Below are 64,236 nucleotides of genomic sequence, written 5' to 3'. Positions count from 1 at the left end.
CCTTTCTCACTAAAAATAAGATGTGAAAATCTATTCAAGACAATAGAGAGATCTGACTGTTCTTTTTAAAATTGTGTATTTGTATGTCGTACAGATAATACATACATACAGGAAAAGTTCAAATGGGGGATCTCCCTCCATCCCTAAGTTTTCCTCCCCAGAAACAACCACTGTGACCAGTTCCCTGATATCGTTTATATTTCAAGCACTCCGTGTATTATTTCTCTCAATAAGTAACCTACAGAGCATCGGTTGATTGCTACATACTAAGGTTACAAAGCCCTTTCCTGCAAGGGTGCTACAAGTGGAGGATTGGAGGGAAGATGTGGAGAGAGAGATGAGGTTGATCCATTCCAATAAAACTAACTCAACACATTGTCATATGTGATGTATTAGCAGAATTTTTTTAACTGATAAGGAGATGTGGAAGAGAAATAAAGAAATTTGGCATAGTTGATTGAAAGCAGATCTTAAAGGATGGATATCAAGTCATGGAGAATGGTTAGTGCACTGGGTGAGAAATGTTGCAACTTGGGGGTATAGTGTGAGCAAAAACACAGAGGCAAGGGGGAAATACATGTTCTGGGAACACTGAGTAATGAGTTATGGCTAGAGATTAAAGCTCTTTGTGTGTGTTACTGTCACAGGAATACACAAATAGATCAAAGAAACAATAGCTCAGAAGCAGACTCAAGCATGTATGGACTTTTAGTATGGGTTAGGGGGTAGTATTTCAAATCAATGGGGAAAGGAGGCAATTGGGAAAATTGGCTAAAGGATTAAGTTCTTAGATCCCCATTTCACATCATTCACAACAATAAATTCCAGGCGGACTGACTCAAACTTTAAAAAGAACTTTAAGATATTAGATGAAAGTGTAGGAATAGTATTCCTAACAGATTTTGCTTTATATTTTTCAAAGTTATGGTATCAGTTGTATAACCCAATGGTTAAGAGTACTGGTTTTTGATACTTACTAGCCAACCTGTGACCTACCTAATTTCTCTGTGCCTCAAGTTTCCTAAACTGTTGAGTGGGGGCAATAATGAGATTGCACTGAGGATTGGATGATATAATGCCTGTATGCAAAACACCTATCATAATGCCTGACATGTTATAAGTGCTCAATAAATATTGGCTACTATCATTATACTTTTTCATGACATAACCTTATATCAGTATAAAATCTCCCCCTCTTCCCTTTTTAAAATTGGCCTTTAATTTTAGTCTAACATTGCCATAACATCTTCTTGCTCTTGCTGTTAGTATTTGTCTGATATGTCTCTTGTTTTCAACCTCTTTGTCATTTTCTCTTAATTGATGTTTTTTAATAAATAGTACATAGCTGAAGAAACAAAAGAAAAAGAAAAAAGAAATAGTACGTAGCTGGATTTTGTTTTTTAACAAAGTCTGAAAGTAACTCTCTTCTAACAGGCGAACTTAATCCACTTATATTTAATGTGATTATTCATATGTTTAATGTACTTTTGCCACCTTATTTTACATTTATCTTATGTTTTCTATTTATCATGTGTGTCTGTTGTATGTTGATTGAGCCAGTTCTCTTTTTTTCATAATTTTATTTATTTTTTTATACAGCAGGTCCTTATTAGTCATCAATTTTATACACATCAGTGTATACATGTCAATCCGAATCGCCCAATTCATCACACCACCACCCCCACCACCCCCGCCGCTTTCCCCACTTGGTGTCGATACGTTTCTTCTCTACATCTGTGTCTCAATTTCTGCCCTGCAAACCAGTTCATCTGTACCATTTTTCTAGGTTGCACATATATGCGTTAATATACGATATTTGTTTTTCTCTTTCTGACTTACTTCACTCTGTGTGACACTCTCTAGATCCATCCACATCTCTACAAATGACCCAATTTCGTTCCTTTTTATGGCAGAGTGATAGTCCATTGTATATATGTACCACAACTTCTTTATCCATTCGTCTGTCGATGGGCATTTAGGTTGCTTCCATGACCTGGCTATTGTAAATAGTGCTGCAATGAATATTGGGGTGCATGTGTCTTTTTGAATTATGGTTTTCTCTGGGTATATGCCCAGTAGTGGGATTGCTGGATCATATAGTAATTCTATTTTTAGTTTTTTAAGGAACATCCATACTGTTCTCCATAGTGGCTGTATCAATTTACATTCCCACCAACAGTGCAAGAGGGTTCCCTTTTCTCCACACCCTCTCCAGCATTTGTTGTTTCTAGATTTTCTGATGATCCCCATTCTAACTGGTGTGAGGTGATACCTCATTGTAGTTTTGATTTTCATTTCTCTAATAATTAGTGATGTTGTGCAGCTTTTCATGTGCTTCTTGCCCATCTGTATGTCTTCTTTGGAGAAATGTCTATTTAGGTCTTCTGCCCAATTTTGGACTGGGTTGTTTGTTTTTTTAATATTGAGCTGCATAAACTGTTTATATATTTTGGAGATTAATCCTTTGTCCGTTGATTCGTTTGCAAATATTTTCTCCCATTCTGAGGATTGTCTTTTCATCTTGTTTATGGTTTCCTTTGCTGTGCAAAAGCTTTGAAGTTTCATTAGGTCCCATTTGTTTATTTTTGTTTTTATTTCCATTATTCTAGGAGGTGGATCAAAAAAGATCTTGCTGTGATTTATGTCAAAGAGTGTTCTTCCTATGTTTCCCTCTAAGAGTTTTATAGTGTCCGTCCGGTCTTACATTTAGCTCTCGAATCCATTTTGAGTTTATTTTTCTGTATGGTGTTAGGGAGTGTTCTGATTTCATTCTTTTACATGTAGCTGTCCAGTTTTCCCAGCACCACTTACTGAAAAGACTGTCTTTTCTCCATTGTATATCCTTGCCTCCTTTGTCATAGATTAGTTGACCATAGGTTTGTGGGTTTATCTCTGGGCTTTCTATCTTGTTCCATTGATCTCTCTTTCTGTTTTTGTGCCAGTACCATATTGTCTTGATGACTGTAGCTTTGTAGTATAGTCTGAAGTCAGGGAGTCTGATTCCTCCAGCTCCGTTTTTTTCCCTCAAGACTGCTTTGGCTATTCGGGGTCTTTTTTGTCTCCATACAAATTTTAAGATCTTTTATTCTAGTTCCGTAAAAAATACCATTGGTAATTTGATAGGGATTGCATTGAATCTGTAGATTGCTTTGGGTAGTATACTCATTTTCACAATATTGATTCTTCCATCCAAGAACACGGTATATCTCTCCATCTGTTGGTATCATCTTTAATTTCTTTCATCAGTGTCTTATAGTTTTCTACATACAGGTCTTTTGTCTCCCTAGGTAGGTTTATTCCCAGGTATTTTATTCTTTTTGTTGCAATGGTAAATGGGAGTGTTTCCTTAATTTCTCTTTCAGATTTTTCATCATTAGTGTATAGGAATGCAAGAGATTTCTGTGCATCAATTTTGTATCCTGCATCTTTACCAAATTCATTGATCAGCTCTAGTAGTTTTCTGGTAGCATCTTTAGGATTCTCTATGTATAGTATCATGTCATCTGCAAAGAGAGACAGTTTTACTTCTTCTTTTCCAATTTGGATTCCTTTTATTTCTTTTTCTTCTCTGATTGCCATGGCTAGGACCTCCAAAACTATGTTGAATAATAGTGGTGAGAATGGACATCCTTGTCTTGTTCCTGATCTTAGAGGAAATGCTTTCAGTTTTTCACCATTGAGAATGATGTTTCCTGTGGGTGTGTCGTGTATGGCCTTTGTTATGTAGAGGTTGGTTCCCTCTATGCCCACTTTCTGGAGAGTTTTTATCATAAATGGGTGTTGAATTTTGTTAAAAGCTGTTTCTGCATCTATTGAGATGATCATATGGTTTTTATTCTTCAATTTGTTAATATGGTGTATCACGTTGATTGATTTGCGTATATTGAAGAATCCTTGCATCCCTGGGATAAATCCCACTTGATCATGGTGTATGATCCTTTTAATGTGTTGTTGGATTCTGTTTGTGAGTATTTCGTTGAGGATTTTTGCATCTATATTCATTAGTGTTATTGGTCTGTAATTTTCTTTTTTTGTAGTATGTTTGTCTGGTTTTGGTATCAGGATGATGGTGGCCTCATGGAATGAGTTTGGGAATGTTCCTTCCTCCACAATTTTTTGGAAGAATTTGAGAAAGATGGGTGTTAGCTCTTCTCTAAATGTTTGATAGAATTCACCTGTGAAGCCATCTGGTCCTGGACTTTTGTTTGCTGGAAGATTTTTAATCACAGTTTCAATTTCATTACTTGTGATTGGTCTGTTCATATTTTCTATTTCTTCCTGGTTCAGTCTTGGAAGGTTATACCTTTCTAAGAATTTGTCCATTTCTTCCAAGTTGTCCATTTTATTGGCATAAAGTTGCTTGTAGTAATCTCTTAGGATGCTTTGTATTTCTGCAGTGTCTCTTGTAACTTCTCCTGTTTCATTTCTAATTTTATTGATTTGAGTCCTCTCCCTCTTTTTCTTGATGAGTCTGGCTAATGGTTTATCAATTTTGTTTATCTTCTCAAAGAACCAACTTTTAGTTTTATTGATTTTTGCTATCGTTTCCTTCATTTCTTTTTCATTCATTTCTGATCTGATGTTTATGATTTCTTTCCTTCTGCTAACTTTGGGTTTTGTTTGTTCTTCTTTCTCTAGTTCCTTTAGGTGTAAGGTTAGATTGTTTATTTGAGATTTTTCTTGTTCCTTGAGGTAGGCTTGTATAGCTATAAACTGCCCTCTTAGAACTGCTTTTGCTGCATCCGATAGGTTTTGGGCCGTCGTGTTTTCATTGTCATTTGTCTCTAGGTATTTTTTGATTTCCTCTTTGATTTCTTCAGTGGTCTCCTGGTTATTTAGTAACATATTGTTTAGCCTCCATGTGTTTGTGTTTTTTCATTTTTTCCCCTGTTATTCATTTCTAATCTCATAGCATTGTGGTCAGAAAAGATGCTTGATATGATTTCAATTTTCTTAAATTTACTGAGGCTTGATTTGTGATCCAAGTTGTGATCTATCTTGGAGAATGTTCCATGTGCACTTGAGAAGAAAGTGTAATGAGCTGTATTTGGATGAAATGTCCTATAAATATCAATTAAATCTATCTGGTCTGTTGTGTCATTTAAAGCTTCTGTTTCCTTATTTATTTTCATTTTGGATGATCTGTCCATTGGTGTAAGTGAGGTGTTAAAATCCCCCACTATTATTGTGTTACTGTCGATTTCCTCTTTTATAGCTGTTAGCAGTTGCCTTATGTATTGAGGTGCTCCTATGCTGGGTGCATATATATTTATAATTGTTATATCTTCTTCTTGGATTGATGCCTTGATCATTATGTAGTGTCCTTCCTTGTCTCATGTAACATTCTTTATTTTAAATTCTATTTTATCTGATATGAATATTGCTAGTCCAGCTTTCTTTTGATTTCCATTTGCATAGAATATGTTTTTCCATCCCCTCACTTTCAGTGTGTATGTGTCCCTAGGTCTGAAGTGGGTCTCTTGTAGACAGCATATAGGTGCGTCTTGTTTTTGTATCCATACAGCAAGCCTGTGTCTTTTTGTTGGAGCATTTAGTCCTTTCATGTTTAAGGTAATTACCAATATGTATGTTCCTATGACCATTTTCTTAATTGTTCTGGGTTTCTCTTTGTAGGTCCTTTTCTTCTCCTGTGTTTCCCTCTTAGAGAAGTTCCTTTAGCATTTGTTGTAGGGCTGGTTTGGTGGTGCTGAATTCTCTTAGCTTTTGCTTGTCTATAAAGATTTTGATTTCTCCATCAAATCTGAATGAGATCCTTGCCATGTAGAGTAATCTTCGTTGTAGGTTCTTCCCTTTCATCTCTTAAAATATTTTCTCGGGTCCTTTCTCTCTGTCTTCTCCTCTGGGACCCCTATAATGCGAATGCTGTTGTGTTCAATGTTGTCCCAGATGTCTCTTAGGCTATCTTCATTGCTTTTCATTCTTTTTTCTTTATTCTGTTCTGCAGCAGTGAATTCCACCATTCTGTCTTCCAGGTCACTTATCTGTTCTTCTGCCTCAGTTATTCTGCTATTGATTCCTTCTAGTGTAATTTTCATTTCAGTTATTGTATGTTCATCTCTGTTTGTTTGTTCTTTAATTCTTCTAGGTCTTTGTTAAACATTTCTTGCATTTTCTCGATCTTTGCCTCCATTCTTTTTCCGAGGCCCTGGATCATTTTCATTATCATTATTCTGAATTCTTTTTCTGGAAGGTTGCCTATCTCCATTTCACTTAGTTGTTTTTCCAGGGTTTTACCTTGTTCCTTCCTCTGGTACATAGCCCTCTGCCTTTTCATCTTGTCTATCTTTCTGTGAGTGTGGTTTTTGTCCCACAGGCTGTAGGATTGTAGTTCATCTTGCTTCTGCTGTCTGCCCTGTGGTGGATGAGGCTATCTAAGAGGCTTGTGCAAGTTTCCTGATGGGAGGGACTGGTGGTGGGTGAGCCAGTTCTCTTCATTCTTCTCAATTTGCTCCAACTTTTCTTCAGTATGTTAATTTGTAAAAGTACAAGTTATGGTCAAAATTAAGAGTATTATTTGGTGTTGTTTCCTGGTTATCAATTATTTTGTCCTTTTCTGCCTTGTTTTGTATTTATATTATTAAAATCATCCATGTTATTCAATACTTATTTTTTTAATATATCACAAAGAAAAACACTGATGGATTTAATAGACTTAAATTATAACATTCTCTATATTAAACAAGAGAAAAGAGTAAATGATAAGTGATAAACTTGGAGATATACTCCTAACATAAAGAGAAGATTATATCCTCAGTAGAGTCCTTGCCACACCAACAATACAATCACGAATAACACCGAACAGGAACTGACAAAAAAAAATGCCCCAAACACATATATACGGAATTTAAAAAAAAAATGTCATGAAGAACCTAGGGGCAAAACGGGAATGAAGACGCAGACCTACTTGAGAATGGACTTGAGGATATGGGGAGGGGGAAGGGTGGGCTGTGACAAGGCGAAAGAGAGGCATGGACGTGTATACACTACCAAACGTCAGGTAGATAGATAGTGGGAAGCAGCCGCAGAGCACAGGGAGATCAGCTCGGTGCTTTGTGACCGCCTGGAGGGGTGGGATGGGGAGGGTGGGAGGGAGGGAGATGCATGAGGGAAGGGATGTGGGAACAGATGTATATGTATGACTGATTCACTTTGTTATAAAGCAGAAACTAATTAAAAAAATAAATAAATAAACTTAAAAAAAAAAAAAAAAAAATGCCCCATAGAACAGAAACGGTTATGACAACTTAAAGTCATCCATGTTACTTATTTTAAAATGTTATATATTATGGGAAATATAAAGAAATAGAAAAAATAATTTCTTTATATACTACATGTTCCAAAATTTCACTGTTTACTCAGTAGGCTTCTTTGATCTGGAAATTCATGTCTTTCAGCTCTGGGAAAGTATTTTATATTATTTTCTTAGATAACATGTTCCTTTTGGATATTTTTTCCTTTTTGTTTCTTTCTTTCTAAAACTCCTCAGACTCTTTATCTTTTTGGTCTCCTTTCTTGCAGAGTGTCACCACTTTATATCTAATCCTTTTATTGAATTTTCTTGTTGGCTTCCATAATTTTAATTTCTTAAAGCTCTGTCTTATTCTTTTCTTACTTGCAAGTATTCTTGTTTTATCTTTTTGAAGATACAAATTAAAAGTGTTCTTAAGAGTTTACTTGTTCCCAGAGATGATTTTAGGACAGTACGGAGTCTCCTTAACACAAACACTATCACAATTGGGAATCCACTGAGGCTGTGAGTTTATCTGTAGCTGTAATTCTGCTACCTGCAAGATAAAACTTCAAGGTTAGCTTTAGACTATTTCAGCCTGAGGCTGTAGGAAATAAGATATTCTTTTAGTAAAGTAAGATAAAGTCCCTGATTCCCTGACAAGTGACTTGAGCAAATATTTTAGGACTTTGAGCTTGTCATTCTTTTTTTTAAAACTCCCCATCACATATAGAAGCAACCAACTGGCCTTGCAGTCCTCGAATTCCTCACTTGCTCCTTGGACTTCAATGCCAGTGACCAAAAGCATATGTCATTGTCCAGGGCACCTTCTGGCTGGGGACCGCTTGCTCAAACCTCAGCTCTGTCCTCAACAGCAGCAGGGAAGCCTGACTGGGCAAAAAGAAGGAGACAAGACATACGAACATTGTGTACCCTAGAACTCAGCATGGTCTGTCCACTCACACACCTAAGTGTGTTACTCCATCTATCCTCTTGTTCCTCACTGTGTTTTAAGTTGATTTAGTAAACCATGTGATTTAAGTATTTCAGTTTGGCCTGTGAACTTTTCTATGCTGTGACCTCCAGCATGGCTTGCCTGGTGATATAGTTGGAGCCTGTCATTGCATTAAGGTAATTTCCCACGTGGCAGGCACAGACACCAAAACCCAGACACTGATGTGACCAACCCTGGGTGCTGGATGCTAACTCTTGATCCTCTGGCACTGGTAACCCCAGAAAACCTTGTATAGCTGCTGCTACTGTTACCAGAAGAGGAGGTCCAGCTGCTTGCTGTTCAAAAGCCAATAAAGAGGCAAGGTTGGTGGAAAGGAAGCTTTGCTTTATCCTGGACAACAGCAACCAGTGGGAGGGCAGACTCCTGTCCAAAGGCTGACTCCCTCTCCCACTGACAATCAGTGGGCAAGAGCTTTTATAGATGGAGGGAGGGGGCTACATGCAGAAACAGCACAGTCAGCTCTGACAGTCATCTTGAAATTGGTCATCAGTGGTCTGAGCAGCATCATTTTGATTGTTTTAAGTACAGTTAATCTTCACTTCCAGGGTTGGTTTCTTCCCATTTCCTTGAGGCCAATTCTTGGAATTGTGCCTGAGAGGTGAGCTTTTACATTATTCATTGTTTTATTCCTTATACTTGACCTTATTGTTTGGGAGGTGTGGTGTAAGGCCTAAAATTAAGGTCCACTATTATGTGCTGCCTTGACATCTGGGGAAAACTGGGATGGTCTTGAATGGCCTACTGTAAGTTCACCTCCTCACTCTGCTCCCACAGAAATGATCCCCTAGCAAACAATCCTCCTTATCATGGGGACCAGGCGCAGTTCCTGCTGATCCCCGAATAGCTGGCTTCAGTGCCTTGCCAGCCTGCAGAATTATTCAAACAAGCCAGTCACATCTACCCATGGGAACGACAGGGCACTTCATCCTCTTATCACTACACAGCCTGCCTCTGACAATGCCTGGTTATTCACTCTGTTGTTGAGTATAGCCCCCTGGAATCCTATGTGACACATGGCATCCTCCCACCCCCCAGGGCTATGAATATACGTGATATAAATAAATATAATAAAGTGCTGTCTATCCAGTATCAGATGTCATGTGTTCCACTATCCCCATAACAGTTGGGCAGGAATCCCTCCCTCATCCAAGAGGTGAAGAGGAGACAATCAAAGCAGGAGGGAATATAAATCATAAGTCTTTTTAAAGCACCATTTAGAGAGAATAAGTCAGGATCTCAAATGTCTTTACCTTTTGACTCAGTTCCAACAAGTTACTCTGTAGAAATATTTGTGCAAGATCTCAGTGATAAAACACATAAGGATGTTCATTGCAGTATTATTTGTTATAGGGTGAAAATGGAAGCAGCCTAAGTGTCTTGTCTATCAGTAGGGAATTGAATAAATAATTCCACACAATGCAATGTGGTGAAGTCATTAAAATTGAAGTGATATATAATTTACAATAGCTACACAAAATATGTCAGTGTTATGTGTTAACTACATAGCAACACCTTTATTTTAATCCCCTAGCATTTCTCTATTCCCAAACTCGCTCTGTACCAACTCTCTGATTTTATTACCTAGAACTATTTGCATGAAAATGCATTTTTTAACAAATAAAAGAAAGAAAATGAAATTTTGTTAGTGCCATGAATGTATTTCTTTCCCCTAAAGAGTAAATGGATTGGCATGATTAACCCCACTTGAAATATGAGAAAATTGAGATTGAGTAAAATTAATAACCCTGACATAAAATCACTGAGCACAGAGAAGGTGTATCTTAAACATTTGTTGGATGAATGAGTAGATGATGGGTGAATGGATGGTGGATGATGAATGGATGAATGGGTGGGTGGATGGGTGGATGATGGGTGGGTAGGTGGAGGGATGAATAAAGTTCCTAACTCCTATTTTTATGCACTTGTTGCAAAATTTAGCTTATTAACTTAATGAGTATCTTTGGACCTGAATTTTCAAATGCAATAAGAACATATTAATAGATTTAAGGTGATATAAAAAGGCACTAGTTAATATTTCTGTAGGATTTGCTTCAGTTCCTCATATCCCAAAGATTTCGACCTGTTTCATAAACCCAGCACTTGAAGCTGCTTTGAATTTCTTTTTTTTTTTTTTTTTAATTTATTTATTTATTTTTGGCTGTGTTGGGTCTTCGTTTCCGCGCGAGGGCTCTCTCTAGTTGCGGCAAGCGGGGGCCACTCCTCCTCGCGATGCGCGGGCCTCCCACTGCCGCGGCCTCCCTTGCTGCGGAGCACAGGCTCCGGACGCACAGGCTCTGGACGCGCAGGCTCAGCAGTTGCGGCTCACGGGCCCAGCCGCTCCGTGGCATGTGGGATCCTCCCAGACCAGGGCCCGAACCCGTGTCCCCTGCATCGGCAGGCAGACTCTCAACCACTGCGCCACCAGGGAAGCCCCTGCTTTGAATTTCTTATTCCGTAGGTTCCCCGGAAGGTGGCAGTATGGTGTAAGGACTAAGTACTCTAAGTTCAAATAGGATTCAACCATCATCCTCATCATTATCAATAAAATAATATTAATAACAAGGGATCTTATTTGCACCCTGCCATGATCCAAGTACAGTGTTCATTGTTTTCCAAGCATAAATGTATATTTAAATGTTTACAGTAAATAAACATAAGAGAAGTTTTCCCCTATTTCCAAATAAGGTAATGTTGAACTTACTTTATAATGAATTTTACACTTGACCTTATTTTTTTGGTAAATACAGTTGTGAAAATTTAGTTACAGACTCTTTCTTTTAAAAAAATTCTCCCCTTGGGCTTCCCTGGTGGCGCAGTTGTTGAGAGTCCGCCTGCCGTTGCGGGTTCGTGCCCCGGTCCGGGAAGATCCCACATGCCGCGGAGCGGCTGGGCCCGTGAGCCATGGCCGCTGAGCCTGCGTGTCCAGAGCCTGTGCTCCGCAACGGGAGAGGCCACAACAGTGAGAGGCCCACGTACCGCAAAAAAAAAAAAAAAAAAAAAATCTTGAAAAAGAAAAAAAGAAAAATCCCTTTGTTCTTGGGGGGGGGGAATACACTCATGACATTAACAAAATTTTATTTTTTTCTTTTATTTGTTTTTTTTAATATATTTTCATGGAACTAGTTCTAAGGAGTAGGCCAGGAAATGGGGCCAGGGGAGGTACTAACATCATCCTCTACACCAACACTTAACATAAATTAAGCCTGAGTGACATCATAATCCTTGAGACTGTAAAGAATTAAGAATTACGTGTAAGCTGCTCACCCCTGGCTTTATCATGTGATGATGCAACATGGTTTATGGGAAATCATTATTTTGAACACTTTAAAATGAAGAGGAAGTGACATTCATATTCTGTATAGCAACTTTTGAGGCAGTGGGTAAACATAACCAGACAAAGTTTTGAGCACTGTAGTGAACAGTCCTGGTGCTCTGTCCAGATCCCATTCATCACTTTGCCTGTCAAGTTATGTACACACCCCACCCCCAGAGGCAGCCCATAACCAATGACTGACTAAAACAGGGAGCTGAAAGGCTTTGCCTCAAGATGGATCATCTCCATGGTACCCACTCCAGAGCTCCCCCATGGAATTAGCTGGGACAACCCATATCCTCCCTAAAATAATCATGTGCATTCCAACCCCTTCTCCCCCTGCCCCCAATAAACCATGTACATCCCAACAATTACCCCCCAACAAATTATTTGCATGCTAACTGTTCCCCCAAATATATCACTTGCAGTGTAACTGTTACCCTCCAAAAAAATCATTTGCACGCCAACACTTACTCCTCCAACAAATTATGTCATCCCAACCCTTACTAACCCAACAAATCATGTGATCACAACCCTGCCTCTCAGACACATCAAGTACATCCAAACCCTTACAAAAGCATGTGCATTCCCCAAAAAAACATGTGCATCTTAATTCCTACCTCAAGATCTTCTAAAAGGAGACTGGCCTAAGATAACCACATCATAAAGGAAATTCTATCAATTAGTAGAAGTTACTTTTGGAGCTATTGTGAAGGTTTCCTGGGAGGAAATATCTCTTCTGGGTCTGGGAGTTGGAAGGGGAGCTAGAGTTAGAGAGAGAAAGGAAATTTCAGGTAGAGGGAACAGTGTGTGCAAAAACAAGACTCCATGAGAATGGGGATTTTTGTCTGTTCACTATTTTATCTCTTGGACCAAGAATGGAGCAGTGCCCTCTGGGGTGAGGCTGGAAATTGAGCCTGGACTCAGGTATGTAGATGCCCAAAGATTCCCATTGCTGAGAGCTGCTGGTCCCCACCACCAGGAGATCTTTCAGGAGCTAGTCAGTGACTTGAAGCAGCTGATAACTACTCTAAGGTTTACAACAATGAATAAACAAAAATCATTGCCCTATGGACCTGGCATTCCAGTAGTGGAGAAAGGCAATAAACAAAATAAATAAAGTAAATAAGCAAACTGTTTTGTATATTAGAAGGTGGTGGGTACAATGAATAGAAATAATTGGGCAATGGGGATGGGGCATGTGTGTGTGTGTGTTTGATTTTAGACAGGGCAGTCAGGGAAGGCCTCACTGACAAGGAAACACTTAACCAGTAACTTGAAATGAGGAAGTGAGCCATATGACTACCTGAAGGTATCTGAGGAAAAGCATTTAGATACAGGGAACAGCAAAGGCAAAGGCCCAGAGGCAGGAGAGTGCCTGGCATCTTCAAGGAAAGACAAAGAGCCAGTGTGGTCAAAGCAGAAAAAGTGAGGGGGAGTCTGGGAGGAGATGAGGGCAAGGATGTCACAGGGGCAGATCATGCAGGGCCCTACAGGCCACAGTGAGGAATTTGGCTTTTACTCTGAGTGAGGTGGGAGTCACAGGGGTTCTCAGCAGAGGAGGATCAGGATCTGACATGGATTTAACAGGATGACATTACCTCTGACCTCAGTAAAGCCTTGTTAAACATCACAACCTGGCTGAGATGAGCCAGGAGGAAGCAGAAAGAGTTTCTGAGTCTAGGGCATGAATATCAGGGCTAGGAAGCAGCACAAGACAGTGACCTCATGGAGGTCAAAAGTAGCAAAGACAGCTACCTGGCAGTAAGGTGAAAGGTCTGGCATGGATGGATGGATGGATGGATTGGAGATGGACAGAAAGATAGGTGGGTGAGTGGATGGATGGAAAGGTAGGTGGGTAGGTGGGTGGGTGGATGGATGGATGGATGAATGGATGGATGGATGGATAGAAAGGGCATCTGTAAGGTGGACCTGCAGGAAACTCTGAAAAAAACACTGAGACACTTTTAGAGGGTCTGGTTTTCAGCAAGGAAGTCCCTGGAGTTTTATGCTGTAATAACTTGGTTATAAAAAGCTATTATAGGGGCTTCCCTGGTGGCGCAGTGGTTAAGAATCCGCCTTCCAACGCAGGGGACATGGGTTCGAGCCCTGGTCCAGGAAGATCCCACATGCCATGGAGCAACTAAGCCCGTGTGCCACAACTACTGAGCCTGCACTCTAGAGCCCGCGAGCCACAACTACTGAGCCCGCGCACCACAACTACTGAAGCCCATGCATCTAGAGCCCATGCTCCACAACAAGAGAAGCCACCACATTAGGAAGCCGGGCACCACAACGAAGAGTAGCCTCCGCTCATCTCAACTACAGAAAGCCCACGTGTGGCAACGAAGACCCAATGCAGCCAAAAATAAATTAATTTTTAAAAATGCTATTATAATCTCATCTCATCACAGGTAAAAAGCTAGGAATATTTGGTTTATCCTTGTGTGCTCTACTGAGGAGTGTAAGGGTGGTAGAGAGCCAGCAATGGCTTCTGGTTCTCTTTTGGGTTCTTTTAATAAATACTTCATCATCATACTGTTGGTAGACCAGAGAACAATACCGTGCAGATCTGGGTTCTCAGACTTGAGCATGCATCAGAATCACCTGGAGAACCTGTTAAACACAACTTGCTGGGCCCCACCCCAGACCTTCTGGTTCATCAGATCTGGGGCAGAGCCTGAGAATCTGAATTTCTAAGTTCCCAGATGATGCTGATGTTGCTGGTCCAGAGACCATACCTTGAGAACTAGTGATGTAGAGAAACATGGACATTGAAACATAGACTTTGATAGCTCTGTGTTGAAAGTAATTTTGAACATTCTGAATGTAAAGAAGTTTCCAAAATATCTTAACTAACTTATTTTCCACTTCTGTTTTCCTTTTCATATATAAGAAAGAGTGATATGTTGTAAAAAGTTTTTTCCAAATAAATCTACAACAGCTTGTTCAATAAGGATAACAAAAATTCTAAAGCATAAGAAGGCATTGTGTCATAGTTTGTTAGGTTTGGTGGTACATAAAATACGGGCGTACCTTAAAATTAATGATGCCTTAGGTTTTGGTTGCATACGGAATGCATAGAGAGGGAAGATGTTAACTCTACCTTGGGGTAGGGAAAGGGGCAGAGTAGGGCTCTGGGGGATCTACCTTAGGGGTCAAGGAAGGACATACAAAAGAATGCACACATGGAGGACTTGGCCAGGGGCAGAGCAGTGGAGGAAAAAGGGAAATTCCTGGTGGAGGGGACCACACGGAGGCTGGACCATGCCTGGGCAAGTACTCAGGGCAGTTGAGCAGCCTGAGGGAGAGGGGTGGGAGATGAGGCTGGAGAGGTGGACTGGGGCCAGAGTGAGTATGATTTATGTGCCTATGAAGCACATTTAGCCTGCAAAGTATCTGGGGGGCTGTGAGGCAGGTGTGTGCTGGGCTCAGATTCTTGTTTCAGAAAGTTTTCCTGGATGCGAGGTGGAGCATGGGATGTAAAGACAACCATGTAGGAGGCTGTTGAAGTTATCCCATATCAGAGATGCCTTAGGGACAGAAAATTTGAATAATTTTCCCAAAGTCACACAGCTAATAAGTGCCCAAGCCAAGATTTGAAACTAGGCAGTCTGGCTCTAGAGCCAGGAGTCTGCAATAGCATTGGCCTGACCATTAGGTGGCACTGCCTGTCTTTCTTGATCAACTCTTGCCTCCAGCTCTCACCCCCTCCCCACTTCCCCCTCCCCAGAGGACCACTAGGGAGAAACAACAGGAAGGCCCAGTACATGGCTGCTGGGCCAGTGGGATGTTGAGAGCCCAACAGTCTTACTATGTAGGACTCATGACCATGTCCACCCCAATAACTGGCTAATTCCACCATGCTCCAACCACCCAAGGAGGTCCTTGTTCATCTTCTCTCATTCACACACTACTCTCCATCTCTCTCTGGAGTTGACTATACTTGGTGCCTCCACTTCTTCACCTCCCATTTTATCCTCGATCCACTTCATTCTGGCTTCCATCATCATCACCATCACCATCACCACTTTCACCACTATTATCACCACCATCATCACCTCCACTCCCATGATCTCTGCCACCACCTCCACTGTTCTCACCACCATCAGCATCACCATAACCACCACCTTTATCACCACCAGCACCACAAGTACAATTGTCCCCACTGCCACCATCACCTCCACCACCACCTCTGCTAGCTTCACCAGCACCATCACCATCACCACCACCTCCACCACCTTCATTACCACCATCATCCTTACCACTGGAACTACTCTTAGAATAGAACAACCTCCTTGCTGCTCTGTTCTGTGAATATTTTTCAGTCTGAATTCATTTTGGTCTCTTTCCTTGGTCTTCCATGACACCATACTCTACTCATCTCCCCACATCTGTCTGACCACTCTTGCCCTCTCTCGTCTATTAGCTGCTCCTCCACTCCCTGATTTTATTTATTTATTTATTTATTTATTTATTTATTTTTTTTTTCTTTTTGCGGTATGCGGGCCTCTCACTGTTGTGGCCTCTCCCGTTGCGGAGCACAGGCTCCGGACGCGCAGGCTCAGCGGCCATGGCTCACGGGCCCAGCCGCTCCGCGGCATATGGGATCCTCCCAGACCGGGGCACGAACCCGTATCCCCTGCATCGGCAGGCGGACTCTCAACCACTGCGCCACCAGGGAGGCCCCTTATTTATTTTTTATATAAATTTATTTATTTATTTATGGCTGGGTTGGGTCTTCATTGCTGCACGTGGGATTTCTCTATTTGTGGTGAGCGGGCTTCTCATTGCAGTGGCTTCTCGTTGTGGAGCCTGGGCCCTAAGTGCGCGGGCTTCAGTAGTTCTGGTGTGCGGGCTCAGTAGTTGTGGTGCATGAGCTTAGTTGCTCCACAGCATGTGGGATCTTCCCAGACCAGGACTCGAACCCATGTCCCCTGCATTGGCAGGTGGATTCTTAACCACTGTGCCTCCAGGGAAGTCCCTCCACTCCCTGATTTTAAATTACTTACTCAGAACTCTATTCTCACTCTATAATCACTCTCTAAATGACTTAATCCATTATCATGGCTATAACTACCATCTACTGGCTGGGGGTGGGAGGGAAAAACCTCTTTTTTGTGATCTAGATTACATATACAATGTATATTGAAATAACAATACCTCAAAATCAACTTACCCAAAACTTAATTTTATCTCTCCCCCAAAACCTGCTTTTCCTCCAATGTTCCCTTTCTCTGTAGTTCTATATAGAAAAGATTGTGTTAATTTTGTTCACTGCTATATCCCTAGAAAGTAGCACAGATCTTGTCACTCAATAAGATTTGTCTTAATAAATATTTGTTGAGAGAGGCAATGACTCCCAAATCCTGCAATTGTTCTCGATAGCTCCAAATGACCAAATAATACATCACCTTCTACCAGACTTTGAGACTCCAGTCAGATCTGGTGAGTGCCATATTTTGAGGGGGAAGGGGGATCACAGATTTGTAAAAAATGACACTTTCAGAAACTTTAGATAAGGTAGAGATACCATAAATTCTGGCTTACCCACCTCCAAACCACAGGGTTATTTAAAGTTTATTTTGACCCTACAGTCACTTCCTGCTCCTCAGACAATGTTCTGTAATTAAAGGGCATTGCTTTCCTAGGGTCAATTGATTCTGTAATCCCAAAGGCAATCAACAATAGCTAGGAAAACCTACTACCAAGGGAACATCTGAAAACCAGTGAAGAAAAGGTAAAGAGAATAAACTAATGAAAAGCAGAACCATGGGTCTGATGGTGAAAGATGGAAGAAGTTCACTTTTCTGTTAGTGGTTTCCTATGTCAGCTGACCTAAGATACATGTCAAGTCTCATGAGATTTCCTAGAGATAGGAAAAGTGGTCGAGAGGGAGCACAGTAGGGAGCTTGGAGAGCTGACTGGCAAGGGTTACCTGCACACAGGAATGCAAGGGTCATCGCTTCTTCCAGGTATGTGTAACCTTAACCTACCCCATATCAGGGGCTACTTGTTTCAACAGTTAGCTGTCTTTTCCTTCACCTCTTTCTTCTGTTCTGCTTTGAACACTCTCCTTTCGCCCTTGGGTTATGGTTTCCTTCCTCACCACCCTATTCAAACTACGCTCTCAAATATCCCTAAAATTGTCCTTACCGTCAAATCCAATGAGCTGTTCATCTCCTTCTTCACAGGTCTTGTTTTCTGATATTCTCTCCTCCTTGATAACTTCTGTGACCTAGCACTGCCCTGATTTTCCTCTGCCTCTCTTGCTATTCTTTCTTTCTCCTCCTTTTGCCTCTTCCTGAATATTAATAATAACCAAAATTTTCAAGCACTCACTATGCACCTTGCATATTAATCCATTTAATCCTCATAATGGACTCATAAGGTGGGTACTAATATTATTTCCATCTTACAGATGAGAAAACTGGAGCACAGAGAGGTTATGTTACTCGTCCAAGGTCACACAGATTGTAAATGGCAGAACCAGGATTTGAATCCAAGCCTCCTGGCTTCAGATCTTTGTTACTATGCCTTTGGGTTTTTTCCTTCTCTTTCTCTACTCTCTCTCCCTAGAGGAATCTTAAGATCCCATGGCTTCAACAGCCACCTCTGTGAAGGTGGCTCTCCAACTCTGAAATCCCTTCCATTCTCTGGCTCCAGATCAAATAACAATATCAATAGCCACAATATCAACCAAAGCTAACATATGTTGAGCACCTGGTATCAGGCTAAGATGTTCTATATTCATTATCGCACAGTACCTCCACATTACAGGTGTAAAATGGCATCACAGAAATGGTGCTCAGAACCTCACAGTTATTTAGTTGCAGAGGCAGGTAATAGATCATAAAGTCTATCAAAATAATATAAGCTACTTGAAGGCAAAGGTCCCCTCACTTTTGCAGCCCTTTCTGCAACAGCTTACATATAAGACGTATCCAGTATATATCTGTGGAGTCAAATTTAAGTGAGAGGGCATGTAATTTTTTATATATCAATTATGCCTCAGTAAAGCTAAAAAATTCTTTTAATGAGAGAAGCTCAAAAACGATGTTTCCTGCTTTGGGGCAACTGCAGGCAGAGTCCTGGAAACTTCTGAGATGGATTATTTGTGAATTTCGGTTATCCATGACCTCTCTGACCACATCACTAGATGGAACAGACAGTGTAGTAGAACAAGTATCAGGTGAAGAATTTAAAAATAGAATTCTAGTGCAAATAAAATGATAATAGAGGCAGCTAGCATTTATGGAGTGATTTCAGCCAGACATTGTGTTTTACACAATTCCCTCATTTATGTCATCACTCCAACCCCAGGAGGCAGGCAATGCTGTCACCCTGTTTTGTATATGGAAACTTAGAGTAGTTAAGCAACCTGCTCAAATTTGCACAACTGGTGTCTGAGGTACTTGACCCTTGGGGACCTCTTTTCTCATTAACAAAAAGAGTCAGCTGATGATTTCTAAAGCCTCTTAGAACTCTGGGATTCTGGCATGCCAATGACGCTTCGAGAACTCTCACTTAAGACTCATGCCCGTATTATTGAGCACAGGATTGCTGACTGGGCTGGAAGGACACCTTGAAGACTAGCCTTGAGGAAATGTGATGGTACACAGAATGCCTGAGTTTTAGGAACCAGGAAGTACTTTTCAGCCATATGTTTTACTAGGTGCCTCTGCAAGCTATAGTCATCATTGGGGCAGCTGTAATATTAGTGTAGCTGCTGCAAATTAATCATTATACAAAAGTAGGAAAAAGGGAAATTTAAATGTATTAAGAAATATTCCAGGATTCTGCCATTAAGCGGTTCACATCCCAGCTGATAATATATTCATTGGACCACCAAAAATATTCAAAGTTCTCCATGAAAGCAGTTGCATAAGTAATTGATCACAGGACAGACCTGGCAACTTCTTTGGAGAAGAATAAGAGCCTGGGAGGAGGAGTAACAGCCCCCCACCAAAGATGTCAACATCCCCTGAAACGTGTGGATATGTTACCTCACATATACAGGGGAGGTAAAAATTCTCCTCTACCCTCTTACGGTCTCTAGCTGGGAATAAGAATTAACTTGACATAAGACAGATTAATAGGAGAGAAGCATACACATTTAATTAAATTTTAATGTGTACATGGGAGCCTTCACAAGAAAATGAAGACCCAAAGAAGTGACCAGAGCACAAAGTTTTGTACCTTTTAGACAAAGAAATGATAAATGTGTGAGGAAACAAGACAGACAAAGGGATTAGGGCTAGATGCAATAAATTGTGAGGAAGTGACTAGGAGATACAGAGGAGGGGAAAGTTTTGGAAGATAGGGTTATTTTAGTAAGTTTGTTTGTACAGATCTGTTTCAAGGTCCATTCACAGTCTCTGGGAGTAAAGATGCTCTTCTCATCCTGGTACAGGGAGGGCATCTTTCTTGTGGGAAATTATGGCCAGTTTTTAGGTAGAAAAACGTAGGTCATAAAGCTCTTCCTGCATCTTCAGTCTCTCAATTGCCTCCAGCTCAAAATAATGAATATGCTAAAGTGGAATGTTTTGGGGGGGCATGTCCTGAACCCCATCACATGGTCAAAGGGACTTTGCAGATGTGCTAAAGATCTTGAGATGAGCAGATTATCCTGGATTATACTGGTGGGTCCAATATAATCACAAGGGTCCTCATCAGAGGGAGGCAAGAGACCAGAAAGGAGAGACGATGCTATGCCACTGACTTTGAAGATGGACCAAGGGGCCGTGAGCCAAGGAAGGTGGGCAGCCTCTAAAAGCTGCAAAACGCAAGGAGATGGATTCTCCCCTAGAGCTTCCAAATCAGCCCTACTAACGCCTTGATTTTAGCCCAATGAGAGTGATTTTTGACAGAATTGAATTTTCTACGGAATTGTAAGGGAATATATTTCTGTTATTTTAAGCCACTAAATTCAGTTAATTTTTTTTTTTTTTTTTTTTTTTTTTTTTTTGCGGTACGCGGGCCTCTCACTGCTGTGGCCTCTCCCGTTGCGGAGCACAGGCTCCGGACGCACAGGCTCAGTGGCCATGGCTCACGGGCCCAGCCGCTCCACGGCATGTGGAATCCTCCCGGACCAGGGCACGAACCCGTGTCCCCTGCATCGGCAGGCGGACTCTCAACCACTGCGCCACCAGGGAAGCCCTCAGTTAATTTTTTACAGCAGCAATCCAAAACTCATACAGGGAGACCCACTAAGTGTTAGTACTGCCCTCCCTTCCACTCTTAAAGGGTCACTGCTAGCCCATAGGATTTTCTCCCAAATCCTGCAATTGGTCTGGATTGCCCCAAATGACCAAGTTAGCATATCACACCCTCTACTGAACTTTGAGACCCTAATCAAATCTAGGGAGCAGCATCTTCTGGAGAAAGGGCACCCCTTCCTCAAGTCACTGTCACAATAAACTGCCAACTTAGGGTGTACAATCTGAACATCTCCTCTTTGCATGCAACACTGTGTGGGATTTCTGAAAGGGAGATCATGTAGGGTGGTAGGTTAGCAGCAGGAACCTAGAGCCCGGTTTAATCTCAGCTCTGCCACTGGACTAGCTCTGGGAAATGTAGCAAGTTACTCAACCTCTCTGTGCCTCTGTTTCTCAATCAGCACAATGAGGTTAAAGCTAATAGTATTCACCTTTTTTTAACATCTTTAATGGAGTATAATTGCTTTACAATAGTGTGTTAGTTTCTGCTTCATAACAAAGTGAGTAAGTTATACATACATATATATCCCCATATCTCTTCCCTCTTTTGTCTCCCTCCCTCCCACCCTCCCTATCCCACCTCTCTAGGTGGTCACAAAGCACGGAGCTGATCTCCCTGTGCTATGCGGCTGCTTCCCACTAGCTATCTACCTTACGTTTGGTAGTGTATATATGTCCATGCCACTCTCTCACTTTGTCTCAGCTTATCCTTCACCCTCCCTGTGTCCTCAAGTCCATTCTCTAGTAGTACTGCGTCTTTTTTTTTAGATTCCATATATATGTGTTAGCATACGGTATTTGTTTTTCTCTTTATGACTTACTTCACTCTGTATGACAGTCTCTAGGTCCATCCACCTCACTACAAATAACTCAATTTCGTTTCTTTTTATGGCTGAGAAATATTCCATTGTATATATGTGCCACATCTTCTTTATCCATCCATCTGTCGATGGACACTTAGGTTGTTTCCATGTCCTGGCTATTGTAAATAGAGCTGCAATGAACATTGTGGTACATGACTCTTTTTGAATTATGGTTTTCTCAGGGTATATGGCCAGTAGTGGGATTGCTGGGTCATATGGTATTTCTATTTTTAGTTTTTTAAGGAACCTCCATACTGTTCTCCACAGTGGCTGTATCAATTTACATTCCCAACAACACTGCAAGAGGGTTCCCTTTTCTCCACACCCTCTCCAACATTTATTGTTTGTAGATTTTTTGATGATGGCCATTCTGACCGGTGTGAGGTGATATTACATTGTAGTTTTGATTTGCATTTCTCTAATGATTAATGATGTTGAGCATTCTTTCATGTGTTTGTTGGCAATCTGTATATCTTCTTTGGAGAAATGTCTGTTTAGGTCTTCTGCCCATTTTTGGATGGGGTTGTTTGTTTTTTTGGTATTGAGCTGCATGAGTGGCTTGTAAATTTTGGAGATTAATCCTTTGTCAAGTGCTTCATTTGCAAATATTTTCTCCCATTCTGAGGGTTGTCTTTTCGCCTTGTTTATGGTTTCCTTTGCTGTGCAAAAGCTTTTAAGTTTCATTAGGTCCATTTGTTTATTTTTGTTTTTATTTCCATTTCTCTAGGAGGTGGGTCAATGAGGACCTTACTGTGATTTATGTCATAGAGTATTCTGCCTGTTTTCAACTAAGAGTTTGATAGTGTCTGGCCTTACATTTATGTCTTTAATCCAATTTGAGTTTATTTTTGTGTATGGTGTTAGGGAGTAATGATGAAAAAACTGAAAATGAGATTAAGAAAACACTCCCATTTACCATTGTAACAAAAAGAATAAAATACCTAGGAGTAAACCTTCTGAAGGAGACAAAAGACCTGTATGCAGAAAATTATAAGACACTGATGAAAGAAATTAAAGATGGTACAAATAGATGGAGAGATATACCATGTTCTTGGATTGAAAGAATCAACATTGTGAAAATGACTCTATTACCCAAAGCAATCTACAGACTCAATGCAATTCCTATCAGACTACCACTGGAATTTTTCACAGAACTAGAGCAAAAAATTTCACAATTTGTGTGGAAACACAAAAGACCCCGAATAGCCAAAGCAATCTTGAGAAAGAAAAACGGAGCTGGAAGAATCAGGCTCCCTGACTTCAGACTATACTACAAAGCCACAGTAATCAAGACAGTATAGCACTGGCACAAAAACATAAATATAGATCAATGGAACAGGAGAGAAAACCCAGAGATAAACCCACGCACATATGGTCGTCTTATCTTTGATAAAGGAGGCAAGAATATACAATGGAGAAAAGACAGCCTCTTCAATAAGTGGTGCTTGGAAAACTGGACAGCTACATGTAAAAGAATTAAATTAGAGGACCTTCTTTTTTTTTATTCCACATGTTTTTATTTTAAAATAAAGGACAAAAAATACATCATATTGTTTTACAGATATTTTTCTGCAGATACTATTGCTTTTATTGTTTGATTGAATGTGATTCATTTTTAAAAGTTCTCACATTTCTGCCCAAGGCAGTGTTTGGCTCACAGCAGTCACTCTTTCTATATATTTGAGATATTTTATGGGAATTAAAAACTTAAGAATTTATGTCATTTGAGTTCTCTTTCTCATGAATATTTTAATGATCTGATTTAGTAACCCCTTGACACTAAGATCACTCATTTTTCTTAAAAAGCTATATATCAGATTTTTCTAGTGTATAATATAAAATAATTTAGATTAGAATGTGTAAATCATTGTGTAATTTCAATATTTCCAACTATAGATTTACTATGGAAATAGCAGTCATAGTCAGCTTTCTGGTTTTGTTTTTCTTTGTTTTGTTTACCATTTAAACTTTTTATCTTATATTGGAGTATAGCCTATTAACAATGTTGTGATAGTTTCAGGTGCACAGCAAAGCGACTCAGCCATTCATAAACACGTATCCATTCTCCCCCAAACTCTCCTAGCTTATAATATAAATTCAACTAAAATATCATTAAAACAAACAGAAGCCATAATTTGGTGGCTCAGAAAAAAATAATTTTGAAGTTGAAGTTAATAAATGCCAAACATAAACTTTTCCCTGCTAAAAATAACACTAGAGACAGTACAAAGAATATTATAGGATGATGGCTGAATGACTTTTAAGCTTTTAAAAGAGTCTCAGTGATACAATTTTAGTTATATTGGAAAGTTTTGTTGTTGTTGTTTTTGTTTTTGTTTTTTTGCGGTACACGGGCCTCTCACTGTTGTGGCCCCTCCTGTTGTGGAGCACAGGCTCTGGACTCGCAGGCCCAGTGGCCATGGCTCACGGGCTTAGCTGTTCCACGGCATGTGGGATCTTCCTGAACCAGTGCACGAACCCGTGTCCCCTTCATCGGCAGGCGGACTCTCAACCACTGCGCCACCAGGGAAGCCTGGAAAGTATTTTTATTCTTTATAAACCAGCTATTATTCCTTATGTCTAAATTCTTGGTTGAGAGAAGAAAACATTTGTATATGTCTCTAAACTGGGTCATTTCTATAGTTTGCAATTGTCTGTTTTTAAAAATTGCAATTATAAGGAAAAGTCAGAAATATAACCTGAAGAGCAGGAAAGATGAAATATTTAATGCTGTTCCCTAGAGTTTGTCTTCCCAAATTGTCCCTCCAGTTCATAATTATTTCATAAGGATTTTGAATGTTCATATGTTTATTATTAAACATTAGTTCAGGGGACAGTAATTTAATTACTATCATGAGTATAATTTTTCAATATACTATTTTTTATTCCAGAATATTTTGCAAAGCATTGTTTAAAATGGTGCATGCCAACGAAGCCTCCTAACTCCTTAGCAACTACTTGCTCTCAAAATTACTTCCAAAAACCAGAATCTGCCAGTAGATATTTGCTAAAAATTAATTTTTCTAGTATTCACCTTCTAAAGTCGTTAGAAAGCTGAAGTATGTTCATGTACCTAAAATGTTTAGAACAATGCCTGGCATGTGGTAAGAGCTCAATTCCTCTTGGATATTGTGGAGGCTGCCCTTAGAACTTTGCCCAATTTCCCCCACCCAGGAAATCCTCTCCCCAAGACATGAGTCTCTCTCTTCAAGAGAAATTTCACTGGTGTGTTCATAGGCAGGATGGAGGGGTGTTTTCATCACAGGGTATGCCGCATTTTAATCCAAAAATTCCCATCTCCTCCAAGTCTTGCTTCACAGACACCAGCCACCACATCTTCTGAACCTTCCCAAGGAAGCCAAGACATCCCCCCCACCCACTTCACCAGACTCTCAGCCTCGAGCCCTCAATCCCAGTCCTTTACCGACAGGAATCAAAGTTTACCAGCTCCACCAAACTAGTCCACCCTCACCCAACCTGTCATCCAACTTGGTAAACAGACACCTTCCATGACCAGGACCCACTTTCTTTTTTTCTTTTGGCTTTATTGAGGTGTAATTGATATACAAAAAAATTGCACACGTTTAATGCATACATCTTGATGAGTTCGGACATAAGCATACACCATACACCCATGATATCATCCCCACAATCAAGATATTAAGCATATCTATCACTTCCCAAATGTACATTATTTGTGGAAATGTTTTTCTTTTTCTTCTTTCTTTTTTGTAAAATGATTAACATGAGATCTATCCTTTTAACATATTTTGAAGTATACAACACCAAGTTGTTAAACGTATTTGCTATGTTTTACAGCAGATCTCTAGAACGTATTCATCTTATATAGCAAAAACTGTATACCCATTGAAAAAGAATGCCCTGGTAACCACCATTCTATTCTCTTCTTCTGTGAGTTTGACTACTTTTCATATAAGAGAAATCATACAGTATTTGTCCTTCTGTGTCTGGTTTAATTTCACTTAGCATAATGTCCTCTAGATTCATCTATGTTGCTGTAAATGGCAAGACTGCCTTATTTTTTAAGGTTGAATAACATTCCATTGTGTATATATATATACCACATTTTTTATCCATTCATCTGCAGGACCCACCTTCTTAGGAGGTAACCAATGTTGCAAATAAGGTTACTAGTCATTGGACCTGTGCACACTAGAAGAGCCACATTCGTTGTTCATATTGAAATGTTTCCACACCATGTGTAAATAATTGTTTCCCAGAATCAGCTCCCAGGACACTCCTGCCAGGCCAGACCCTTCCCTGGGACCCCATCGACTGCCTCACAATTCAGCGGCTGAAAGATTAACACCTGCTGCCTCAGAGAGGGTCTCCAATATCCATTCTGATTGGCTCGTTCCTGAAACATACCAGTTGTTAAATATTTTGTATATTGTACTTGCAAGTGGCAAATTATTCTAGACATTAGTATGTTAGAATGAAAAGAAGGTAAGGAGAGAACTAAGAATCAGAGTGGTGTAAGATTTATTAAGAAAGGAAGAGAAAAGCCACCCATCTATCCAGCACCTTCGGGTCTTTGCAGAAGCAGGAACATGGCTGATGATACCACCAGATGTTGGGAAGGTTTGTGGAAGAAAAAAATAGCACTTTAGCAGCCACAGTAGAAGTAGCCTTCACATAGAGGCAGCCTTCATTTTTCAAAAAGGCAGAAACAATACTTCCCTTCCAAGACATGTTTCTGGAATTTTGCCTGGTTCTGGTCCACTTGAATCTGGGTGGACATGTGACTTGCTTGTAACCAAGAGAATATGGTGGAATGGAGCTGCATGACTTCCTGGACTGGATCTTGAGAGGAGATGTAGCCTGGTTGGCCAGAGCACTCATGCTTAGAGCTCTGAAGTGCTATGGAAGCTGCCTGACCAAGGCTGACATGATGGGAGGAAGCCCAAACTACCCTAGGTCCTAAGACTACATGAAGCCATGTCCAGCCAGTTCCCAGATGCTCCAACCCCATCACTGTCTAACAGCAACTGTATAAGAAGCTCCAAGCCAGAACTATTCAGCTGAGCCTTTCCCAGATTCCCAAATCAGAGAAACCACGAGATAATAAAATGAATGTCTGCATTTTGTGATAGTTGTTATTCAGCAATAGATAACTGATACCCAGCCCTTGGAGAATATCCTAGAATCTTGCCTCAATCATTTCATGTCTCCCTTCTGCCTCCCTCTTCCAGGACTCTGCTTTCTGCTAAGCTTGTCAGGAGTCGTGGCTCACAAAGCCAAAGGTAAGTGCTTAAAGCCTGACTTTTCCATAGCCAGAGATCAGAGAGGGTGTAGACCAATAATGCACCTGGGACCACTCACATCCTCCAACAATACAGAGGAAGGGGGCTACTTCTGGGAACATAAATGGGGCAGGTTTACTCCCGTAATTCTTTTTACGTCATCATTTCATCAAATTTGGGTATATTTTAAGTTATCTTTTTTTTATTTTACTGTTATTTGTCTATTTATTTGTTTTTAGTAACCACAGCATGACAGAGGTAGAGGTAGAACAGTGAATAAAACACACCAAGTCTCATGAAGTAAACATTCTGGTGAGGAGAGACAGCATGATGAAAATCATTTCATTCCAGTCACAAGCAAGTCAACAGAAAATGAGCAAGTTCATTCCAGGTTAACTTTAATCCCTTGACGATCTCATTAGATTCTGAATCAGCAAGCCTAGGGTGGAGCCTGAGATTCTACATTTCTAGCTAAAAGTTAGGGATGCATTCTGAGTTGCCAGGCTCTGCACATTTTCCCCCCATCATGTTCCCTGCCTCCACTCTGTGTGAACCCTGGACAGCTCCCAGATTTCTCCACTAGACTTAAGCTTGAGATATTTCCTCAGGCCCCGTTATTTCCATTAATTTTCAAGGGACCTCAAATTAAGATCCTTAGTGATCTCCATCTAAATGAAGTTATACATAGTGTTACAAAGATAACATTTACCCTTATCACCATATACCTTCTGTGGTACTCTATAAATTCAAATTTTTGGAATCATAGCTGACATTTAATATGTTCCAGGCACTGCCTGAAGAACTTTATATGTATTAATTCACTTACTCCTCACATTAACCCATTTTACAGATGAGGAAGTTGAGGCACAGAGAGGTTAGGACACTTGTGCAAAGCCACACGGGTAGTAAGTGGTGGAGCCAGAATCAAACGCAGTGTCCCAGGTCTTAACCAAGTCATTCCCCTTTTATATATTCTGCAATGATCTTGAGAATAGCACAGTTATATTGCATTGAAATATTTGTGTTAAAATTAACTTGTTTAATACCAACCTCAGTCCTTTATCATGCATAAGAATCACACTTTTTTCTGTAGCTTGGGTTTGGTATGTTTAACTTTTTAATGTACTGACGTCTCACAAAAGGAAAAAAGTGCAGCTTCTTCAGCCTTGAGAGGCCTTTGCTCAGAGGCAAAACCAAATGATAACAGGAGAGATTTTGACTCTGGTGACATCTGACCTGCCTCTCTTCTCCTTGCAGGGGCCTGTGATCAGTGCCCCCCAAATGCTTCCTGTGTCAATGCCACTCACTGTACCTGCAACCATGGATACGTTTCTGAATCCAGGATGATATACTTCACATACCCCTTGGAGAGATGTGAAGGTAAAGGGGTAATTTTCAAATCACCTAGAGGTAGATGTGGAAAGAAGGCAGGATAAGGGCTTTGAAGAGGTAACAATAATATGCAATACTGAAACCTCTGCCAACTCAACCTTCACCAAGAAAGAAATTCTTCCATGAAGTCAGAAAAGTGGGCTCTTCCAGAACCTAGTTAGGTCTCAATTTTCTCCTCCATAATGTAGGGATAATAATGCTGACCTCGTGATAGCAGTAAGGGGTTTGAATAAGATAATAATAAATGTAACCATACTTCATGAATCATAAAGCATTGTGCAATTTTTTGTACAATATTTTTAAGGAGAGAGATTATGTACTGAAGTCATGGCAAAGACAGAATAAAAGCTTGGGCAGAAACTTTTTTTAGTATAAAGTCCGTGGTCACAAAAGATGCAAGATGCTGCCTCAACGCAATAATTTACATGTCCAGTCCTACGGAAGAATGAACACTCTAGAGTTGAGTAAATATTAGGTTTTTCCCCTTTCCTACTTTTCAACATCCCTCCTGGTTGGAAGCCTACAGTTGGCAATAAGGTGTATAATTGGCTTCTCTCCTCTTTCCCCACCCAACATTCTACTTTCCTTCACCCAATCTTGCAAAAGTTGTAACCTGGCAGGGAGATGAGGAAAGGGGAGCAGGGAAGTTTTTCCTTGACAATACTATTGTTGCTATTTAGTCTCTATTTTCCTGAGATATAGCACTTTCAATCGTGACAGATTTTGTGGGTTATTTGAGGACAATTCCCCAATCACTCCCCTGAAATTCCCCTGATAACAGCAAATTCCTCCCTACACCTTACTCATCCTGGAGGAATCCTGTGTCTTCTTCAGCTTCTCCCTGATAAAGTCCGTTTGCCACTCCATGTGGCCCTCTCTGAAATAAACTAAGCAACCCCACACCCAAAACATCTCACACATGACCCACATCTAGGTCTTGGGAGATATTCACTCACCCTTTGCCCAAGAAACTTGAGATGAGCAGGTGCAGCAGATCTCTCTTTTCTGCCCAAGTGGCTCACTATTTAGATTTTTCAGGAGGAAACAGGCACCAATCAACTGGGTCCCCATAAAATGCAAAGACAGTGTAATTAGCTGAATGAATTCCTGAAAGTCCCTCTCTTGGATTAAGATGAAGAGAAAAGCATCCACACACACTTCTCCTCTTGGGTGGAAGTAGAGGGGCTCACAGGACAGCATCAGCTCTCTCCAAATAAATCCTTCCTCTCTTACTTACCAACTCTTTTCAAACCCTCATATGAATGAAGGCTATAAAAATCATATGACCAGATCCCAGACATCTCCTTCTTTGCAAATATTGCATCATGGCTTGTTCCTCACTTGAAATGCTCCCCTTGTGCTTTTTCTAATGGTAGATCATGAATCATCTTTCCAGTTCCTACTGATTCAATGGGCTTATTCTAATTTTCTATTTCTTCTTGGAATAATTTTTATTATTTATAAGAAATCACTTATTTTCCCTCATTTTTAAATTTGTGACCATAAAGTTGCATATAGCATTCTCTTATGGTTATTTTAATCACCTCCTTGAGACTGTGGTATGTTCCCCGTCTTGCTATTTTCCGTCAGGTTTTTTTTCATCAAACTTGTGTGGGTTTATCTGTCTTAATGGTCTTTTGAATTTTTTATCCTTTCTCCTATGTTTTTTTGTTTTCTATTTTATTGATTTCAGCTTTAATCTCTTCTTAATTTCTTTTTTCTGGGTTCTTAAAATGAATACTTAGATGTTTTATTTTTTCACCCTTCTTTCTTAAAAATAAAGACATATAAGGTAATAAATCTTCCTCTGAGTATAGATTTAGATATATTCTACAGGATGAAGTATTCTTCTTATTGACCTGTGGATGGTTTGTAATTTCCTTTTGATGTTTTTCTACTCCAAGAATTATGAGGGAGGGTGCTTCCTCATTTCCAAAAGTTGAGATTTTTTGTACATTTTTGCATTATATATTCCTAATTTTATTAGATAATTAAAGAATCATTTCTACTTTTAAATGTTTATTAGGATTTTTAAACTAATGGCTGAAAATCTCTACTTCCTAAGTTTTTATTAGAGATATCTTTGTGGAAGCATATGAATGATTTTATGAAAAAAAAGTATATATTTTATTTTCAAGGAATATAAAATTATTTCTCTCTACATAGGCTTCTATCTCTTTCAGTCTCTATTTCTGTGTGTGTGTGTGTGTGTGTGTGTGCACGCGAGTGCCTTTGTCTCTCTGACTTTCTGTATATGTGTATTTATTGATTTTATTTACTCATTAATTTCCCCATATCTTTACTTTTTATCCACTAGATCTTTCCTCTGTTTGTATGTGCTTATTGATTGTGATATCTAGTTCTTCTCTACTCTTATTTATTTTTTATCTACTAGTTCCGAGAGAAGTGAATTGACTAGCCCAGTATAATTGTATTTTGATTTGTTCCTGCTTCTTCCATTTCTACTTGTTTGTGCTTTCTGTATTTATCTATGTTGTTTGGTGCATACATATTTGTGAATGGAATATAATTTTCTTCATAAAATATGTTAAGTATCGATACATAGTTTCCCTCTTTACCTTGTTTAGAACTTTGAACCTTAAATTCCACTGAGTCTGATATTAATATTATACATTGTTTTATTTCTATTTGAATTCTCCTAGTATCTCTTTGTGCACCTCTTTATTTCCAATATTATCAATCTCCCGAAAACAGTATATAGTTGGGTGTCATTTTTTAACCCATTGTTCCACTTACCTACTGCTGCATAATATAATCCAAACTTATTGGCATAAAACAACTGTTTTATTATGCTCATATGGGTCAGGAATTCAGACAAGCAAAACAGTGATGGCTCTTCTCTGCCCCATGATATCTTAGGCCTCAGATTAAAGTCTCAAATGGCTGGTGGTGACTTGGTGCTCAAACAGTTGAGGGTTAGAATTATCTGAAAGCACCTCTCCTCACATGTCTGTGCCTGGGATGGGATAACTCAAAGACTGGAATCATCTAGGACTGTCAACTAGAGCCCCTATGCTAGATCCCTCCATGTAGCTTCAGCTTCTCACAGTTAATGGTTGAATTCTGAGACGTAATGTCTCAGCATGGAGTTTCCAGAGAGTGAGGCTTCAAAGAGACTCACGCAGAATTGCACGTTTTTTATGACTTTGTCTCAAAGTCCCATTGTAACACTTCTGCAATAGTCTGTTGACTAAAGCAGTCCTGAGCACACTTGGACACAAAGGGATAAGACAATGTGCCCACACCTCAATGGAAAGAGTGTCAAATAATTTGGAAGCCACGTTTTGAAACTGCCACACTCAATATTCTAGTCTCTATTTTTTTCTCTTTTTTTCCTAGTCTCTATTTTAATAGAAGATTTCCATTTATATTTAGTGTATATTAGTCCATTTATATTTAGTGTAATGATTGACACAGTTACTCCCACGGTCTTACTTTACATTTATTATTAATTTTATATTATTATGATTTCCTCATTTGCCTTTTTCTCTTTTTTTGCATAAGATTTTTTTTAACATCTTTATTGGAGTATAATTGCTTTACAATGCTGTGTTAGTTTCTGCTTTATAACAAAGTGAATCAGCTACACATACACATACATCCCCATATCTCTTCCCTCTTGCATCTCCCTCCCTCCCACCCTCCCTGTCCCACCCCTCTAGGTGGTCACAAAGCACCGAGCTGATCCCCCTGTGCAGCTGCTTCCCACTAGCCTTTTTCTTATTTGTGTTTGTTTTATCAAGTTGCTACTAGTTCCATTTTTCCCTTTATTTATTTAGAATTTCTACTATACTTTTTCATCCTATTAATGGTTACTTTCTCTCTTCTTAATTTCACAATCAAACACATGTTTCTCTCCTAATATTTGAAACACTCATCAATTATTTTTCCCACCAGGTTGCACTGTTTTCCCTTCCAAGATGCTTAATTTTACCCTTACTTCCCCTCCCCCATTAAAGAGACGACATCCTTAAAATACTCTTATTTTACTCCTCTCCTTTCCTCCTCTTCCCTCTAATCCCCCCCACCATGAATTTTCACTTTATTTCAATGTTCATTGCAAAACCCTGCTTCCTCTTCCCTTCATCTTCCTCCAAGTTGAGGTTTCTGTACTTGCTAATTTAATACTTGTTAACTTGTTGTTTGCTTGGAGCATTTCTTCGCATGTTTTCTTCAAATTGGGTACATGGGTAATATCTCTCTAAATTATTGTATAACCTCACCTTTCTTTTACTCTAACAAGTAGATTCTATCTTGCCTGTGTAGAGAATTTTTTAACTCCATCTTCTTACCCCAGTAATCCATCGATACATATCCCAGTAATCACAGAAACTGTCTTCAAGTTTACAGGTTTGCAGTTGGGAATTCCAATACCAGATTGAGTCTCATTCTTTTGTAGTGAATTGTAACTACTTTCTATCTCACATTTTGTAAAGTTTTTCTCAGGAGACCATCCTTACTTTCATTGGCTAAGGGTATGTCACAGGACAACCCTATCTGAAAGGGAGGCTGAGAAAGAGAGCACCTGAGAAATGGGAACAAGATTGCCATGCTTGGCCTCCCAAACAAGGAATAGCTATTGAGCAAGCAACAGCATCAGCTACACTATGTCACACTCTGAAAATCCAAAATTCCCTGTTTCCTGTAACAGACAGGGGAAATCACACATTTTTACTTCCCACTTGACATCGTTGTAAAGGGGCTACAGTGACACTGAGGACTGGAGACATAACGATTTAACAAAAACATTCTAACTCAATTAGTTAGGTTAGCAGATGTATTCATCTGCCCAGGTTTCTATAACAAAATACCACAGGCTGGTGGCTTAAACCACAGAAATTTACTTTATAACAGCTTTGGAGGCTGGAAGAAGTCCAGGATCAAAGTTCTGGCAGATTCTATTTCTAGTGAGACCTGCCTTCTCACTATATCTTCACATGGTCTTTCCTCACTGGGCATAAAGGCAGAAGCAATGGTTTGGAGTAGCACTCCTGTGTCTCTTCTTATAAGGATGCTAATACTATCAGATCAGGGCCCCATTCTTATGATCTCATTTAACATCAGTTACCTCCTAAGAGGCCCCATCTCCAAAAACAGCCACACTAGGAGTTAGGGCTTCAACATATGAACTGGGGGTAGGGGAGAGATACAAACATGGTCAGTATCCCATCTGTATGCCCTTGGCATTTTTCATTCCTTCGTACACCAAGTCTGAGGCTTTCTCTCGCTACTGAAGACCACTCAGTCCACGCTCAGGACAAACGGAAGTACTGGAGAGTTTACATTCCCTGGCAACATTCCTTCACCAATAAATGATAAGATTTTGTGGATAAATACCCCAGCTCCCTCACTCCTTAGGTAGGCTTACGTGGAGTGCGTGCTCTACACCGCCTCTCAGAGATTCCCAGAGGAATTGAGCCTCAGTCGCCCGCAGTAGAAATTTCCTGGATAATACCCCCTTTATTTTCTGCCTTCCCTTCCCTGTTTCATTTCATCATTTCCATTCCAGTGTTTTCTGGGACCATCTCCCAAATAAAGTACTTGAACTTGAATCCTTGTCTCAATGTCTGCTTCTTGGAGAACCCAACCAAAATCAATAAAGAAAGGAAAGAACCAAGACAACCATTAGTTTAACTGAGTTGTTTTGGAAAGCCAGGATAGACCCTGCTGGAAACGATACAGCTTCTGGCACATATTTAGATGTTCAATAAATCTTTGTCAAATGAATGACCAAATTTCTCCTTTGTGTTCCAGATATTGATGAATGTAAACCACCCATTAGTGTATATTGTGGTGTGAATGCTGAATGTCAGAATATCAAAGGAAGTTTCTACTGTCGCTGTAACGCTGGATATAAACTCCTCTCTGGGAAAGCACAATTCAATAATTCCAATGAGAACACTTGTCAGAGTAAGAAAATTCTTGTCTTCTTGTCTCCTTTTCTAATTTTTAATTGAGTCTAACACCAGAAAATGTATACTTGTGGTGGGGTCAGGCCATGTCTATTTTCTGGAGGGAAACGGGTGATGGAAAGAGGAGGGGAAAAGGAAAGAAGGAAGTTTATAGAAATAATGGGGTTAAGAAGCCAAGTGAGAGAGTTCCCTGGTGGTCCACTGGTTAGGACTGGGTCCTTTCACTGCCATGTCCCTGGGTTCAATCCCTGGTGGGGAACTAAATCCCACAAGCAGTGCTGTGTGGCAAAAACAAAAAAAGAAGAAGAAGGCAAGTTGGAGATGGAGGTGACAGGGTTGTGGCTGAGAAAAGATTCTTTGAATTGCAAAGTAAAGAAACCCACTCAGGCTAACTTCCGCAGAAAAGATGAGTTTATGATAAAGATGCGTGGAAACGTCTTGGAACTCAAGGGCAATAATACAGGTGGGATTCTGGAATGAACTGAAGCTGGGGACCAAACACTGTCAGAGCACCCCCAGTCTCTCATACTCTGGGTCTGCTCCTTTCTTCTCTTTCATTGCAAACTGCCTTTTCTGACTCCTTGTCCACAGGACAGGAAATATGGCCACCAACAGCTCCAAATCTTACCATTTTTATTGATCCAACCACCCAAAGAAGGATCAATTGATTCTCTCTTGGACATAATTGCATATTACTTGGAAATGTACAAATTGGCCCAATTTGAGTCATATGCCCACCCTCAGATCTGTGACCTTGGATAAGCATAATCACTGTCATAGAAATCATATAGATGGAGAAGATCTATACATAAGAAACATGGGACTTGGCAGACTATCCATGAGGTATTGACTACAGTTGAAATCATAAGAGAGAGGGTCTTTAAAGCTAAATTCTAGGAAACTGATTTGTGGAGAAACAATAATACTGGTAGATAATATTTATTTCATTTGTACTATGTGCCAGGTACAACACTAAGTGCTTTACATTCATTATTTCATTTATTACATGAGGTAAGCACTGTTATTACAGATAAAGAAACTGAAGCACCCAAAAGTTAAGTAACTTGTTCAAGGTCTGCCAACTAATAAGATGATTTTTAACTTGCGTCAGCCTATATTGAGAGTCCACACTCAGCCACTTGCTACACTGCAACATGGGTCTCAGGGAAGCCATAAAAGGGACAAAGCATGATTTTTTGTTGCAATAATAATAATAATAGTAATAATCAGTTATTCCTCTTTATCAGTCAAGACCAAACCTGGAAAACAGAAACACACTAGGTCTTTTAAACATAAGTAATTTCATATAGAGAATTGGTGCTGGTGAAGGAAGAGCTGAGAAGTCAAAAGGACAGTGAAGCAACCCAGGGATTAGCAATAGCAGAAATCTGTAGCCATCCTATACCTAGGGGGACAGAAGAGGAAGTGGTATTACCAGGTCCCAAAAGCTGGGTCCATCTGATGAGAGTTGGAAATTTGGAAGATAGACAGCCCTCAGATGGCTATTGCAAGGATTAATGAGATAGTACCATTTAAAGCATTTAGTGCAGTACCTATAACTATTTGCTAATATTGCTAGATTTTCATCTGATTCTCAGGAAAACCAAACTACATTAACAACCCTGCTCCAGATAGAAAGGTCTGGAAAAGTTCAGGTTGCTCTTTAATATCAAGAGTATGTTGTCCACCAATGGGAGGTGCTCCTGCAAGATTCAGGCCCAGGTTACCCTATTTCCCCAAGTCTCAAGCTGGAGCCCACACCAGGGTCTTGGAGCTGCATGTGCTCCAAATGAGGTCCAGGTGGGGAAGGTGACAGAAATGAGCACGGGGTGCGTAGGAAGGGGTTGCTGTGCCATAAGTCCACCACTAATTCAGACAATCAATAAATGAATTAATGAATTAAATAATGAATAAATGAATTAAAATTAATAAAAATTAAAATTAAATATTAAAAATAAAAATTAATTAAAAATTTAAAATGAATTTATGAATTAATGAGTAAATGAATGAAAGAATATGATTGAACCCAAAGTGAATTAGTGTTTTACTAGGCAGCAGGCATCTCTGTTGACAACGTATAAACAGGCTGAGATTTTGCCTGGGTTATGATGTTAATCTGTTAAACTCACCTTATCTTACAAGAAAGAGAAATGCCTTAGCTATTTTCCTAATTTTAAGACATTTTCTAATTTTAAGAGCTCTTTTATATGGATTGAGTCCATCCAGGGTTAGTTACCACCAAGGTTGGTACGTCCAAGAAAGCCCTCACAAAAAAAGTATAGAGCTTTCAACCAAAAGCATGTTTTTCTACAATGAATGTGGTTTCCAATAACAAACATTTTCAGACTCAGGCTGTAAGTAAAAGTTCTTGAACTCTTAAGACAAAACCTTCAATGTACAGGAAAACTCTTTGCTCTTTTTAGCAAATAGACTCAGCTGAAAACCAAGACACAGAATAAGTATAGATTTAACCTCAGTATGATGGTAACAGATATGTAAACATTTGCTAGACTTTTCTCGTCTTTCTAAAATAAAGATGATTATCCTCACAACGTACAATACAAGAAACAATATACAAAGGTCCCATTAACAGCTGACATTCTAGTCTCAGTTATAATTCCCAGCCAGGCTGAATTTTAAAACCTGAAGCACCGAATTTTCTGTTTCCTCAGCAATTTCAGTTATAATGTTCAGCCAGGTCTGAATGAAAGAATTTGAAGCTTACAATTTTCCACTTCCTCTATGCCAAGGTATCTCTACCACAGCAGTATTGACATTTGGCGTCCCATAACTCTTTGTGGTCAGAAGCCGTTCTGTGCATTGTAGGGTGTTAAGCAGCATCCCAAGCCTCCACGCACTAGATACCTGTAACACCCCCCACCCCAAGTCATGAGTGACCACCAAAAATATCTCCAGCCATTGCCAGTGTCCCCTGGAGGCAAAATCACTCTAAGTTGAAAAACATTGCTCTATACCACGACAGGGAATTTGGACTCTGATCCCCCAAAAGAGCAAATGACCTTGTCAGGAAACATAAAGTGTATGAGTTCAGACCTTCTAGATGCAAAGTTACCCACCTTACCTGCCAACCTCTCCACACTTTTACTTTCAATTCCGACAGTAATATCCTTTGTTGTCTTTTTCAGAAACCACCCGCTCAGAGACAACCAGTAGCATGAAAGAGGTGAGTGGAAGCTGAATCCTGGAACCTAGCCAGGTAACAAATATTTACAAATCTCAAAGCTAGCAAATGGAGGTGAATACTATATATTATATGTGTTGTATATGTCATATACCATATATATGATAATATAAAATATATAATATATATTATGACAACATATTTGATATATGTTAATTATATTATTATAATGTTATTTAATATGTATTATATATAACTATGATATATACATGTATATATCATATGTATGTATATTTATTGCTACATATCTCACTATAGAGATAGATAGATACAGTGTGTATGTAAATAAGGGTGTATGTGTATGTGTATATAGGTATGTGTGTGTCTGCCCCCTAAAGAGACGATCTATCCCAAACCAAGAAAGACAGACTAAGCAAGACTGTATTAGAATATGCTGAGCTGTTTTAACAAAGAGGCCCAAATATCCAATGGCTTTAAAAAGATGGATCTTTATTATTTTCTGACTTATCAGTCCAGGGGCAAGGAATCCAGGCTGGTGAAGGGATTCTGCTCCATGAGTCCATTAAGTGTACCCATGGTCTTTCCATACTGTTGCTCCATCATCCCCTGGCATCTTGTCCTCAACTGCATAGCCAAAGCTGGGTTGCTGCAATGCTGCATTCGTACTGGTGGATAGAGGGAAGAGGGTGCCAAGGGCAAGTTCTCTGGAGTACAAGGTGAAGAGGGGAGAGTAGAGAGAGGGCCTCTCTCCTCATCTACTCACTATTTGATATGCTAATAATGTCAGGATAACTTCCTTGGAGACATGTCTTTTTTTTTCTTTCTTTCTTTTTTTTGGATGCGTTGGGTCTTCATTGCTGCACGCAGGCTTTCTCTAGTTGTAGCGAGCAGGGGTTGCTCTTGGTTGCGGTGCACAGCCTTCTTATTGCAGTGGCTTCTCTTGTTGCAGAGCATGGGCTCTAGGCACACGGGCTCAGTAGTTGTGGCTCATAGGCTCTAGAGTGTAGGCTCAGTAGTTGTGGTGCATGGGCTTAGTTGCTCCGCAGCATGTGGGATCTTCCCGGACCAGGGCTCGGACCAATGTCCCCTGCATTGGCGGGTGGAGTCTTAATGACTGAGCCACAAGGGAAGTCCCTAGAGACATGTCTTAAGGTGACAACCCGGAAGTCGCATATATCAGAGCCAAACCTAGCTGCAAGGGAGGCTGGGACAATATGGTCTGTGGTTGGGTAGCATGGCCCAGATAAAATATGAGGAATTCATTCAATTATTAAAAGTAAGAGGGGGAAATGGATATTGTAGGACAATTAAGAGAGAGAAACCAAAAAAATGCCTGATAGGTAGTAATCATTTAGTGTCTGTAAACTGACTCTGAATTTTAACAAAAAGAATGATCCATGTCTCTGAGAATCTATAGTCTAGCAGAATGGACTTGCCCCTTATTTGCCCCACTCCCCACCCTCACCCTGCTCTACTCCAGAGAAACTGTTCATGCCTTGCCCTCCCAAGCTCCAGGCCTCCAAGTACATGCTGTTCTCTCAACCTGAAACTCCTTTTTCCAGTTCCTCACCTGGCTGGTTCCTCCCATTCTTCCTTAGTCAAGACTCAATTCAGGGGACTTCCCTCGTAGTGCAGTGGTTAAGAATCCACCTGCCAATGCAGGGGACATGGGTTCGAGCCCTGGTCCGGGAAGATCCCACATGCTGCAGAGCAACTAAGCCCGTGCACCACAACTACTGAGCCTGCACTCTAGAGCCTATGAGCCTGTGAGCTTAGTTCCCTGGTCTGGGAACTAAGATCCCACACGCCTCAAGGCAACTAAGCCCATGCACCACATCTCCTGAGCCTGTGCTCTAGAGCCTGCACGCCACAACTACTGAAGCCCGCACACCTAGAGCCCATGCTCTGCAACAAGAGGAGCCACCACAATGAGAAGCACGCACACTGCAACAAAGAGTAGCCCCCGCTCGCCACAACTAGGGAAAGCCCACGTGCAGCAATGAAGACCCAACACAGCCAAAAATTAATTAATTAATTAATTTTAAAAAGACTCAATTCAGGTGTCGTGTCCTCCTGGATGGCCTCCCTAAACTCCTCCATCTTAGTTAATATCCCCCCACTATGTTCTCACAGTAGGGGATGTGGGGTTTAGAAGTGTAGAAAGAGGTTTGAATCCCAGCACCACAATGGCAAGTGACATGGGCAAAATGATGACCTCTCTGTGTTAGGGTTCTCCAGAGAAACAGAACCAATAGGAGAAAAGATATAAAGAGATTTGTTATAAGGAATTGGCTGACAGGCCCCGAAATCTGTAGTCGACAAGCTGAAGACCAAGAAGAGTTGATTGTGTAGTTCCAGTTTGAATCCAGAGGTCTGAGACCCAGGAAGAGCCGATGTTTCCGTTCGAGTTTGAAGGAAGAAAACAATGTTAAGTTGAAACATAAAATTAACCTTCACGCTCTTCAAGATCAATTTACTCATCTGTAAGATGGGGGTGGTAATGGCACCCTTGGATAGATGAGCAGGTTAGATGAGGTAATATATGTGTAGTATTTAGCACAGTGCCTGACCCAGAATACATGTTCCATCTATGTTATCCATCGTTATCTCCATCAGATTGATAATAGTTACATGGTGTGCTGTCACCCTCTAGACAGTGAGCTTCTTGAGGGCAGGAATCAGACCAAGTCCACATTGGGAGCTCAGCAACTGTCCATTGAAGTAATGAACAAATAATCATGTTATCAACAGGAGCATTTCATTATAAAGTGTCACTTCCATGTTCCTCAAAAAATTAAACATAGAATTACCAGGTGACACGGCAATTCCACTCCTAGGAATATACCCAAGAGAACTGAAAGCAGGGACCCAAACATATACCCAGACAAAAGTATACTTCAAAAAGATACATATACCCTTATTTCATAGCAGCACTATTCACAATAGCCAAGACATGGAAACAACCTAAATGTCCATTGACAGATGAATGGATAAAGAAGATGTGGTATATATATACAATGGAATACTACTCAGTCATAAAAAGAATGAAATAATGCCATTTGCAGCAACATGCATGGACCTAGAGATTATCATACTAAGTGAAGTCAGTCAGAAAGAGAAAGACAAATACCATATGATATCACTTGCATGTAGAATCTAAAGTATGACACAAATGAACTTATTTACAAAACAGAAACAGACTCATAGACATAGAGAACAGACTTTTGATTGCCAAGGAGGGGGAGGGCAGTAAGAGAGGTATGGAAGGAGAGTTTGGGGTTAGCAGATGCAGACTATTATATATATTGTAAAATGGATAAACAACAAGGTCCTACTTTATAGCACACGGAACTATATTCAGTATCCTGTGATAAACCATAATGGAAAAGAATATGAAAAAGAATGTATATAAAACTAAATCATTTTGCTGTACAGCAGAAATTAACACATTGTAAATCAACTATACTTCAATAAAATAAACTTTTAAAAGAAGAAAGCAGGGACCCAAATAGATACTTGTACACCTATGTTCTTAGCAGCACTATTCACAATAGCCAAAAGGCAGAAATGACCCAAATGTCCACCAACAGATGAATGGATAAATAAAATGTGGTATATCCATACAGTGGAATATTATTCAGCCATAAAAAATGAAGTTCTGATTCCCACTACGACATGGATGACCTTAAAAACATTATGTTTAGTGACAGAAGTCAGACACAAAAGATCGCATAGTGTATGATTCCATTCATATGAAATGTCCAGAATAGGCAAATCCATGGAAACAGAAGGCAGATTTGTGCTTTCCAGAGGCTCGGGAAAGGGAGAATGGGGAGTAACTCTTTAATAGGTTTTATCTGGGGATGATGGAAATATTTTAGAACTACATGGAGGTGATGATTCCACAACATCATGAATGTACTCAATTGTCACTAACTTGATCCCCTGGGGATCAAAATCGCCCCCAGTTAAGAACCACCGGTCTATTTCTAGAAACCTTACCACTTCCTTGTTGGTAAAAGATGTTCATAATAACTAACACTTATATGGTGTTTACCAGGCACAGACACTGTTCTAAAAACGTAGCATCTCTTCACTTATTTAATCTTCCCCAAAACTCTATGGGGTCTTAGTTCTGTCCTCATTCTAAACAGGGTACCTGAGGCACAGAGCGACTGAGTGACTTTCCCAAGGTTGCTCAGCAGGTGAATTGTGGGGTCAGGATTTAAACTAGTTGTCTGGCTCCAGCACCTGCTTTCTTGTGTTTTCTTCTGACCCTCTGGATGTGGGACCTATCAGATTGGATTTTTTTTTAATTCTTTATCTCTTCAAAGATGCAACAGGTTGTTGAGGGTATCGAGTCACTTCTCACCAATAAGACTGTATGGGGAATGGAAGAGAGGAGAAACATCACAGCCACGTTCACATCTATTCTCCAGAAAGTGGAATCAGTTGTTCTAGAAACTGCCTTGAAAACCCCAGACCAAGAACTCCAGAAAGTCCAAAACCGTACTGTGGGTAAGAAGACAATAAGGCATGATACACACAGGGTTTGGTTACTAACTGGGGTCTGGATTGAGCAATTAGAAAAGTAAATAAGTACTGCATGAGTCCATTAATATAAAATTCTAGAAAATGCAAACTAATCTATAGTGACAGGGAGGAGAGGGCAGGTGAAGGGGTGAAAAAAGGGCATGAGAAAAATTTGGAGAAATTGTTGGGGGTGATAGAAATGCTCTCTACCTTGATTGTGGTGGTGGTTTTACAGATGTATACACTCAATGAAACTCCTCCAGTTGTACACTTTAATACATGGGGTTTTTTTTTTTCGGTACGCGGGCCTCTCACTGTTGTGGCCTCCCCCGCCGCAGAGCACAGGCTCCAGACGCGCAGGCTCAGCGGCCATGGCTCACGGGCCCAGCCGCTACGCGGCATGTGGGATCCTCCCGGACCGGGGCACGAACCCGCGTCCCCTGCATCGGTAGGCCGACTCCCAACCACTGCGCCACCAGGGAATCCCAATACATGCAATGTTTTGTACGTCAATTACACCTCCATAGAGCTGTTTTTTAAAATTGCCAGTGGGGGAATTCCCTGGTGGTCCAGTGGTTAGTACTTGGTGCTTTCACTGCCAGGACCCGAGTGGAGCTGGGAACTAATATCCCACAAGCCGCCTGTCATGGCCAAAAAATTTTTTTAATAAAAATAATTTTTTTTAATTAAAAAAATTTTTTTAAATAAATAAAAATTGTCAGTGGTTTCTAATCCTGAGTCTGGGATTCTGGCTTGAAGTTAGGTTTTTGGTTTTTTTTCAACCAGTGCTTACGTAACTTAACAACACACGTCACAGTGATGCTACTTAAACCATCCCAGAAGGAACATCTTACTATATATTTTTAAAATAAAAATACTTTTATTAGGGAATTCCCTGGCGTTCCAGTGGTTAGGACTCGGCACTTTCACTGCCGGGACCCGAGTTTGGGGAACTAAGATCCTGAAAGCCATGCGGCGCAGCCAAAAAAAAAAAAACTTTTATTATACTAGTCACACATATTCATTATATATCTATGTGATGAGATGATATGTCAATTAGCTTGACCTTGGTAATCGTTTCACTATGTATATGTGTGTGTGTCAAGTCTTCATACTGTACACCATAAATATATACAATTTTTGTTTTTGAAAATAAAAATAAATAAAATACCATAGAAAAGCCAAGTATTAAATTTTTAAAAAATTAGGAAAAAACATGTACACAAAACTAAATTGAGACCACCCAAATCTGCCCACAACCCAATCCTCCAATCTGATACCCAGGTAGGCACATGTCTGATGAAGAGACACATGTTTGTTGTGTATGTTACAATTTACATACGGTTGCACAACCTGCTTTCTCACTCACTACATTACTAACATCTTTCCATGTAAATCATATACATCATCATTACCTATGTTACTGTCTTCAATGGCTTATAGAGTTACATTGTATGTATAATTTATTTATACTATATATTTATTTATACCATAATTTATTTATTTCCCTATTCTGGTAAATGCAGGTTGTTACCAAACAACCCCGTGACAAAGACCATTGAAAATTTATCTGTGTGTTTGTTTGATGTTTTCTTAGGATAAATTTATAGAAGAGGAATTGTTAGGTCAAAGGGAAAAAAACATTTTATAGACTTTTGATACATATCACTCTATTGGCCTCCAGAAATGCTGTTTGCTGTGCTTTTTATTCAGCTCAGAGATGTCAGTGTATTTGTGTATGCCTAACTAACCATTTTGTTTTACCAACTTGCATGATAAAGTACTTTATAGTCTAAAACATAATAATTTTTTAAATTGTTTTAATAAAATAAAATTCAGTGTCTAACCTTCCTGGGAAACCAGAATCTGCACAATTTCATTCAAAATTAAACCAGATTACAAGTAACTCTCATCTTTCCTGATTTGGCCAGTTCCTAACTGTTTAATCGATGACCAGTACCCTTACCTCAGGGCCTTTAGTCTCCTCATCTATAAAATGAGATAATAATGCTGCATATAATACACTTACAACTAGGGCTGGTAATTGCTATAATTTTGATTGTTCTACTTTCCACTCTTTAGTATTATAAAGTTTTATTTAAATAGTATCATTTTTTATATTCCTATCTACTTTATAATAGTATCACTCTTTAAGTGCTATTTTGTTACTTGCTTCTTTTTAACTTTTTTTAAACATATACAGAGGGAGACATAATAAGCCTACTGCGCTCATCATCCAGATTGAATAATTTCCAACTCATGACCAGTCTCAGACTGTCTGATTTTTAAGATAAATATTTTCATGAGCTTATTTCCTGCTCTTTTTTTTTTTTCTTTTGGCCATGCCATGTGACTTGCGGGATCTTAGTTCCCCCGACCAGGGATCAAACCCGTGCCCCCTGCAGTGGAAGCATGGAGTCCTAAGCACTGGACCGCCAGGAAATTCCCTTATTTCCTGCTTTTCTGCGACTTCATTTTTACTGGAAGCATCGTTCCCCATTAAAGAGATAAGCCATAAATTATTTAACCAGTTCCTTCTTAAACATTTAGGTCACTTCCCATTTTTCACCAATATCATCTTTGCTGCTGTGAAATTAGCTACATCTTTCTTGTAGCTAATTCTGCCCTCTTATCCATGATTGTTTTCCTAGAATAAATTCCTAGAAACAGAATTGTTGCTTCAAAGACAATATGCTAGGGAATATTATTTAAGAACTTGGTTTCAGGAGTTAGAGTCGTACTTAAATTCTGAACTTCAGTTTCCTCATCTGAACAATGGTTCCTCATGGCGTTATATGATGCTGTTATAAGATGATGATGTATAAGGATCTTAGTCCAGTGCCTGGTACATCCTAGACATTCAGTAAATTTGAGCTTTTTGTGTAGCTATGCACATTTTTAAAACTTATAATAATGGTAAGCTTGTCCGTTGGTTTTCTTACCAGCTGTTGAAACTCGAGTTGTTACAGACAATTGCTCCAAGGAAGTCACCTTCAAGTTGAACGCCCAAATGAACTCCATGGATATAAATTGCAGTGACGTCATCCAGGGAAACACACAAGGTACATGTGGTGGCTGCATGCAGAATCCCTAAGACACGCAGAGCAATATCACTGTGTGAGTAGTAAGGAAAGGTCCACAATAGGCTCCTCCCTAATGGGCCTGTTACCCTAAAACTGTGTCATTTGAGTCTTTTCCTTAAAAAAAAAATATTTTTAAGGTAGAGGCTTTCTATTCTTCAGCATGAAAGAGACTTCTTTGCAGTTGAGGGGTTGTTCTACCTGGGTCTCAGTTTAGGTTCGCTCAGAAGCAGTCCATGGACAAGTATAAGGAGTTCAATTGTAATGATTTTATTTGGGAGATGATCCAAGGAAGCATCAGTAGGTGTATCAGTCAGGGTTCTCCAGAGAAACAGAACCAGTGGGGTGTGTGTGTGTGTGTGTGTGTGTGTGGAGAGAGAGACAGGGACAAAGACAGAGATTTTAAGGAATTAGCTCCTGTGATTGTGGAGGGTAGCAAGTCTAAAATCTAGCCAGCAGGCTGAAGACCCAGGGAAGAGTTGTTGCAGCTTGAGTTGCTCCGCAACAAGAGAAGCCACCGCAATGAGAAGCCCGCGCACCGCAACGAAGAGTAGCCCCCGCTCACCAAAACTAGAGAAAGCCCGCGCGCAGCAATGAAGACCCAGTGCAGCCAAAAATAAAATAAAATAAATAATCTTTTTAAGTAAAAAAAAAAAAAAGAATACCCAATGTAGGATACCATTTATGTGAATTTTTAAACACAGAAAACAATACTGTTTACTATAATGGAAACATGCTTATGTAGTAAAATTACAAATGTATTCATGGAAAGGCCACACTTCCACTTCAAGTCCGTGGTTATTTCTCGAGAAGGAAGAAAGAGAATTAAATAATAGTGGGATCTTTAGCCATATCTAAAACATTTTATTTCTTAAAAAATACATAATTCTGAAGCCAATACGACAAAACTATAATATATTTTAAATCTGAGTGTAAATGTCTGTTATGTCTTTTTTATAGTTTTCTAAGTGTTTGAAATATAAGCTAAACTTTTTTAGAAAATAAAGATGTTTTAAAATAACTCATCATTTACCACATGCTTGGTTGGCACTGTGCTAGGAGCCCTGTGGTTTCCAAATGAAGTATCCGGTATTAGTTACTCAGTAAGTTTAGTGCCTGTTGGAAAAATAGGATTAATCCACAGGAAATAATTAATGGACAGTTGTTTTCTCTTTGGCACGGCAGGGACTGCACTTGAAATACGAATTTTGAGAAAGACACATCAAGCTGCCTGAGGATCTAGGGAAGACTTCCCAAGCCAAAGGCTGGGTTGGAGCTGGGTCTTTGAGTAGGAGTTGTGAATATTTGGGTAGGAAGAGCAGGAGAGGAAAAGTAAACTTCCTAGGCACAACTGAGCCCAGGTGTGGCGATCATGGGAGTCTGGCAGGTATGGAGTGGGAAAGGGCAACAGAAGGAAGGTGGCACTTTTTAAGACTCCATTATTCTGTTTCCTCAGGTCCCAGTGCAGCTGCCTTTGTTTCATACTCTTCTCTTGGAAACATCATAAATGCAACTTTTTTTGAAGAGGTGAATGAGAAAGATCAAGTTTACCTGAGCTCCCAGGTAGTGAGTGCTGCTATTGGACCCAAAAGGAACACATCTCTCTCCCAGCCTGTGATTCTAAGTTTCCAGCACGTGAAGGTGGGTGAAAGCTGCAATTTGTACTTGCTTAGGTTTCATGGATGTCAGACCAAACAATTTTTAAATACTCCCAAGTCAATGATTCTGGACCTGCACTGTGCAATATCATAGCCAGGAGCCAACTACAGTTATTGAGCATTTGAAATAGGGTGAGTCTGAACTGAGATTTTGAAGACTTAGTATTTCCAGGTTTAGATTCAGTATTTCCAGACTTTGAAGACTTAGTAAGAAAAACAATGTGTTAAGCATCTCAATAATTTTATACTGATTACAGGTATTGATTTATATTGACATATTAAAAGATATTATTTTGAATATAGTGCTTTAAATAAAATATTTTATTAAAATTAATTTGACCTGTTTCTTTTCCTTTTTTAGTGTGGTAGTAGAAATTTTCAAATTACATAAGTGACTCATATGATATTTCTCTTGGGCAGCATGATTCTAGTTCGTGGAATTTTTTTAATTGCAGGTATCTCCTACATCTGTGAAATTTAAGCGGAGAAATAGTGTTTATTATTGCACAAAAGCCTGGAATTAATTATTAAGACTACATAATTCAATCAGAAGAAAAACTTTTATATAATTCATTGCCTTTTCCCATTCTCTGCCCAAACTCTTAAAGGCAGGAGGGTTAATAGCCAGACATAGTCAACTGTTTAGAAAGTAAGAGTTGAAAGAAATCTTGCCGTTTTTTTGACAACATGGATGAACCTTGAAGACCTTATGGCCAAGTGAAGTAAGTCAGACAGAGAAAGACAAATACTGACTGATCTCATATATATGTGGAATATGAAAAAACCAACTCATAGAAACAAAGGACAGATTGGTGGTTGCCAGCGACAGAAGGTGGGGGAAAGAGGTAATCGTGATCAAATGTTACAAACTGCCAGTTACAAGATGAATAAGTTCTGGGGATGTAATGGAGAGAATAGTGACTCTAGTTAACTCTAGTTAACTCTAGTTAACAATACTGTATGGTATATTTGAAAGTTGCTAAGAGAGTAGCTTTTAAAAGTTTTCACCACAAAATAAAAACTGTAAATATGTGAAGTGATGGATGTTAACTAACCTTGTTGTAATAATCATTTTGCAATGTATACATATATCAAATCATTACATCATACACCTTAAACTTACACAATGTTATATGTCAATTAAATCTCAATAAGGCTGGAAAAAATAAATAAAAATTTTTTTAATTTTTAAGAAAATAAGAATTAAGTGGGGGAAGGTGAGGAAAGGTAGGTTTTCTCCATCTGATGCATAAAATCTAGGAATGGAATTTTTGATGTATGGCATGGAGCAACGGAAGTGGAGCAAGGTATCGGGGGATGGTCCAGCAGATTATCAAAGGAGATACAGCCCCCAAATAGGAGAGCATCCAACTCACTTCCTTGGCCCAATCAAGTGATGCTATGGACATCCTTGGGACAAAAAAAAAAAAAAAAGAGATTGAAAACTAACTTTATTCTCTCCTGGTGATGTTTCTTCCCTACACTACCCCTGTCATTGTATGAGCAATTATTGTGTTGTAAGCGGTCAGGGCAGAATTGATGTGAAGAGATCAGGGAAATTTGGCTTAGAGAGTATTTGGGAGAAAATTTTAAGTGAGCCTTATACTCTATTTTTATTTGACTCCCATGTTGGAAGATAAAGTCCTGAAATGAATGACATCTTGTAAAATTCTGGCTCCCAGAGAGACGTGAGCTCATTTTCTGTCATGTGGAATCCCAATGGAGTTGGGACTACGTGGACAGGTTCCTGGTGGTCATCCTCTTCACTTAAAATAGAAATCACCTGATCTCTCCTAACCCATGGTGTCACTTCTTTACACCCCACCAGCATAGACTGACACTCTGAGAGCAGTCCCTCCCAAGGAAGGACATGATGAGCCTGTTCTCTTTTCAGATAAAGCCCAGTATCAAAGAGGTCTTCTGCGTCTACTGGAAAGGTACAAAGGAGGGTGGCCACTGGTCCACGGAGGGCTGTTTCCTGAAACAAGCAAACAAGACTCACACTATATGCAGTTCCACTCACCTGTCCAGTTTCGCTGTCCTCGTGGCCTTCCACAGACAGGTATGATGTAAACATTGAATTCCTCAAGCTAATCCTTTTTGAGGCCCTGCTTAGGTGGCCATAAATGCTATAAGGAAAATTTTTAAAGAGGGCGTGTCTGGAGTGATTGCAGAAGTGTGCTACATTAGATAACATGGTTAGAGGAGAATTAACTATTCAAGCTGAAATCTGAATTTTAAGTCAGTGGGGTTACAATGTGGATGAATCTCAAAAAATCATGCTGTGTGAAAGAGGTTAGACACAAAGGACCACATATTGTAGGATTCCAGTTATATGAAATGTCTAGAATAGGCAAATCCATAGAGACAGAACAAATTGGTGGTTTCTAGGGGCTGGGAGAAGGGGAGAGTAGGGGGTAACTTCTTAATGGGCATGAGGTTTTATTTTGGGGTGATTAAAATGTTTTGGATCTAGAGAGAGGTGGTGGTTGCACAACACTGTGAAGGTACTAAAAGTCACTAAACTGTACAGTGTAAAATGGTTAGTTTTATATTATTTGGATTTTACCTCAATGAAAAAGGTTTCAGGGAAGAGCATCCCAAAAAGAGATACATGTATGTGTAAAGGTCCTGAGAGAGAACAAACTTGGTGTGTTCCAGAAATAAATGTGGTTGGAGCAGAGTGAAGGAGAGGGAAGTGGAAACGTTCAGGTTGGAGAAAAGGGCACAGGGAAAATGCATCAGATTTCAAATGCTATGGTCAGGAGTTTAGATTTCATTCAAATTACAATGGAAAGGCAATAGAGAATTTGAATCAGGGATGCTGCCTACTTATGTTATTAGAAGAAATCTCTGGCTCCTGGGTCAAGAATGGATGATGGTGCAGCAGGAGTTGACTTGTAGAGAGACGATGGTGGTCAGGATTTGGGTGGCAGCAGCAAAGGTGGTGGGAGAAGGTCAGACTGGACACATATCCTAGATGAGGGGTCAGAGTACTGATGACATAGTCTGGGTGACAGCACACAGGAAGTCCTGCATCCCTCCCCTCTTTGCAGAGATGAAGGTCATCTGCCTATGTTGGGATGCCACATTCCAAGGGGTGGGGGAGTATAATCCCAGAACAGGAAAGCCTGACTGTGAGCTCCTCTCTGCTGGGTCCCAGGAGGAGGATCCCGCACTGACTGTGATCACCTACGTGGGGCTGAGCATCTCTCTGCTGTGCCTCCTCCTGGCAGCCCTCACCTTCCTGCTGTGCAAAGCCATCCAGAACACCAGCAGCTCGCTCCACCTGCAGCTCTCACTCTGCCTCTTCCTGGCCCACCTGCTCTTCCTAACAGCCATCAATAGAACTGAGATCAAGGTACTTATACTGCCCCAAAATACCCCTGCCCTGACTGCAGTGTATGCTGACGAGTTCATGGAGCCATGCTGCATTGGACACCTTAATAAAATAGCCTTGGGCCCCAGAGGGAGGTTGGGGGAGAGGTGCCAAGGTGAGTAGTGCTGCCGTTATCAACCAACTTTACCTTCAATGACCTTGGTCTAATACCAAGTGTTCTGAACTCAATGTCAGTATAAAAGAGAGGTTCTGGGGCCATGCTCCACCCTGACAATCCCTCCTGGTGACACCTTCCTCCTTCCCCAGGTGCTGTGTGCCATCATTGCAGGTGCCTTACACTATCTCTACCTGGCCTCCTTCCTCTGGATGCTGCTGGAGGGGCTGCACCTCTTCCTCACTGCACGCAACCTGATGGTGGTCAACCACTCCAGGGTCAACAGGTTCATGAAGAGGCTCATGTTCCCAGTGGGCTACGGAGTCTCGGCTGTGATTGTGGCCATTTCTGCAGCATCCAGGCCTCATCTTTATGGAACACCTGATTAGTGAGCTTGACTCTCACCCTGTGCCATGGACATATTTGAGGGCAGTGTTAATAGTGATGATTGGGATAATCACATCAAATACACTCTACTTTCCCCTTGAGTATAAGGGCTCTAATCTCTTTCCCAGTGAGGCAGGGGAAAATGATGTATAAGGCTCTAGAAGGGGAGAATTTTGCAGTTAGGTCCCAGCTTTATCTCTCCCATAATTTGTGACCTCAAGTCCTTAATTCTCAGTCCCCTCAGTAGTGAAATGGGGATAATGGTCACCTCCATGGTCCCACCTTCAGAATACTAGTGTGAAAATTCAACAGGACTGTGCCTGTAAAATGTTTAATGTAGCAGTAACACATGGGAGTGAACAATTAAAACCTTCATTGTCAGCTGACATTTTCAGGAGACACTGGAAAATTATCTGTTAGGAAAAGGTGTCATTTCATATCCATTTCATGTGCTTTCTCTGATCTCTCTTTGTGTCCCTTTTCCCATTTTTCCCAGCTGCTGGCTCCACTTGGACCAGAAATTCATCTGGGCTTTCCTCGGCCCCGTCTGTGCCATTATCTGTGTGAGTGAATATGTAGCTCTGATGTTCCTGACCTAAGAAGCACCAGACATGGGTGCAAGATAGCACAAGGGACATATATTTTCTCGGTTGTATGATTTGATTTTTCCACCTGTTATCAATTCAAACCCATGTGCAGGGAGGTAGGAGCTGTGTACAATTTACAGTGGACATAGTACATCTTAACTTGTATTCTACATGGTCTGTGTCATTCCTGCAGGTGAATTTTGTATTTTTTCTCTTGGTTCTTTGGATTTTGAAAAGAAAACTTTCCTCCCTCAACAGTGAAGTGTCAACCATCCAGAATATAAAGTAAGATGAAGCAAGTGGTATTTTCTAAACCCCTTTTCCTCTGCTCACTTCCTACTGGTCCCTCCTACATATCGACACAGACATACACCCCACAACCAGGCTCTAAGGACTAGCAAGACCACTACCATCTTCCACTATCACAATTAATGAGAAGCTGTATTCACTAGAGTACAGGCTAAATTTCTGTGACCCACAAAAGGGAGTGAAATAGAAGTTTATTTCCTTCTCACGCCACAGACCAGAGGTAAACAGTCCAGGGCTAATGGGAAGCTCTGCTCTACAGAGTGATCCAGGGACTCACGTTCTTTCTATTGTGTTGCCCCACCATCCCCTAGGATGTTGTCTTTCAGTATCCCATATGTAGGGAGGAGTTGACATGGAAGTTGCAAGTTCCACATTTTCTCATATCCCATTGGCTAGACCTTGGTCACATGGTGACACCTAGCTGCAAGGGAGGCTGGGAAATGTGGTCTCTAACAGGGTAGCCATGTGTCCTTGATAAATCTCAAAAAGCGAAGAGATCTAACACTAAACGGAAGAAGAGGAGAATGGAAGGATTCAGCTTTGGCCACACAGCACAAGAGGCAATAGGTTCAGGGAGGATTTAGGTTAAAATATATTTTGTATAATACTATTTCAAAAAATTGGGTACTATGAGTATTTCTTTTATTTTTCAGCATCCATCTTAATTTGACATGTAATTTGTTGAGGTTTTCATTGTAATCACAACAATAACACATTTGTTATTTGTTTATTATTTGTCAGAAGTTTTCAAGATATATAAAGTTAAAAGTGAAAGTTGCTTACTCCCTCTTTTCCTGCTACTTTTACCTCCCAGGGAATCCAGGGGTAACAAACTGCATGATATGATATGTCTGATATTTCCCCAGGCCTTTTTCTGTGCATTTTCTGTAGAACAGACAGGCTCACATACAATAGTGTCACTACACAAATTGTTCCTCAACTAGCTTTTCTCACTTAGGTAATATGATATTTTTAAATTAGGAATATATAGATACAAAAGTAGGGTGACCTTACATCTCGGTTTGCCTGGGATGGTTCCAGTTTATGTTCGTTGATGCATTGTAATTATTAACAACACTCCTTTTTCATTGAAACATAGTTGATTTACAATGCTCTGTTAGTTTCAGGTGTACAAAAAAGTGATTCAGTTACACACATATATATGTATATTCTTTTTCAGATTCTTTTCCATTATAGGTTATTACAAGATATTGAATATAGTTCCCCTGAATAGCTCCCATTTTGATCTCAAAAACCTCCCTGTTTGAATAACAAATTATATGACCCCTCCATCTATAAATGATATATATAGAGAGAGATAAAGAGCTTTATCTTTGCAGTTTTAGAATGCTTTATGTACGTATGGTACTAATTTTGCTCTATATACTGTCCTAAATACTTTACATATGTTAAGGTCTCGTTTAATCTTTGCAGCAACCCTATGAAATAAGACTATTACAAAGATTAGGGAACTGAGTTACAGAAAAGTAGGGATTCCCTGGTGATGCAGTGGTTAGGACTCAGCGCTTTCACTGCCATGGCCCAGGTTCGATCCCTAGTCAGGGAAATAAGATCTCCCAAGCCATGTGATAAAAAAAAAAAAGAAAAAAAACCACGCCAGACAGTAACTTGCCCAAGGTCACACAGTTAGTTAGTGCTACCTTGGATTTAAACCCAGGCATTCTAGCTCCAGAGTCTTCACCATTAACAACAATGTTGTAGGAGTATTCATGTCCATCATTAACTTTTTTACATTATTGATTACTACTCCCCTCAGGATGCTGACACTCAAAGCAACAGCTCAGGTCTTCATCCTGGGATGCACATGGTGTCTGGGCTTCTTGCAGATGGGCCCAGCTGCCCGTGTCATGGCCTACCTCTTCACCATCATGAACAGCCTTCAGGGTTTCTTCATTTTCTTGGTCTACTGCCTCCTCAGCCAGCAGGTAAACTGTGACGTCTTTCTTTATTGTTTTAAAGTTAAGAAAAATTTGGAGATACATAGTTTAATAAACATTCAAATCCACGTTCTCTAAATTTTCATAGGCACTTGTGAGTAGTGTGTAAACACTCCCTAAATTTTCTCTGCTGTGAGATGCAATTGATTGTAAGAAACATCAATTTATTAATGGCTTTCAGAAAGTAAATAATTGCTACATCAAGGAAATACCATGTTTTTCTTCAACTTTCCCATGTGTAATAGTCATCTATTGCCGTGTAACAAACAACCTCAAAAATCTCAGTGGCTTAAACACAAATATTTACTTTTCGTATTCTGGAGTCTGCAGGTTGACTGGGGTTCAGCTGATCTTGTCTGGGCTCAGCTTGACCTGGTTCCAGGATGAAGATCATGTTCAAATCTGCTCTTTGTGACCCTGAGGCTTGGGAGAAAGGGGAGCATCTCCCTAACATAAGTTCTTCTTATAACAATGGCAAAATCACAAGAAGGCAAGCTCTACTGAGCAAGGCCATTTCAAGGTGCTTCTGTTTGCATCACCTCCACCAATATTTCATTGGCCAAATAAGATCCCATGTCCAAGCCCAAAGTCAATGGGAGAAAAACACTCCATTCACCACGAAGCTAAGACAGGGTGTAATACTAATACAGAGGAGTGAATAACTGAGATCAATAAAGCAATCTACCACACCCCTTAACACGAATTCTTAAACACATTTCCATGTGATGTATAGCCTCTCTACTAATGTTTTAGTAGTTCTATAATGAAATTACTTAATAATATAGTTTTTCTAACATTTGATCATGAACATTTTCAAATATACGAAAAAGTTGAAAGAATTATGTAGTGAACATGCACATACCAATCATCTAGATTCTGTAAGTAATGTTGTGCTATGTTTGCTTAATCACATATCTGTCCATATACCTACCCTTCTATTCATCTACCCATCCATCTACATGTACAGCCAAAGAAAACTGTAAGCAACTCTTCTCAGTGGATGTATGCACTTGAGTGAGCACAATGCAAAAGATTTATTTGTACTCTTCCCCCAGTTCATCTCAGTTCTTGAGGCATCTCACAGTGTGAGCCTCCAGTTTTTCAAGATATATATTTTGTATTCAATATGGCTACTAAACACAAGCCAATTCATGTGTCTGCAGCTGAACAAAAGAAACAGTGTGCATCTGACACTTGTGAAATACTGGCTGCTTTGGGCTTGTTGAGATAAATCTCTAAGATTGTCCCTTACTAAGCGGTGCTCAGGGGTAATGTGAACTGCATGCTGGCTCTAGAATTGAACCCTAGGCAAGATGCTGCCGTGCTGTATACTACTGAACCATGTTGACATACTTCTACTTAGATTTAGTTAAGTTATACTCATCTATAGAACAAGATACTATGCAACTATTAAATATAATGTAAAAGACTGAAACCCCAGTGAAACTTGGATCCACATGATCCAGGCCAGGAGGTGCAACGGCCAAATAAAGATATTCCAGCAACCAGAAGAAGTACAAAATCACTCAAGTTCTTTATTTGTACTTCTCAAATACCGTGAAGAAGACACATTAGTCCAGCTGAGCTTTGTTGAGCTTGGCCACTAAGATTTTGGGGTCGTGTGTTACTGCAGCAAAACATGTCCTGACTGATACTCTTTCTTTCCTGATACTCTTCTTCCTCTTCCTCCTCTTCTTCCTCCTCCTCCCTCCTTCTCCTCCTCTTCCTCTTCTCTCTCTCTCTCTCATGCGCTCCTTCCTCTCTCCCTCTTTTCCTCACTCTGCATCTACACGCTCAAAGAACCAAACTAGGAAAGGAAGAACAGCTCCTCTGAGGATAAGAGAGAGGAAGAAACTGAGCTGACAGAGCAAACACTCCCTAGAGAACAAAGGATGAGCATAGGCATAGACCATTCAAATGTTAATTTTTGTCTGGGCACAAGAATATTTTATGACTGGAAGGTTATTCAAAATATATTAGTGAATATATGTGGAATCTAAAATATGATACAAATGAACTTATTTACAAAACTGAAACAGACTCACAGACATAGGAAAAAAAAAACATTTTTACCAAAAGGGAAAGGAGGGGGAGGGAGTGATAAGTTAGGAGTTTGGGATCAGCAGACACAAACTATCATATATAAAATAGATAAACAATGAGGACCTACTGTATAGCACAGGGAACTATATTCAATATCTTGTAATAAACCACAATGGAAAAAAATATGTAAAAGAATACATACATATGTATGTATAAATGAATCACTTTGCTATACACCAGAAACTAACACAAAATTGTAAGTCAAATATACATCAATAAAATAAATAATTTTAAAAAAATTTTTTATATATTAGTGAAAGAGTAAGTTTCAAAACATTGCTCCAGAAGGGTTCTATTTTGTTTATATAACATATATAAATATTCATTGCTTATGCTATGTTATATATTTATTTACTTGTGGGTAATGGTGTATATGGGAAAACACCACTTATTCTCAAGCAATTTTGCCACCCCCAGGGAAGACATTTATCAATGTCTGGGGACACTTTTGATTGTCACAACTAAGGGAAAGGGTACTACTGACAACTAGTTGGTAGAGGCCAGAGTTATTGCTAAACATCCTACGGTGCATAGGATAGTCCCCACTACAAAGGATGATCCAACTCAAAATGTCAGTAGTGCCAAAGTTGGAAACCTTGGTGTAGCAAATGTTGTTGATGGCTCTCTCATATCACTTTGGCATTATATTCTACATGCCCAGGTTTGCTTATTGTAAACACCTGTGACTCTGTGCCTGTGGGCTTCTTACTGCCCACAGGACATGCCTGCTTTACACACAGGGCAAGCTGGTGGTGCCAGAGAGTAATGGCCCTTGAGAGCAGCCATCAACCAATGACTGATGGGAGCTGGTAAATAGATACCCCAGCTCCCTTGTCCCTGAGGTGGGATGACTCTGAGGTGTGTCCTCTGTTGTCTCCAGAGCCCCCGAGTGACACGGAACCCCAGATGTCCACAGTGGAAAGGATTATGCAACCTTTACTAGCTGCCTTCCCTTCCCAATCTCACTTCCCCACTGATCTACTGGTGTTTCCTGGGATCACCCCTTAAATGAACTCTTTGCACTTGAACCCTTGTCTCAGGGTCTGCCTCTGGCGGACCCCAAACCAAGACACATGGAAGGATACCACCAAAACGTGATCAGTGACTTTTCGCTAGATTGAGGAACTATGTGTGACTTCTATTTTCTTCCTTTGTGTATGCTTTTTTTTTTTTTTTTTTTTTGCGGTACGCGGGCCTCTCACTCTTGTGGCCTCTCCCGTTGCGGAGCACAGGCTCCAGACGTGCAGGCTCAGCGGCCATGGCTCACGGGCCCAGCCGCTCCGCGGCATGTGGGATCTTCCCGGACCGGGGCACAAACCCGTGTCCCCTGCATCGGCAGGTGGACTCTCAACCACTGCGCCACCAGGGAAGCCCTGTATATGCATATTTTGTTGAGTTTCTATAACAAATGAAAAAATTATTGTGATAAAGTATATATAACAAAATTTATCATTTTAACCATGCTTAAGTGTACAGATCAGTGGCATTAAATACATTCACATTGTCATGCAATGATCATCACCATCCATTCTAGAACATCTTGATCATCCCACACTGTACCCCTTAAACAATAATGCCCCATTCTCCCCTGCCAAGCCCCTGGTAACCAGTATTCTACTTTGTCTCAATTAATTTGACTATTATAAGGATCTCATTCATGTGGAATCATACAATATATGTCCTTTTGTGTCTGGCTCATATATTTCACTCCGTGTAATGTCTTCAAGGTTCACCCATGTTATAGCATGTGTCAGAATTTTATTCCTTTTTAAGGAATAAATAATATTCCATTGTATGCATATACCACATTTTGTAGGAAAAGTTTTTCATAATGTCTCTATCGTCTTTCTAACTCACTGACTTTTCTCTTCTCCATTGTTAACAAAAACAATCCTAGCATTTCCTTTGATGTTCCAGGTCCGAAAGTGGTTTGGCGAGATCATCAAATCTAAATCTGAGCCTGAGACTCATACACTTTCCAGCAGGCTTGGTCCTGACTCAAAACCCAGTGAGGTAAGAAGACTTGTGACTTATTCTAATGTTTTACCCCTTGACACCCTGAACTTCCTCTCCATGTCTTAGTACAAACTCCCTTTCTTGCAGGGTATGGAGAAGAGTTCTTTTCCTGATGACTTGGTTTGCATTCCTCATTCCCATCTTATTGTTTCTCAGTGACTCTTCCTTGCCCACTAACAGGGCTTAGGCTGGCTGTTCTATATATTCCTGTCATTTAAAGTATGGGTAAAACATCACCAGCACCACTACCATCTAATGTAGAATCCTTTAGCGGGAGACTTACAACCATAGACATAGCAGAGTGGTCATCATCCCCTGAAATCTCACTGTCTAAAGAGAGGTGGACTTGAGCCCCATGGAGTTAGCGGATACCACAGAAAGGATCCAGGAGAGGAACCCCACCCCAGATGCTCCACATACCTATAGAGGAGGAGTGCATGTGATAATGGGACCTTCCTGGGAGAGGAAATGGTCCTGTTAGAAAGTGAACCTCTCTGGAACTTGGTTGCTGGTTTTCGTCTGTTTTTCCATTGAGCTAACTCAGGACCAATGCACCAAGGAATAAGCTCCCAGTACTATCTGAGACTTCTCTCCACAGTTGTCCCCTAATTGCTCTTTTAGAAAAATGAGAGAATATACTTGTAAGAAACCATGTCACTAGATGAGCCAAATGGGCTCCAAAGCTCAAAATCCATAAAAATTCTCCCAATCTCATTTGGTTTTATGCCTTCCATGTACATGCCTACCACATCTGCTAGCCAAAGAGCCTTAGAATATGTTATTTTTAAGCTAAACAAAACTGAGAAATTTCTGATACATTGTCTTCTACCTTTCTTGAGAAAATATGGGGTTTTCTTCAGCCATGGAAATATTGAGGTCATTGAAGAAACATCTATTCCTTATTGGAGGGAGGGAAAGGGAATTCGTTCTAAATCTTTCCAAAAGAACCAAGAGGAAAATGGAACCATTTTTAGGACAAAAGTTTTAGGACAGTCACGTCAGCTGATTGGAAAAATTTTTTATATATATTAAGCTTAATCATTCTCAATAAGAGTAAAATTGTGGTAGGTGCTAACCATTGGTTGTGACCTTCGAAACGTTTCCCAGATAATCCAAAATAATAAAGCTGCCAACACTCCAGCTACTGGTTTCCCACAATGAATAATAAAGCTTTATTATTATTATTTATTATTATTATTATTATTATTGCTTAACATTGTGGAAATTGAATGAGTATATCTTTTAAAAGGGAATTATATATCATATGTTTATATATGATATATTATATATTTATAATATATTTTATATGTAGCTGCATTTAAGAAATACATTTGCTTTAACTAAAAGAATTTCTGAAGCTTTTATTTTTTATGCACAGAGTATGAGTAAAAAGCTAACAAAACACTCTGTCTTTTACAGACAAATTTGATCTTGGGTTAACTTTCTAGCTCTGTTCCCCAGACATTTGATAACATTGGAAGGTCAGCTGTATAACCAGGGAATACTGTTTATGGGAAAAGTCATATGCTTGACTGGGCGGGAAATTCTGTGAATGAACCATAAATACCAGGAAGGAAGGCATAGATTTGGACTTCCTGCATACAGTGACTCTTATAACTGAGTCAGGAATTCCTATCCTCATGGGCTGCTGTACGAGATATTTGTTCCTCTGTGGGGCCTGAGGCATCTAAACCAAGCTGGAGCTTGTTGGGGGCAAAGAGAGTATTTGTTGAGTTCTACAATGTGTAAGACACTATGGTAGGCAGTGGACATACAAAAAACAATAAGACCAACACAGTACCTGCCTTCAAGGAGCTTAGAGTCTAGCCTTTCTTTATGGACAAAAGCCAACATCCAGGGGGCTGAAATTCTAGAGTAGGATACTATATCCAAACTTTTTTTCAAAAAAAGAATTCTTCAACCTGGATTTTTGAGAGGTCCTCCCACTGTAAGCTAAAGAATGCCACACCTTTACTAGGATTCCAAAATGCTAGGATATCATGCCATCACTGCCTGCTGGATGAAGCTTTCTGGCTTTAACCCACTCCTGCTGTTTCTTTCTATTTTGTTGTCATTCGTTTGTTTGTTTGTTTGTTTTATCCTTACATCTACCTTTAATCTAAACATTTTGCGGGGGGGGGGGCATGTTTTCCAGGACAAGTGAAAATACTAAAACTAGAACATTCAGCTCCTCATGGAATGTCATACATGTGGATCTGGTTGGCATCATAAAGAATGAAGGTGGGGACAAGGAGAATCATTATACATGTCATTCCTGGAGAGGAAGTGCTTAACCTTTACTTCCTGAAGTGTTTGTTCTGCATAATGGGCTCTCAATAAATGTGTATTCAATTGGATTTCTCTTCACTGATGTGTTCAATCAATGCTTGTTCCTGGATACACAAATCATGACCATTGCAAATATTCCCTGGACTTTTTGTAAATGAAGAGGCCCTTTTCAAGGCCTTTTTTCAGGTTCTTACTCTCTCTCATCCTAAACTATGAGTTTAAACTAAATGAGTTTAAACTCATTTAGTCCCTCAAACCATCAGCTTCTTCCAAACCATCATCTTTACCTCCTCTCTTATCCAGGCTAAATCTCGTGATCAACCATGTCAAATGATTCTCTCCCATGCTTTCAACACCATTGCTTCCTCATTCTGATTCTATACTTAGCTGGGAAAACCCAAATCCAGGACGGATCCAATCATGGCAGGCACTGTGGATTGTCTACTTAGCAGCCATCACCACCATTACATGTTCCTTATTGACAGAACCTTGATTGTTTTCATATTTGGGACAGCACTGTACCTGGGTTCAGAGGTCAATTGAGATTGGTCTCAGCCCAGTGATTCTCAATTGGAGGTGATTTATCCCCACCATTAGGGACATTTGGCAATGTCTAGAGACATTTTTGGTTGTCATGACTGGGGCAAGGGGGAATGCTACTGACACCTAAGTGACAGATGCCAGGGATGCTGTTAAATATCCTACAATACACAAGACAGCCCCCACATATACAACAAAGAACTGTCCATCCCTAAATATCAGTAGTGCTGAGGTTGAGAAACCCTGGTATAAACTAACCATAGTGATCTTATTCTTATTTGCTAGCAAATGGTTTGGGATGGGCATTTGGATCAATTCTAGCCACTGAGATATAAGAAACACCTACTGGAACATATATTCTCTCCTTGATAAAAACAAATACAAATTCAAGAAGAGCTTGCTGATTACTTCCTATTTTTAGCTGCTATCATATAATAATATGAGGCTTGGAGAGAAGATATCATGGAAATACTAAGGGTGGAAGAGTGAAAAGACAGAAATAATCTGGGCTTTTATGACACTGTTGTGTTGCTGAACCAACCCTTGAACTTTTTCATATGTAAGACAAATAAACTCCTTTTGTTAAGCCAGTTGGGTCAGGTTATCTGTTACTCGCAGTCCAAAGCATCCTTCCTTATGAACCAACGATGTCTCTTCTCTGCTCTCCATCAAGGCAGTGAGCTCTCAGAATCACTCAGCTAGGAGCCAAAACAAATGTGTGTTTTCTGGTCTAAACAAGACCTTCCAGGCTACCTGGAACTCACTCTTCCTATCCCTGATCAACTTCCCCACATGGGGAGTTCTAGTTTTTCAGTTCTTTCCTCAATCTGCATCCCCTTTCTCTATATAAGTTAGAAGACTTTGTCTCCTACTTCACAGAGAAAATAAACACCAGCTTATGAAAACTCCCTAAACTTTCTGACATCCCTTACAATTATACATACATCCACACTCATCCTTGATTCCTTCCCCCACTGATTCTCATCATCTCCTCCATTCTTCCACAATGGCAGAGAGGGTCCCTCTTCTTGTTTGAAACTAACCTCCACCGCTGTGCTTTGGATCTTGTCTCCTCCTGCCTCTTTGGGGACCTTTCTCCAGTGATTATCTCCTCTCTCTCCTGAGTCTTCCATCTCTCTCACATCCTCACATTCCTCAGTGGCATTTAAGTATGCTAAAGATGGATGAGCGGGACTTCCCTGGTGGTCCAGTGATTAAGAATCCACCTTCCAATGCAGGGGACACAGGTTCGATCCCTGGTCGGGGAACTGAGATCCCACATGCCGCGGGGCAACTAAGCCCACGCGTGCAGCTACTGAGCCTGCGTACTCTGGAGCCCATGTACCACAACTAGAGAGCTTGCACGCTACAACTACTGAGACTGCACACTCTAGAGCCTGCACACCACAACTAGAGAGAAGAGCCTGTGCAGCAACAAAGAGCCCATGCACCACAATGAAAGATCCTGCATGCCACAACTAATACCCAACACAGCCAAATAAATAAATAAATAGATAGATAGATAGATAGATAGATAGATAATACCTTAAAAATGGATGAGCAAACTTTTTCTGTAAAGGGCCAGATATCTTAGACTTTTCAGGCTAGATATAGTGATAGATAGATAGATAGATGATAGATAGATAGATATACAGGTGATAGATAGACAGAAATAAATACATTTGTGTGACATGTGTGTAAAGGGATATGTGTGTATATCACTTTAGAAATACAAAAACCTTCTCTAGCTCACTGGCCATACAAAAACAGGCTTCAGGAAGGATTTGAGACCCACACACATAACGCTATAGTTTGCTGGCCCCCATGATAAAGAAAGAGAGATGGCAGATTCTAGGGAAATGGCCATCTGCACACATCTCAGTTCCCCTCCACTCTCTACCTTAATATATCTGCCTCTTTGAACCAAAAGTCTGCTGGGACCCATGACAGCTGGGTGGGCATGAGAGTGATATCTCTGGGGGGAATCCCCAAAGGGAAACCTGGGGTTGAAATGTCTCCCCTATGCACCAGGTGGAAAGTTCCAAGGTAAGTTGAAGAATGCTCTGGGTGGAAATCAGGCACAGTTCATCCTATGAAGAGTCTGACCCACCAGGGTCCACAGACATCCTGGGATAAGGTCAGCATCACTCCTGTGTGTGTGTGTCTGATCCATCTGGCTCCCAAGGACTCCAAAAGGAGCTCTGCTCCTGAATCTAGGAGAAAGCAAGGAGATTGGGGAGCAAGGAGGCACCCCTGCACACTTGCCTAGTGCACACATAGACCCCCTGCAGTGAAGAATCCATCTCATTTCATCACTTAGGAAACTGTCACCACTTAGAGTTCTCAGCCCCCACATCTGAGCCCCAAAGAAAAATGACAGCCCGTGAGAGGCCCCCAACAGCCAAAAAGAGGATGGTCCAACATAATTGTCACCCAGGAAAATCAAGCTGCTGGAGTAGACAGACAACAACTTTAAACAAGAAGAATGCAAGGAGGTTCAAGTACAGCACCAAAACATTCTATGGAACTATGGAACCAAATAAAAAGGGAATAAATAAAAAGATGAATTTTACTGGATGAATTAAAGAAGAGGATGATCACTGTTAAGAGCCAAATTAGTGGGTTAGAAGACCATGTGGAAGAAATATCTCAAAAAAAAAACCAGAGCAAAAAAAAAGCCAAAAGATGAAAATCATGAAGGAAAACGATCAGTCTTGGAGACCCAGGAGATCTACTATGGGAATAATTGAGGGTAGAGGTTGGAAGAGTAGGGAGGAAGTATGTTCAGGTCTCTTCCACCCCAGAAGTTCCCCCTGCTACAATAAGCATTCTATCTACTTCTCTTCATAGCCAAAATTCTAGAAAAGTTGTTTACACCCTGCTGTCCCCACTTCCTCCCACCCTTCACTGCTCAGCCCACTGCAGTCTGATTTCTGCTTCCAACACACCCAAGAATGACTCAATGTCTCAAATGCTTCCTCAGTGCTAAGTTCACTGATGGCTTCTCAGTCTTTTCTAACTTGACCTTTGGGTCACATTTTGCTCTGTTGGTCCTCCTTTCTTCTCTTTTTTGACAATCAAGTATTTTTAGGTATTTTTTCCAGCTTTATTGAGATATAATTAACAAACAAAATGTGTATATATTTAAGGTGTACAACATGATGATTTTATCTACGTATGCATTATCCCCTTTCCTTCTTGAAGCATTCTCTTCTCCTGGCTTCTCTAACACCACACTATCCTCCTATAAGTGTGGTCAACTCATCCCAGTTTGCCCTGGACTTTCCCAGATTTGACACTAAAAGTCCTGCATCCCAGAAACCCCTCCATCCCAGGAAAACCAGAATCATACTGCAATCTCATCTTCTCCTGTCCCATAGTGTCTTAGTTTGGGCTCCCCCAGGAGCAAATTCTGAAACAAGGATTCTAATGCAAGTAGTTTATTTTGGAGGTGATCCCGGTGAACACCAGCAGGGTTGCAAAGAAGTGAATCAGGGGAAGAAAGGAAGCCAATACAAGATGGGAGCTTAATCCCAGCAGGGACCTCTGGGCAATCACTTGGGTCCTGCATCTCAGACTCATCTCACCTGAGGGAAGAGGGAGCTGGGGTGTGTGTATACCAAGTTCAGGTTTTGGTTGAGGATTGTTCCAGGAAGCATTTTCCCCCTGATGCTTCTCACCTGCCATCTGCCAGATAAGGTGGTTTCCAGTGGCAGCTGCTGGCCAACAGAAGTCACTGAAAATGTGAGGACTAAGGATATAAGCAGGGCATGACCACATCTGCTACATACAAGATTCTATCCTTGACCCAAGAGAAGTTCTTAGAACTCGGCAGGAGTTCATGAACCACCTAAATTTAACTGTGTTGTTAG

At 40.2% G+C, this 64,236-nt stretch overlaps 1 protein-coding gene across 1 annotated transcript; it reads left to right on the top strand.

Annotated features, from left to right (window-relative positions):
* The first annotated feature begins 26,597 nt into the window (after positions 1–26,597).
* On the top strand, positions 26,598–59,816 carry ADGRE3 (adhesion G protein-coupled receptor E3). The gene is made up of 15 exons (XM_081230845.1): positions 26,598–26,922; positions 28,180–28,302; positions 34,090–34,245; positions 37,394–37,431; positions 41,745–41,928; positions 44,889–45,005; positions 46,480–46,664; positions 48,576–48,743; positions 49,845–50,042; positions 50,328–50,563; positions 51,059–51,125; positions 51,343–51,434; positions 53,236–53,404; positions 57,437–57,532; positions 59,691–59,816. The coding sequence occupies exons 1-15, from the start codon at positions 26,844–26,846 to the stop codon at positions 59,697–59,699; spliced, it is 1,917 nt and encodes a 638-aa protein (XP_081086971.1). The 5' UTR covers positions 26,598–26,843; the 3' UTR covers positions 59,700–59,816.
* Positions 59,817–64,236: the final 4,420 nt, after the last annotated feature.

The sequence above is a fragment of the Mesoplodon bidens genome, assembly GCF_964165515.1.
Source record: "Mesoplodon bidens genome assembly, chromosome: 4".
Lineage (NCBI taxonomy): Eukaryota > Metazoa > Chordata > Mammalia > Artiodactyla > Ziphiidae > Mesoplodon > Mesoplodon bidens.
This window is presented reverse-complemented; position numbering and strand designations above follow the sequence as displayed.

What these genes read in the sequence shown, in the direction of transcription:
- ADGRE3 (XM_081230845.1), top strand. Translation starts at nt 26,844, where the DNA reads ATGTCTCCCTTCTGCCTCCCTCTTCCAGGACTCTGCTTTCTGCTAAGC. An exon ending in CCGTCTGTGCCATTATCTGT is followed by an intron (nt 51,126 to 51,342) that starts GTGAGTGAATAT and finishes TCATTCCTGCAG; the next exon opens with GTGAATTTTGTATTTTTTCT. An exon ending in ACTGCCTCCTCAGCCAGCAG is followed by an intron (nt 53,405 to 57,436) that starts GTAAACTGTGAC and finishes TTGATGTTCCAG; the next exon opens with GTCCGAAAGTGGTTTGGCGA.